Raw genomic sequence first — 72089 nt, 5'->3', positions numbered from 1 at the left:
ATCAAAACATTCTCTATATGTTCAGCCACTGAGCTCCTTTTGCTGCAGGTTAATTTTGTTTGAGCTAGCAGACAATTTTGTGATGAAATATTTGTCTTGAACTTGATGTGTCAAAGTAGAAAAGTAAAACTGAGAAGCACTTGTGTCAGTTTTAAATTATGAAACTTTCTGGTCAAACTCATGTTTAAGACAGGTGTTTGCTGACCTTAAAAGAGTTTCAAGTAGCCACATGGTAGAAAGAATTCAACCATGCTGTTCTTGATTAGTTCAGCCCATGCAACTGAATATTTTGCTCCCACATCCACACCAGGTTTCCTAATCACTGGACTACTAAGTTATCTTCCTTTACACTATAAATATTTACCCATGTGAAGTGAAGCATCTTCAGTAGGAATGACTGTTAATGTTAAACAAACAAACAACAACAACAAAAGAAAAACCTTCACAGAAACTCACAGTGGGGAATGGAAAACTTTTCTTCACTGAGATCTTGCTGAGTTCTTTCTATAACACAAAAGTAGGAGAATCAGCAATGTCTTGTACATATATGGTCCCCTGAGATCTCATGATCCTTTATAATAGTTTAAAAAATTCATCTTCCTGACCTTCTATTGAGGTAGTAAGGTAATATTTTCCTCATTTTAAAGGTGTGAAAAATGCCGTATGGAGGTAATAACTAATTTGTATCAAATAAAATGTCACTGGCAGAATGCATAGAGAACCTAAGCATATAGACCTTAGTCTTAACTACAACATTGCCATTTTCCTTAAAGTGTTCCTCTTTCTAAAGGTATCACAGCATGAATAAATAAAGAATAAAGATACTTTTTTGCCTTATCACTACTGCTGAGGTTTCTCCTTTTTTCTTGTTCCATGAGATCTGTTCAATTATTGTTGTTAAAGCCTGGCAGGATCATCCAGATCACCCAGTTCTCTGTGTTTCAAGCATATCCTCTAATTACAAGACTTTGAATTCTTCTGGCTTTGTATCTCTTTTACTAATGTCAAAGAGAAACTTTACGGGAGAATTTGAGGTTTATATATAACAAAAATCTTTACTGAGGTCATCACAATTCAACAAATGATTTCAGTGAATCAGTTTATTTTTCCCAATGAAAACACACTTTGCTGAGAAATTTCCAATCACTTATTTTTCAGGAAAAAAGTTAAGAATCTGCACCTCAATCGTGAATTCTTTCCTGAAATGTATTTCATTCTCTCACGGATTTGGTCTGGCAAATAAAAAACCTGGGAGTAGTACTAGAAATAACAATGGATTTTCACTTGTATTTTGTTAGGAAAGCAGTCTTATTCATGGTGAAATTCTTCTTGGAACTTTCTTTGTACTGCAGTGACATCTACAGGTACTTAGAAATTTTCTGAATGTGAAGTAAAAATGAACTTAAAATCTTAGAATCATAGAATCATTGTGATTGGAAAAGACCACTAAGATAATCTAGTCCAACCATGCACCTGTTCCCACCATGTCCACTAACCTCATGCCCCTCACTGCCACACCCACACATTTCTTAAACACCTCCAGGGACGGTTACTCCATCACTTCCCTGGGCATCCTGTTCCAATACCTCAAGACCTTAAAGATCAATGAGTCCAAATGCAACCTAACCATACTACCCTAACTAACAGCCCTTTGCTAAATCATGTCCCTGAGCACCACATCCAAATGGTTTTTAAACACATCCAGGGATGGTGACTCAACCACCTCCTTGGGGAGCCTATTCCAGTGTTTAAGTGCTTGAGTTGTTCAAATTCCATTTATCAGTAAGTTCTAAAGAAGTATGTAAAATATATTACATATTTGAAGAGTCACAAAACACAGCATGGAAGCAACAGATTACAGTAATGCACTCAGTAGTAATTTATCCACATTTTCTGCCTTAAGTGAACAAAAAAACTTGTATAATTGTATACAATCTATTTCCTAATATGCACACAGAAAAAAAGTATGTCTGTTAACATGTTGCCTTGTATCAATAAAGCAAAATAATGAATATTCTGAAAATCTGTACTGAATATATTCAGATATCAAAAGATTGCCAAGTCTTCCTGAAAGAACCGAGAAGTATATGAAGAAACATTGTCCAGGGACAACAATTTAATGGTAGTCCAAGTCAGAAAGCAGCATTAATGCACTAAATTATTCTGTTCTCCTCTGCCTTTCAGTTAAAATCAAGAAGATGAACGCTAATAAGAACAGTGGGTCATTTCTCTGGACTTTGCAGTCTTCCACATTATGCATGAATCTATCCTACAGCCATTTGGAGAAGCACTGGGAGCAAATGAGCTATGAGTCACAGGAAGATGAAAAGACATGTCACAAATATTGAAATGAAATGCAGAAGAAAATGACAAATAGTGGAAATGTGAGCTGCCTAACAAGCGACAGATAGTAGAACAAGGCAAATGCTGGAAATGCTAAGTAATACATGAAGACAAACACTGGGAAGAAAACACAGTACAATAAAAGAATGGAAACAAGTACAGAACTAATGGTATCATTGATCCTAAGGAATTTTGAAAGTGTGAGACAAAAATAGACAAATAAAGCTCAGGGGAAGATACTAAATTAAGGCAGAGTACAAAATAAGGGATCAAAAGATTCACTGAGAAGCTTGATCAGAAGCATAGAATTGTCAGTGATGGACTGATGCTGTAAATTGCTTTTGGTGTAACTTCCATACACTCTTTTCTACAGTAATCTAATATCTTACATTTTCCAATCTTACTCTTTTTTTTCTTCTTTTCTTTTCTTTTTTTTTTTTTTTTCTCCTATTCTTTTTCTCTATATATGAAAATGTTGATAGAGTTTTCAGGATTATGGAAGTTTTTTAAGACATTTGGTCATTAATTTAAAGCTAAGCATCCAAATTTTGATCTAAACTTGAGTAGTCTTAATGACTTGCAGAAATTACACTTGCTAAACAAGACAATTTTTGGCTAAGTAAGTTCATTTACTGATTACAAAGGGAAAAAGAAGAGAAAAGCATGAAAATAAAGAGGAAAGGGCACAGTCTCAGTTGACATATGAGTGGAGTTAGATGGTCTGATTTATATTCCTTAGGAAACTGTCACCATGTTACTACTTCTGAGAATGACAGCTTCTAACAGGGCAAGGGAGAAAATGAATTTGTAAGTAAGATCATTACTCTCTCAACTAACCTAAAGCAACTTCATGAGGCATTTGCTCTGAGTCACATTTGACTGGACACTCTTTATGCTCTAACTTTGCAGGGAACCAAGGAAGATACAGCCATACTTAAAAGGCACAGAGGTTGGTACTACAGCACACATTAGGAAAAGGTTCACTAGAGTGAAGCTTATAGATAAATGTGAGAATAGGGGACATCTTAAAGAAATGATATAAACAAACTTTTCCAGCTCTCATGGCTATATCCAATTTCAGTACAACTAATAATGGGATTAAATTGAGAGTGAAACTTCCATCCTTTAAATTAAAGCTGGCAGCATGGTAGATAGCAGTTGATTTTAGAGGCTATGCATGACGCATTCTAAGAACAGGAGCTTTCTGTTTTAACACTGCAGTCAGTAGCTCTGTAAAGGAATAAAAACTGCATATAAACTGCAAGAGGGAACAAAACCTACAATGGGAAACTCTGTTTTTTTCTTGATTGAATTAAAAACCTTTTTGCACTGTTGTTTTATATTCACAAAGAGTCTTTATGTGAAGACAACCAAGTAAAGTAATTATCCCAAAAACTTCAATATAGCATAGCTTATGAAGAAATATACCTTTTTATCCTTTTCTACTCAGTTTTACATTAAATTTTAGTGCCTTGTCAATACTACTTGTCAGTTGAAATATGGTAAATCGGGATATTTACCTTAACAGCTTTTCTGGGACTTATTCATTTTCAAAACTGATTGAAGGGAAGAGGAATTAATAGATATATTTCTATAAAATATACAATTTTTCAAGTTAACAACAACTTTTAAATTAAAAATAAAAGTAAAAATAAATGCTTTTTGAATCTGGGATCACACTTCCCATGGAGAAATAACATGACTGATTCCATATTACTACAAAGAGTTCCATGAAATTTACAAACCTTTTTAGAACAGAATAGTGAGAACAAACTCAGGTTATACTTGAATACTTTTTAACAGGACACTACAGCTTGAAAAGTGAGGACAGGTGAAAAACAAAGATATTGAGTTACAGAAAATATAACTGTAATTTAACAGATAAAAGATTGCTTTCAGAGTGTAAACAGGGAGAAAAGTAGCACAAAAATAGTGGCTATTTCTGACACAAAATACAGGTTCTGTTTAAAAGTATCATCATTTGTAAATGGGAGTTCTCTGTACACTGCAAAGGACAGAGACATTAAATCAAACCTCACCAAAGCAATAAAGAAAGATTTGCTTTTCCTTGTAACACCTGCTATTATCATGCACCCACCTGGAACACTTACAGGTCCAAACACCTGACATTCAAAATAGCCCCCAACATAAATGCAACTGATTTATGTTATAATTATACACCAAGAACAACGCAGTTAGTTAGCCACCTGCACCTCTGCTCAGAAGAGAGAATCAAGTGAAGTATTCACTTTCTTTGACATAAGTTTGACTGACCCTGCAGTCATACACCATGCATAGACTTATCGTGTGCAGCTATTTCCTGAGTCACACAGTGTCACACAATATAGAAAACAACCTACAAAGTTTTCTGGTCAGGAATCTTGGAGACAAGCTTGAAGTCAGATTAATTGCTGATTTCTACTGCTTTCCTGTTGGACCACACTCATGGCTGACTCTAACCTACTCTTCCAAGTCTTTCCCAAGAAATGAGGGTACCACATATGATTAGCAAGGCCTTCAAAGGCACAGAAATCCATCAGCTCCCCAGCTGGAGCTCTGCAGAGTCTGTCTGCATATATATCCCCACAGTGGCAGCTTCCAGCAGTATGCCTCCAAATCCCACATCCTCCATTCAGCAACCTAGAGGAGCTTTTGGATTATGCATATCAAGGCAAGCAGATTTATAAACTCCACTTATACATACAATGGGGGTGACATCACAGACCCATTTAGGCTATGTATACTAAACTATGTATACTAAAATGAAAGTGTCTACAAAGACTGGAAACAGTGATGATTAATGATAAATTGATTATTTCATTTCATTTCATTTAAAAAAAAAAATCCATAAGGAAAAGAATTACAGAAAAACAATCCTGGAGATAAGTTATTAGGGGAAAAAATGTTAAAAAAGTTGATAAAATAAGCTTACACACAATCTAGTTGATACACGAACAAGTACACAACGTACACAGATCACTAAATAATATTTTAAGAGTAAAAATTTATATATATATGTATATATATATATTTAAAATGAGCTGGAAAACTATATATGTAGAGTTGCTGCAGCATAGTTTGAACTTTCTTCCAAACAGTGATACTGATGATCTATTTCAGTGATAAGAAAAAAAAAGAATATAAATAAATATAGAACAAATACATGCTTTAAACTAGAAGAAAAGGTTTCAATACATATCACTTTTATCACTTTATATATCACTGTAAATACTATCTCTCACATGAATGGACACTAATGCAAAACATGACAGCCCCTGGTATTCCCAGGGGATAAATCCATAACCACAATTAACACTTAAAAATCCAAGGATGGCACATCAAGACAGAGTATTTCCACTTCAGGCTTCCACTCTGCAGTGCTGGAAACCACAAGTTTTTCAGTTCATAGAAGTATGCCTTCTATCCAAGGATCTTGATGTCCTTCATAAACTTTAATTAAGCTTCACAGCATGCCTACCGATCAACCAGGAATTACATCATTTTCAGAGAAAGCATGGCATGGCCTTCATTCTTTACATTTCAGCTTTAATTACATACTGCGTTTTCTCCATGATATATCAAGTACATGAAAAGAGACCAGAAGGCCCCAATTTGTTCAACTTTTACTATTTCAATTTTCTTTGCATGGATTTCTTCCTTTTTCAATGATATCTTACACAGATTGCTGTGGTTTTTAGCTCTGCTACTGAATTCATACCTGTATACCCAAACTAAGGTTTTGGATAAAACACACAATTTAAATTGGGTTGCACTTTCTCTTAGAATCGACTACAGAAAAAAATACGTACAGAAGGCATAACAAAGACTAAATAGATTTGTAAACTAATTGCTGCAGGAGTTGTTCTATTCAAAGACATTACTCGCTACAGAGAAGCACAAATAGGAGAATGATTCTACAATAAACTGAAAGGCTGTAAATTGCAGGCAGGCTGCCTGGTGAGCCTGGCACAACGCAGGGACCTGTGGCCAGGTGTCCAGCACATGGGTCACAGCTTCTCAGCCTTCTCTCCCAGACACCATGGTTGCCTTAGCAGGTGGAAACTGTGAGATGTTCTCCCATTTGCTAGCTCAAGCCAGGGAGCTTGAGAGACCTGGAATCACCTATTAAGATAAAGGATGTTGTCTCTACAAGCACATCGCCTGGCTGCGTTAATGTCAGGCTCAGCATCAGCAGGGCCTGTTGCCTCCTCAGTGATCATTTCAGCTCACAGCAGGCCAACCTCAGCTAGCACAGCTGAGAAGCAACCTCTGCTTGCCCTTCCTCTTGTTCATTTGGACTGAAAACTTTCCAGAGCACAAATCCTCTTTTTTTGACATGTTAGCATGCATGTAGAACAATACGAGTGCATTTTTTGTTCTGGGACATCTAAACAGCTCAATGCGAAACAGGGTACGGTATAAATAAGATATCCCCTCCCTCCTTCAGAGTGCATCTTAGGGTTTATGCTTCATTTAAACATAGCACTGCAAAGCAAGCCACCATTTCTCCAGGACATACTGAGGAAATGAGAGCAATATATTATTTAACTTCTGGCTAAATGCAATTGCAATTTTAGTGATCCTGTCATGCATCTGAACACTTCCAACTGGAAGAAGAGGGGTGATTATAAGCCCTTATAATGACAAACTGAAGTTTGGTATTATATCCACAAATGAGAAAAATATATTTACAAAACAGTTAAAAACAAACTCGGATTTAAAACAGTGTGAATAGACTTTGAAGTGGACACTTAACCATGAAATTGCATGTGATCAACTCTCCTAAAGTACCCGTGATTCTGAGAAAAAACTATAGAACATGGCTGAAATGTAGTGTATGCAGTACAGTCAACCAAATGTAAATCATAAGAATTTACTCTGTAGTATTAACAATGTAATAGATGTTAATAACTGAAACAATAAGAAGAGATCAACATGACTCTTATTAGAACTTAAACAAAAAGCCCAAGAAAAAGATATATGTGCTCAAAGTATTTCACAAAAAAGATTGAGATACTATAAACTAACCTAATTTATTTTAGGTACAGAAAATGTTAATATTTAAAACTGATGTGGAAAACAAAACCAAAGCAAAATCAGAATTGCTGGCATGGTATAGTTCCCATTTTAATAGGCCAGCTTTTCTCAAAAGCATAATATCAATAACACTATCATCCCAGTTATCACAGGATGCTGCCAGGGCCCACCTGCCACCCACAGACAGTTCTATCAGGCTTACTTGCAAGCCAGAAAATGCCTATGTCTACAACCTTTCTCAGTATCTTTCAGTGCTAGGGGGAACTCAGAAATAGCTCTAACTTTTTAATGGAAGACTGTAAAAATATACTTTATCAGAGTATGTTTTATCACAGAGGCAGGCAAGAACTTCATGAAGTTCAACAAGGAGAAGTGCAAAGCTCTGCAGATGTGGAGGTGCAGCCTCAGGCACCAGAACATGCTGGAGGCACCCAGTTGGGAACATCTTTCCATAAGAAGACTTTGGGGTCCTGGTGGACACTAAGTTGAACATGGGTCAACAACATGCACTTGCTGCTAGAAGGCCAAAGGTATTTCTGACTGCATCATCTCGCCTGCTGGTCAAGAGATATGGTCCTTCCACATCTGGATTGCTGTGTCCAGTTTTGGGCCCCAAGAACAAGAGAGACATGAGTATATTAGAGAGAGTCCAGTAGAAGGCTAATGAGATGGTGAAGAGCCTGGAGCATGGGTGTCCAATCTTCTTGCCTGCGTGGGCCACACTGAGTGAAGAGGAATTGTCTTGGGCTGCACATACATAAGCCACTCCAAAAGTAATGCCTCCTGTTTCTTTCCTTGGAAACTACAAAAGATAGAAGGAGTACATCACAGTTTGATAGAGAAAATTCTCAGCTACAAAACAGTAGTTTTCAACAGTCACCACAATTAGCTATGATAATTTCCACCAGTGACAAACCAGAGCCGCCATGCTGTAGTAGACAAAACCTGCTCCAGCTGAGGTGACCTGCACTGTCACCACTTCTGAAATGCTCTACCTGTTACTGACAGTGCTCACATGCACTGTCTGGTCTCCATCAACTTTCATCTAGTATGAATGAATACCAAAGGGTGCAAATGGAGAAATTCAATTCCACAATGTTGTTTCATATGCACTTCCACATCAGACACCATTGTTTCAGACTCCTCCTCTGCTGCCACCTGTCACACAACAACAAAATTTAATGGAATATAGGCAGGAAGATTCAACCTTTACTGCCATACCACCACCAACTGCCTCTGATGCCATGAGCCAACACAGTAAAATAGGAGGCATTAGTTTCAGAGCAGCCCTCATAAAATAGATAATATAGTTAACAGATATAAGTAACAAAACTTATTTTAAATGTTTTCTATAACCATAATTTGATTTAGCCTTGAACTGCGCCCTCCCATGGTTCTGGTTTCATCCAAAACAGCACACTGATATTTGGTTGTATCCGAGCAATGTGTGCACAGCTGGGTCAGGCCAGGCTGCTTGGCGAGGCAGAGCTGTGATGGCATAAGGCAGGAGGTGGGCCACAGTGTGAGTGTGCCAGGACGTATGCAGCCTGCGGGCTGCAGGCTAGACATGCCTGGCTGGGAGCATTTCTCCTATGAAAATATACTGAGAGATGGGACATTCAACCTGGAGAAGTCAAGCTCAGGAAGATCTCATCAATGTCTATAAATACGTGAAGGCAGGGTGCCAAGAGGACAGAGCCAGGCTCTGTTCAGTGGTGCTCAGAGCCAGAACAAGAGGCAATGGGGCACAAACGAGCACAGGGGCTCCCTCTGAGTACCAGGCAGCACTGCTGTGCTGTGCGGTGCCAGAGCACTGGCACAGGTTGCCCAAAGGCTGTGGGGTCTCCTCCTTGGAGACCCTCAGAAGCCACCAGGTCATGGTCCTGGGCCCCCTGTTCCCCTGCTGGAGCAGGGGTGGGCCAGATGGCCCAGAGAGCCCTGCCAGCCTCAGCCACAGAAATGTAGCAATATCTATGAGATAAACATTGCTAGTGAAGCAGTGAAGCTATCTAAAAATCCGCATTTATAGATTTTGTCACTTAAAAAAATTATGACACCTCATGGCAATCACAGATCACCACCCTTCCTCCCTTCAGGAAACACACATTAATTCAGGACAGTGCTCCACTGAAAGTGTCGCTTTGGGTCATGCAGTTTTGCTGACTGGCAGGAACTCACTCCAGCATGAGATGGCCGCAGTGAGACGCCGCCTAATTGGGCTGAGCCTTGCCTGGTGCAAGGTAAGCATCTCCCAGCTCCCCTGCTTTGCCGCAGCAGCCAAGTACTGCCAGGAGAGAAGCATGCCCTCTTCTTCCGCATTTGACAGGTTCGTCACAGGGATATTCACAGCTTGCTCAGCTGCTTTGTTAATGCATAAGCATGAGCCTGTGGGTTGCAGTTCAGCTGAGCCAGAAAAGTGGATCTTAGTGCAGGGGGGTTTGAGCTCCCTGCTGCATTGAAAATGGTCTGCATGGAAACTGATATTGGAAGTCAGATAAGTGACGTTATCTCCCTTTCACTAACACCATCTTGCATAATGCTGGGGAAAAAAGGGGGGGAAAAAAGCCAAACCACCTCCCCAGTCTTTCAGTTCCCAAATTTTATGGAACTAAAATTTTCTGCTTACAAGTATTATGTGTTATATGACATAGTTTGCCAAAATATTCTTTTCTATGCACACCTTCATCTTTTTAAAAGCACCTTCTACCTGCAAACAGAAAAATTAAGCTCACTGCTTACAGGCCACAGAGTCTGAACTGAAAATCAGTGTCTCCGGGTTTCTGTGTACACACTACTTACCAGCTAAGCCTCTGTACAAATTCAATTGACCCTCCTGAGACAGTTTGGCTTCTGGAGAGATAATAGTAAATCATTAATATTTTTATCATCTGAAAAACTTTAAAATATGCCATCATGGCAATAACTGTTCATATGACAGCAGCTCCTAAAAATACTCCTGAATTAGTTATAGGATTAGCATGTATGCAATCCCTTAAAGAACTCTCTCATAAAGTAGCCCTTTTGAGGGCCTGGTACCAGTGCATAAAAGTTTTTGATGCTATAAAGTCACTGGGAGAAAGTCTCCGTTATGAATTAAGATATCTCCTTTGCAGTAAAGGGAATTTAACTCATTTACATGATGGAATCCCATTTGGTCCCCTGGAAAATCTGATACCTCATAAAAAGATGTAGTATGGGCAGCACGCCCCCACAATGGTTTTTTAACAATAGAAAGATTTAATCTATTCCTACTAACAGTGTCTTTAATATCCAAACAGACTCACAATTTCCAAAATGCCAGATTCAGCATTTAACTCGGAGTAAACCTATTCACAGTTTCAGAGAATTCTGCTGTTTTATTGTAAGCTAAATAAATAAAAAAATAAATAAATGTATGACATTTCATTCAAAAATTGGCCTCCAAAGGGTTATTCTCATGTTCACCTGATAATTCAAATGTGGGTTTTTCTATATGCATAGATAGAGTTTCAAAGCAAGATATATAACTCTACAATAAATCATTATGAGTGCTTCAGTTATAAAAAGTTGCTTGCCTGAGCATTGTGTCAGTATCTTAGTAATGTTCTCCTGGCTGACAGATGTGGAATAGTGTGGAACAATAAGACACTGTCACAATATGCTTATGTAACACTTTCTGTTTGAAAAGTGCATTTAAAGTAGAGCTGTCAAAAAGTATCTTGAGACAAATACATATTAATAAGAAATGCCAGATTTTGCTGGTTCATGGTGACTCTTGTTTTCATTTCATACAAGGACAGTGATTAATGAGAACTCTGCATGTGAGATATGATTAGGGAAGAGAAGCCCAGCTTTCCCAATACAAGCAATATTTTTCCATACAAGACATCAGGGCTAAGCTCTTGCTCATCAGCCAGAGAGTGAAGAGAGAGGGATAAAGTAGAAGTGGCTCATCTGTTGGAAACGAATAGCTGGAAGTCACAGCTTCAGGACTGGATCTGCCATCTACATGATGTATGAGCCTTCAGAGGCAGAGGCAGATGTCTCCTGAAGACATCTACAAATAGCTACCCTAAATTAGTTTGATAACAGAAAAGCCACAATAATTCAGCATTTCAGGACTGCCTAATCACAGTCCATGTGACTTTCCTTGGGCAAGATTCTCAGTGTGTGCCTGCTTTATTCTTTGTGGGTAAATGATTTGGAGGAGAAAAGGTCCTACTAACTCCATGTCTGTTTATGCAAAGATTGCTGTAAGATAACTGCTGCAGTAAGGATGACATTTAACACGGCCGCACCTGTGGCCTACTGCAAGGATCAGCTCCACCTGAGTTTCAGAGATTCCTCATTTGACTTCTGAATTTAGAGCGTTCATCTTTTCCAGATGTCTGGAAAAGCAGTACAAAGATTTTTACCATGTTTCTCATCAGGAAGACTTGTCCTTCAAGAGATGTGTTTCACGAAACCACTGCAGTACTTAGCACCTTTCCCTCAGTGACTGTTCTTGTTTTGCTGTTCTGCCAAGTAAGACGAAAAAAATTCCATTCTTCAGGGTATGTCTTTGGCAAAGGCAACACAAGCTTTCTCATACAATCTTTGGCACTAAGGAGACAAGAAGGACAGAGCTAAATAAGGTTTCCAGGAGCTTGAGCTATGCTGAGAGAGAACAGCCTGTACTGACAAGTGACTAATCCTCAGGACGTCATGCATTTTCTCAAGAGGCCATAAAAGAAATACCTGACTCAGAAAACCATATTTTTGTCGGAAATTTCTTCACCCTTTGTACCTACCATTCTTTGGAGCATTGGACAATCATACATAAATGTCTCTGTCTTTCAGGCCCTTGCTCCCTAGCTTTTCAGGGATCATCTGTACAAATACACTGAAGGATCCCCCTTAAGCTCTCTGGGTTGGACTGAAGTTAAGGAATATCAAATATTACCCAAGCAATGCAAAAGCTGCATCAACCATCATTTCCTTTGGCTTTTCTTTCAAATGCAAAGCAGATACTCCTCCAGAAAATAAATAAATAAATAGATACATTTTCTTTTTACAATTTTAAGTATACATACAACTATTATTGAATATTAATGGCAAGTAATGACAATAAGATACATGCTGCTTTCTCAAAAGCCATGTGTTCTTCTCTATCATTGTAAAGTATGAAAGAAAACAAATCTGTGTCATCTATTTGAGAGGCAAGACTCTGCAGGATCTCTTAAATGTACTTAAGAGGGATGATATATTCTGGTAGATATACTGATACATAAAAACATCTAACCATAAACTCATAATGCATATGGCATTTTAAATTAGCTTACTATATCCTAAAGGGTTTCTATGAAAAATAGGAAATACAAATCACAACATTTAATTATATTTGTTCTGAGAGTACCTGAGGAACATACAGAAGAAAACCTACCCGTGAGAGTGTTTTAATAAAGCTTATTATTTATACAGCTGCTTAAAAAGATCTGTAATTCTGTTCATCTGAAATGTCACAGTCATGTTCTCACTAATATTAAAACACAGCTAACCAGGTTTTCTCAAATATAAATCTGAGTAACAACAGTGACATCGAGTGGTGATCACTGTTAATCGCTGTTGTGTATTGACACGAAGCTCCTACCAACACTTGTCTGCTCTAACAGTAACTGTAGAATAACAGAATCATAAAATCATAGCAATAATAAAATCATAGAATGACTTGTGTTGGAAGGGACCTTAAAGATATAGTGGGTTGCCATCCACTAGATCAGGCTGCCCAGGGCCCCATCCAACCTGGCTTTGAACACTTCCAAGGATGGATCACCCACAGCTTTTCTGGATAAGAATAGGCACCTGCCTTAGCATTGGTGTCAAGCCTTAAGAAACACTGACATCAAAGTCCTGAATAACATGGCTTTAGCATTCAGATATTTATGGATGTGTTTAATGTCAGGCATATGACCAACACTAAATTCTGTGCTTTCTTTCTAGTAACAGAAGTGTTTCCCTCACTTGCTCTGGCCCCACACAGCCTCTATATGGACAGTAGGTCTCAGGACCTTTGGCTCCTTGAATATCTCATACCTATGCCAACCAACCTGTACTGAATGGGTGCCAAAGCACAACCAACACATCACTTTGCTTAGGTAATCAGACGACCAGCAGGCCAGTGAGGGCTTTCAATCCTTTAAAGCTAAACAGTGTGCAACAGATGAAGTCACTGAAACTACCTGAATAATTGATCGTGCACGTAAGCACACAGCTGGCTGCAGTCATATGCTTGGTTTTTTTGCAAAGCTGAGAAGGCATCACTGGACAGCAGGAGGCTGAAGATCAGTAGTCAGGGATACAGTGAACACATATGGTTGTTTATGATGCTTATTGATTCCACAGCATGTTCCTAATCTGCTGTTTCTTTCCTCACTCTGCTCCCAGTGCTCATAACCACAGCATGATGCAACTTGTACTAAAATTCCCCAACTTCTTCAGTTCTCTAATACCATTTTCATTTCTATGCCTTAAAGTGTCATTTCCTCCTTACTGGCTTTGCTGTTTATGTATCAGATTACGTGTGACAGCTGTCAAAAATCACTGGAGCTTTTCACACACTTGGGAGCACACGAGTATTTTTCATCCAGCACATCTTTCACGTAGTAATAGACTCTGCTGAAACACACTTCCATACATTTTTAATAGAAGACTGCAGATATTAGATTATAAGATTAGATTATAAGGTCTTAATAACAACCCAGGTGGATAATCAACACATTTCTCAAAGGCACGCAGCATGTACAAGATGTCCAGGTTTTACTGTTTGATGTTTCCTTGTTCTGATTCCCACCAGTCATTATCCACTAACATGAATTTAATAACAATAATAATAAAGATCCATAGCATCTCTCTAAGAACACTACTCAAGAGCATTACACTAGTGGATATTCACAAATGGGATTAAGTTGATGTGAGCCTTGTTAATATTCATAGATCACCTTCTCTGAGCTAAAGATTGATCCCTCTCCGTGAATCAAAGCAAAAATGCCCAGGAGCCTGCAGGAATATGCAAGGAGATGTGGGCCAAACTCAGACATGAAAAACAGACATACAGAGAGTGGAAGCATGTATGGGTAAGCCTGGGAGGAACACAGAGACACTGTCTGAGCATCCAGGGATGAGGATGAAAAGCTAAAGCCCAAATGAAATTTGACAGGGATGTTATGGGCACTAAGAAGGGCTTCTATAAGTACACCAGCTACATGAAGAAAGACTAGGGAAAATATGGGTCTCTTTGCTAAATGAAACAGGAGACCTCATTACATAGGACAGGGTAAATGCTAAAGTACTGAATGCCTTTGCAAGACAATGATGATAAAAGGACTGGAGCATCCTTCCTACAAGGAAAGGCTGGGAGAGCTGGGACGGTTCTTTGAAAATCAGAGGGCTGGAGCACCTTTCCTATGAAGAAAGACTGAGGCCATCTGGGGTTTTTCAGCCTGGAGAAGACTCCAAGGAGACCACATAGTGGCCTCCCAGTAATTAAAGGGAACTTTGAAAAAGGAGTTAATCTGACTTTTACAGAATCTGATTCTTAGAGAATAAGGGAGAATGGTTTAAAACTAAAAGAGGGAAGATTTAGGTTAGATGTTAGGATGATTTTTTTTACAGATTGGTCAAAGAAACTGTAGATGCCCTATTCCTGGAGGTGTTCAAGGCCAGGTTGGATGGGGCTTTGTGAAACCTTGCTTAGGACAGCAGGAATGGAATCAGATGACCCTTAATGTCCCTCCCAGTCCAAGCCACTCTATGACTCTATGACTGTATGATTCATCAATGTCTATAAATACCTTAAGGGAGGGTGCCAAGAGGAAAGAACCAGGCTCTGTTCTATGGTGCCCAGTGCAAGGACAAGAGACAGTGGGAAAATGCTGGAGCATAGGGGCTCCCTCTGAGCATGAGGCAGCACTGCTGTGCTATGCAGGTGCCAGAGCATTGGAGAGGAGAATCCAAAGGGGCTGTGAGATCTCCTCCTTGGAGAAGTTCAGAAGCCACCTGGCCATGGGCCTGGGCCCCCTACTCTGGGTGTCACTGCTGGTGTGGCGGTTGGGACAGATGGCCCAGAGGGCCCTGCCAGCCTCATCTATTCTGTGATACTATGAACCAGCTTCTTATGAGAATAGTTCCCAGAATGGCAATTTAACTGCAAATATCAATTGTTTTCTTGACCAGCATCTACATATTTTATTGATGTTCCTAAGCTAGGCATGAAAAGGACTAACACCCTGCAGATTTCCTTTGGTGTACCATCTTTATTTTGTCTGTGCGTTCAGCACAATTCCTAAAACATAAATTCTGTTGTTTTTAATGCTATGTTCTAAACTCACTTCGAGTTGATTAAAACTCATTAAAACTTAAAACTAATCATTTACTAAGTTTTTGCAAATATAGTTTCTCAAAAATTTGCTTAGACATAGCCCAGAGCTAGAGATTTTTGTTTATTGAAAATACTAAAACAGAAACATGCTTTCAGTTCACCAAATCTGGGGAAAAAAAAAAAAAAAAAAGAAAAATTCTCTTTACCATTAAAGACCACAAGGTGGCATGTGAAAAATACAATAAGCACACTAGAAAAACTGTAGCTGAAAACAAGTATGCTGTTCTGCTAAGAGGATGAGCATTGCCTTCTTTTAACATATTTTATCCCAGCTCACAGAATCCTTAGAGTTGGAAGGGACCTGTAAAAGTCATCTAGTCCAATTAAGAGTGTATTATTTCGATATGTCTAGTTTCCTGAGATGTAGTCCAGGAAAGTATATTTATTCTGCACATCGCTACACATACATTCCAAAATCCAAAAATGCCTTTCTGCATGATCCCAACTACCAACCTAGCCTGTCCATATTATGTTCCCTGTGTGATGGTTGGTCTGGTAACTCCAGGCCTGCCATATACTGGCATTTCATACACTGGCTGAGAATAAGTTGATGGAAAATCTCCACAAAAGATGTCTAAGTGACCCAGTTCCCAATTTGGCAACTAGTCATGCTAATACCAAAGCATTAGGACAAACGGAACCAGTAAGACTCTGTATGGGAGCTGATAAATGGAGTACTAAGGTAATATCTGTTTTATCTACGTATTGTTCGTGAAAAAATTCCCTCTCCATTTATGTCCTTAAGATATTTTTCTTGAATTTTCCTTGAATTCCCTATGGTATTTAAAAGAGGATTATAAAGAGGAAGGGAATCAGCTTATTACTCAGGTAGATACTGATAGGACAAGGGGAATGGTTTTAAGCTCAAGGAGGAAAGGTTTATATTGGATGTCAGGAGGAAATTCTTTACAGAGAGAGTGCAGAGGTGCTGGAACAGGCTGTGAGAGGTTGAGGATGCTCCATCCCTGGAGGTGTTCAAGACCAGGCTGGATGGGGGCCTGGGCAACCTGGTCCAATACCAGATCTGGAGGTTGGTGGCCCTGCCTGTGGCAGAGTAGTGTTGGAGCTCTATGATCCTTGGGGTCATTCTACAATTTAAGCTCTCCCAAACTGTTATATTTGTGCTTAAAATATACCTTACATCATTCCTTGATGACACATTAATTACATATACAAACAGGAAAAGAGGGCCATGTGTTTATGCTGAAAACCAAGGAAATGATTAACATGGTTGATTCATCTTGGCTTACTATTTCTAAGGAATTACTTGCTATTAAACATACAAGATTGAACTGCACCTACTAACTATGGCTTGGATTATTAGCGAATGGTGTTCAGTGTTGTAGTCAACAGGAGAAGAGGAGAGGAGAGGAGAGGAGAGGAGAGGAGAGGAGAGGAGAGGAGAGGAGAGGAGAGGAGAGGAGAGGAGAGGAGAGGAGAGGAGAGGAGAGGAGAGGAGAGGAGAGGAGAGGAGAGGAGAGGAGAGGAGAGGAGAGGAGAGGAGAGGAGAGGAGAGGAGAGGAGAGGAGAGGAGAGGAGAGGAGAGGAGAGGAGAGGAGAGGAGAGGAGAGGAGCTGGCATAACTGTTAGTTTTATACAGAAAAAAAGCGTAACTACTGGAGATGATTCAGAATCACAGGAATTAAAAAAGATTTGAACTTGATAAAAACCTGAGGAATTTCAAGCTTGGATGTGGAAATGGTAGCAGATGTTTCTAAAAAGAATTCAGTCCTGTACAGTACTAAACATGCTCAGTTCCTACAATTCTTACCATTTCAGTGACAGTCTGCATCTTAATTTGATTTCAAGGCATATACATTCTGTCAAATTAACATGACAATTTCTTACCCTTTATGAAGTACCAACACAGAACACAAAAGCAAATGCTTTTCAAATATTTTCAGCCTCTACTTCACCAGCTGATTCTCTGCATCCATTTCTCATAGCCAATTAATAAGTGTTATCCCTCGTGACTCTGTCATGACTGACAGCTCGACAGCTATTTGGAGAGAACTGTAGCTACCCAGGCGGCAGGACTGAGTTCCAACACATTATGTACTTCTGGAAACTGTAATTATCAGCTTGGGAGATTTTTGGCACGCTACACGGTGCTTTCCATCAATTCTGCAACTCTGGTTTGGATTTTAAAAGGGAGAAAAAGAGACAATTTATTTATTTATTTATTTGTTTTCTCTAATGAACTGCTGGAACTAAATCTTCCAGTTTGCTATCAGCTTAAACCATCGTTAAGTTTTTAGCCACCTTTTATGGGAAAAACAAAGAGCACCTACATTTGAGAAACTGAAAATTAAAATAAAGGTTACAATTCAGAAGCAGATGGTGAAAGCTGAAGCATTTGAGGATATATTTTACCTAAATAATGACCATAGCCTGATCCTGAGTATAGATCAGATTTCTATAGACTATTTGTGTAGGTAAATTCAGTGTTATCATGGAATGTTCCCAGGATGCTGTCATAAGGTTGACCTGTTAGAATAACCCCTTTGAGCTCTGTCCTAAAAATCCCCACACTTCAGAGGTTACAGCTTTGAACTAACAAGTTTTTGGTGCAGATTTTCAGTTCTGGATGGATGAGAGTCATCCCACACTATCTGGCACTGATGTTAAGGAATGGTCTAAGGAACATTCAGCTTATTAGTGTGGATGAAACATGAGGAGTCCTTGTCACTGTGTGACCTCAGAGAATCCAAAACAGCTCATAATGAGAAGGCCATAGAGAAAGAAGTACTGCAGTGTTACTGTGTCCAAGCAGAATCCATCAAATCTTCCCCCCTTTACCTTCCTCCTACTATACTGAGTTTTTGTCTCTACATTATTTCTACACAGACAGCTTTGCTGGGATAATGCGGAGTAGAAATGCTGAAAAGAAATATCAAGAAATATCATTTATCTTCAAGACAGAACCCGAGTTTATCCTGGGATTATATATGGGAGGTTTCTCACTACATGGGCACCCCACAGCTGGAGCACGAGGAAATAATGAGTGACTCAGAAGCGTTGTTCTCCCAAGCACTACCTCCTCCCTCCAAACTGCGAGGAAAGCTCCCAGCAGCTCTGCCCCTTTGCTCAGTCAGCTGAGAAGTATCAACATGTTGCAATACCTGGGTACGTGTACTTTCATGCAGATCTCTTCATGCAAACTTATGTAAACAGTCATTTAAAACAATATGCAATAATTTCTCAAATACAGGTGTTCTGCCATTTAGGTACAGCCCAGATGATGTATGGCCTGTGCAAGCAAGGAAGAGTTAAGACTGATCTGAAACTACACAGGTGACTGCAAAAGGCATTGGTTCCCGTGGTATTTCCCTGCTGTAGCCCTCATTTTCAATGGATCTGTCCATGTATATCATTATATTGTGAGGCAGAACCTGAACACCTGATGTTGGTTCCAAAACATCTTGTTTCAGAAGGTAGCAGGACAGGGAACTATTTCTCACTGATAAGAACAAGCATAACTGAAGAACTACCAAACTCCTTAATTTCTTGCATGTGGATAGAACAAAATATTCTGAGAAAATATGTCTTAGAAGAACCTACTCTAAAACAAATGTGCATGCTCTTTTCCAATAGAAGTTTGGAAACTCCACAAAAAACAAAGGTGCTATGATAACTGAATGAAAAGTCATTTTCTAAACCACAATCTATTATTCAATACTAAAAATACAGGTAAAATTCGGGGTCTACAATGAGTTCAGAGAAAAATAGCATCTCTTCTTCATATGTTTTAGAACACTTAATAAGTAACAGGATCTATCATGCTTAAGTCCAACAGGGAAAATATAGGAAAGTTATATGACATACACAATGGCTTAATATAGAAGTCACGTTCTGACTACTGACACACTTTTGTATTACTTCATATGCTCAACTAAACAGTTTTCTCTCAGTGATAAAGATTAGTGTACTTAAGATTAGTGTTATCCTGTTCTCAGGTGAGTCATATGCAATAAATCATGATAATGGATATTAAATGCTGTATGTTCACAGCAAATTACACTAGTGACCCAAGTAAGTACACAATTATCTTCAGAAGCAGTAGCCATTTTTGGTATATGATTTTAATTGCTTACCATTTGCTTTTAAACAACCTCACTAAAAATATGCAGCTTGCTATAAAATTCTCCCCAGACTTTGTAGGTAAGCAAGAGGCGGGGCAGATGGTGAACATCACTGTTCCAGACTAGCTATTGACAGCTGTTCTGTCTGAATAGTGCATCACTTTGTATGGAAACCACAGAAGATGGGGCAGGTAAGAGGGAGGAGATGATACACAGGTAGATCTCTCCCCAGCTCATTTCCACTTAGTTCACTCACAGTGAACATGGTGCATTTTAAAAACAACACAGCTGAATGTGGTGTCTAATATCTATAAAAATTAAGGTACTAAAATTCATCTTGATGGAGGGAAAGATTAGAACAAATTACATTAGAAAATCTCATCTATTAGTAAAGACACACATCTGGTGTGCATTCTTACGCACATATATCTGAATAGAAAGGGATGTATTCACTAGGCATTGGAGACCTATAATGCAGATGGCAATAATGTGTATGAGTCCCACAGATGCACACTTTCCAGGAAAAAAAAGCACCTTTTCATATTTACTATCATTATTCAGCATCTGTTCACAGCAGAAATCTAACGGCTCTTTCCAGTTTTTAAGAAAAGAAATACTATCTCAATATGGTAAATGTGTACAGTTCTAGCTGTTATTTTTTTATGGTCTTTTACAGAGATACAAAGCATAAAACACATTTTACAAGCCTACATCATCATGCACTGAAAAGACAGTAGTTTTTTTTTTTGCAGGCTGAAAACTAAGTCCACAAAGATAGCTGTCACACTTGTAAAATCAGTTGCACCAAATACTTCCTAAGTTCAAGAAAGAAAACAACATTTATTACAGATTTGATCAAGGCATAAAGAAAAATACAACAAAAAATACTCTCTTTATTCTGGACTTCCCTATTTCCAACTGCACATGTTTATATTGCAGTTTAATGGGCTTGGATTTTGCTAAGGGTGTCTGCACTAAGAAGCAAAGCTGTTATACTTGGTCTGAAAGCCAGCCCCCAGGAACAGAATAACGCACCCACCTACTCTTACTGCTTCATCCCATGCTCAGGCTCTGGAACCTAAAATCCAGCTTTCATCATGCCATGATTGCTCAAACAGATTAAGGGAAGGTTGTGTCTGACCAATCTGGTGACCTCTATGATAGAGTGACGACACTGGTGGACAAAGGGTAGGCAACTAATATCATCTACCTGGACTTCTGCAAGGTCTTTGACATGGTCCCCCACCACATCCTTATCTCTAAATTGGAGAGATACGGACTTGAAGGGTGGATTACTCAGTTGATAAGGAATTGTTTGGAAGGTCACAGACAGAGGGCTGTAGTCAATGGCTCTAAGTTCAGGCAGAGGTCAGTAAGGAGTTGTGTCCCACAAAGGTCCCTTGGGACCAATACTCTTTAACATCTTTAACAGTGACACAAGTAATGGGATTAAGTGAACCCTCAGCAAGTTTGCTGATGACAGAAAGCTGAGCACTGTGATAGATATAGCAGTCGGAAGGGATGACATCCAGACAGACACTGATAAACTTGAAAGGTGGGCCCTTATGAACCTAATGAGGTTCAACAAAGCAAAGTGAACAAGTTTTGCACTTGGGCCATGAGAATCTCAGATATGTATACAAACTGGGGGAAAAAAAGTTCAGAAGGACTTAGGGGTCCTAACTGATGAAAAACTTAACATGAGCCAGGAATGTGTGCTTGCAGCCCAAAAGGCCTGTAATATCCTGGGTCCTATTAGAATAGGGGTGGCCAGCAGAGCAAGGGAGGTGACTGTCCCATCTCTACTCTGTCTGTGTGAGGCCCCAGCTGGAGTACTGCTTCCAAGTCTGAGGCCCCCAACACAGGAAAAGTGTGGAGCTTTTGAAGATGGTCCGGAGGGGGGCTGTGAAGATGATCCTAGGGCTGGTGCACCACTGCTATGAAGGCAGGCTGACAGAACTGGACTTTCTCAGCCTAGAAAAGAGAAGGCTGTGGGGAGACTTCATTACAGCCTTCCAATATTCAAAGGGAGTTTATAAAAATGAGGGAAATCAACTTCATGGGTAGACAGTGATAGGACATTGGGGGAATGGTTTTAAACTAAAGGAAGGGTGATTTAGATTAGATGTCAGGGGGAAGTTTTTTACTGAGAGAGTGGTGAGGTACTGGCACAGATTACCCAGAGAGGTTATGGATGGCCCATCCCTGGAGTGTTTTAAAGCCAGGTTAGATGGGGCTCTGGGCAACCTTATCTAGTACTTGATTTAATGGCTGGTAACCCTGCCTCTGGAAAGGGGGCTGGAACTTAATTGTCTTTGATATCCCTTCCAACTCAAGCCATTCTATGATTCTATGATCAAATCACCATGTTAATTTTATCCAGAAAGTCTACTTGCTGCTGATTTAGAACTTCCAATAGATTTGGCTACTTGGTATGTTTCAGAGATTGCAGGGGAAATACTGAAGGGAAATACCAGCACTTTGGGACCCAGATGCACTCAGACTTCTTCTGGATGTGCACCGCATTCTACTGACCTCTGATAGGTGTGCACAAATCAGGCTAGTACAACGAGCTTGATGGCACACTGCCTTCAAAATCCAGGTATGGAGCCCCCAGTTTAGAAAACACAGAGAGCTGTTGGAAAGGGTCCAGAGAAGGGCTGCAAAGATGATCAGAGGGCTGGAGCACCTCCCCTACAAAGACAGGCTGAGGGAGCTGGGCTTGTTCAGCCTGGAGAGAAGGCTGTGGGGTGACCTCATTGCAGCCTTTCAGTACCTAAAGGAAGCCTATAAACAGGAGGGGAGTCAACTCTTTGAAAGGGTAGATAACAGCAGCACAAGGGGAAATGGTTTTAAGTTGAAGAAGGGAAGGTTGGATATCAGGGGTAAGTTCTGTACTATGAGAGTGATAAGGAGCTGGAATAGGCTGCCCAGAGAAGGTGTGGATGGCCCGTCCCTGGAGGTGTTCAAGGCCAGGTTAGATGTGGTCCTGGGCAGCCTGGTCTAGTATTAACTGTGGAAGCTGGCAGTCCTGCCTGCAGCTGCGGGCTTGGAGCTTGATGATCATTGAGGTCTCTTCCAGCCTGGACCATTCTGTGATTCTGTGATGAAGCAGTGAACCAATCTACAAAAAAAAAAGAACCGCAGATATTGTTACATGGCTTTCCTGACTGCAATTGCAACACTGATTGAAAGACAATTGTGCAATTAACCTAAAAATCCAAACGCCACACACACAATTTTATTTATACTGGAATTACTTTGTGTTCTAGCTGCAATTTATGCCACATCACTTCAATGATGAATTCTTAAATCAGTTATCTGATATTATCTGACAACGCGTTTATATTTACAAAAGGCAAAAAGGGGGGTTTCCCAAAGCAACAGTATTTTACCCTGATTTTTCCCTCAGCAGCCCCTCCCATTGGGAACTTTAAGTCCCCAATTTATCTTTTTGGAACTTCTGCTTTGGTGTGCCAACAAAACCTAAGCAGCTGACCAGAGTGCTACCATCAGGAGTCAAAGGGAGATTTAAACTAAAAGAGGGGAATGCTAGATTAGATATTAGGATGAAATTTTTCACTTAGAGGGTGGTGAGCACCCAGGACATACTGCCCAGGTAAGAAGATGCCCCATCCCTGAAGGTGTGCAAAGCCATGCTGGGTGGAGCCCTCGACAGCTTGATTTGATGGGCAGCAAACAGGAGGTTGGAACTAGATGGTCTTTAAGGTCCTTCTAGCTTAAGGCGTTTTATGATTCTATGAAACTGTGCTACAGATGTGTCGAAAACAGAGGTGTGTAAGTAAATCAGCACGTAAAACCTGATTACTACAAAGACTGCCATGAAATTATGCTTTTAGGAAACCATCTGATATGTCTGAAAAACAAGGACCAAGTGAAAGCTGAAGACAGAGTACGTCATGCTTTCTATCAGTATGTCCATAATGCTGCAGCACTTAGAGGGCATGAATCCTCCACGATGTTAAGAAAACCAGAAAAAATACAGCAAAGCTTTATTAGGTAAATGCACCAGACATGCTCCAAGACACTGAAGTGAGAAACAACTGTTGTGCCTTCAGCACATGCCACGATGCATCACACACAACCACAGTCTCAGCACCTGGTTTCTCTCCCACAGAATCACAGAATGACCCGGGTTGGAAGGGACCTCAAGGATCATGTAGTTCCAACCCCCCTGCCTGGCAGGGCCACCAAACATACACATTTACTAGATCAGGTTGCCCAGGGCCCCGTCCAACCTGGTCTTGAACACCTCCAAGGACGGGGCATCCACAACCTCCCTGGGCAGCCTGTTCCAGGGCCTCACCACTCTCCTAGTGAAGAACTTCCCCCTAACATCCAACCTAAATCTTCCCTCTTTTAACTTAAAACCATTTCCCCTAGTCCTGCTATTGTCAGCCCTTTCGAAGAGTTTACTCCCCTCCTGGGTGTAAGTTCCCTTCAGGTATTGAAAGGCTGCAATGAGGTCACCCCGCAACCTTCTCCAGGCTGAACAAGCCCAACTCCTTCAGCCTGTCCTCATAGGGGAGGTGCTCCAGCCCCTGATCATCTCCCTTGTTATCCGATCCCTGCCCGCTACTGGGAGGAAAAATGGAAGGAAGCCACAAACTCAGCCATCTCTACAGGCTCCTGAAATGAGCAAACGCAGCCCTGAGGGCACTGTGGTCCCAGCCCGCTCCATACGGACGCTCACTACCACCACACCACGCTCCTAACACCCCCACCCTGCTGACCACGGCGCGTCCACTTCGCCCAGCCCGGGAAGCTCTGGGGACGGGAAGCCACTCCTCCCTGGGAGGAGGCGGACTGAGGTGGGGCGCCCACGGCGGGAGCAGTCGGGTCGGGGTACTACGAGTCTGTTGTGCCCGGTATAAGCACGGCCGGTCTCAGCTACTCCCCGCGACGCAGTGCGAGAATGAGCGGCGGGGAGGGAGGCGGCCGGGCGGACGCCATCAGCAGCGCGCTGCCCGCCATCTCTTCCAGCAAGCTGCCGGACCTGCGCTTCCTCAGCCGCGGCGCCTACGGCACCGTGTCCGCCGCCCGCCACGCCGACTGGAGGGTCCCGGTGGCCCTCAAGTGCCTGCAAGGACCGCTGCTAGACAGGTAGGGGAGCGGGGACGGGGTGTCCCGGGGTCAGCGTGTCTTTACGTGGGGCGGGGGAGGGCTGAGCAGCTCCGGTGCTTCCTGTGTGTCGGCTGTTGGGAAGGGCGGTGTGGGCACTCAGCCTCTGTCGGCGTCAGGTATCTTATTTGTCTCACAGTGCTGAGAGAAGCTGATTTAAAGTAGTAGGTATGAGACCGTGTTTCCTTGTATGCGCTGACGCTCCATAGGAGGGTGCAGCATCTTCATCTTTACTACCTTAGGTTTCTTTGGTCTAGTTTTAGGCAGTTAGGAGAAACAACTCTGCTCAGGCATTGCGAGTGTGCCCACACTCAGCAGTGTGACATGGGTGTGGGTAAAAACTTCTGAGCTGTTCCTCACTTGATGTGTTTCAGTTTCACCCTGACAGACTGTGAATGAGCTCAGAAGACTTCTGGTCTTGTGACCCAGATGCTATGAGGGGTTTGGTAGCTTAGAACAGCCATGTGTATACAGGCCCTTATCTCTGACATCTTGCCAGAATCTCAGCTTTGTTTTTAGGCAGAAGTATTTATGTTCTCTGCTCTTAAACTTATTGATGTTTCTCTAATTTTGGTCATTACTTAAAGCAAGGTCAGCAGAGAGCTGTTGTTTGCTGTGCTTTTGTGGGCGTTACACAGTGCCCTTGGTGAGCAGGCAGGTGTAGTGAATTCCATGCACAGGGATAAACCTCCAAGTGTTGCAACCTGCTTCCTGGTTACAGCCGAATCCCATGCAGATGTGCCTCATGATCTGGGAAAACCCCTGACTTTCCCAAACCTAGTTTGTGCTAGAGAGAGAAAGGAAAAGGGAGCAGAGCTTGTTGTTTCATGTTTTTCCTGAAGCGAGCCATTTTAATTGGATCACTTCCTGTACTTTCTCATAATAGATGGTTGGGTTTTTTTCCATCATGTAAACAAGTATCAGCAGTCAGCTTTAGTTTAACATACCTCCGTATTACCTATTTTTTCTGTAAGCTACAAGGTCTGAATTGGTGAAGGTGCATCAAATTCATGCATGTAAATAGGTTTGACTGTAAGAAAGAACATTCATACTACCAAATTTAGGTGTTCAAGCATTGTGAGGTCAGTCTCTGTTTCCTGGGCCATCAAGTGTTTATTTTCCAGAGGGCAATCCAAGCAGGGGCACACCTGAAGGAACAATTAAGATGAAAATGTAACATGATTGGTCATTCAAAGTATTATTTTGGCACAAAGCAGTGTCATAGTGCTCTGAAACAGCTAGAAAAGTGTAAGGTAAGCCTTAAGACAAATAGTGTGCCACTGTATTTGAAGGTGGGCAGTAAGACAAGTAAGATGGAATGGGGAAACTGGACTGTATATGCTTGTTTCCCAGTGTTGTAAGCAAGGTAACCTTACTTGTTGGTTTTCTTTTCAAGTGATAGAAACCACCTTCTAAAAGAAGCAGAGATACTGCACAAAGCCAGGTTTAGTTACATTCTGCCAATCTTGGGAATTTGCAATGAGCCTGACTTTCTGGGGATTGTAACAGAATACATGGCAAATGGATCACTGAACCAGCTATTACATGGGGTAAGTGTTCCCACAGTCTTCAAGTGCAGCCTCTGGTTGTTTCAGATGCTCTGATTTCCATTCTTAAGGGAAATACTACAATAACTGTACTATTAATGTTACAAATTGAAGGGCAGTCACTCTTACTAGTAGTTTTTGTTGCTCATGTAGGCCTTGTGTATCACAAAAAGGCAGGCAGACTTAATAGATGCTAGTTATTGCACTTTTTCCTTTAATGTCATGATCTATATCACAAGCTAAAGGATGAATTACTGTATAAAATCTTTGTTTTCTAACGGGAAACTGAAATACTTTAATTTGGATTTCAGTCCGAGTGTTACCGTCAACATTGTTGACCTGTGCTGAGCTCTCAGCTGTTCCCACTTCCTTGGTCCAAGCATTCACTGTTGCTGCTCTAAAGCTTCTGCTGCTGTCTCAACAGCACTGCAGCCTCTTCTATGTGCTTTATCAGTACCTGGTTGTGCCTTACAGAGTTCAGCTACACATTAATGTCAATGTAATTTTTAAGATGTTAGCTTTCCTGTCTTTTTGTTGTTGTATTTGTATTTCTGAAGGTAGCATTTTGTGCTTAGTTTCACTATGGTTTCCCCCTCCTTCTCCTAGTGTCAGCTGGAGAAATGATTCTTGCCTTTCTTTGTGCAGTATCTATAGATTACTGGTTTCATATGGGAGTTAATCTGTAATTCATGTTTCCTCATGAGTAATTATGAATAATAGTGTAAGTGTCCTGTTAAGACATAATAAATAGCACTCATCAACTACTGAATGAATGCTAGGGAATGGAACGATAACACCCCATTGTTATGTTTATGTATTTGTTTATAACAGCCAACCAATATCAATGTGCAGTTAATGTAATGTAAGTTTTAAACAATTACTGCTTTTCCAACTCACTTTCTTCTTAATTAAAGCCTTTCTGCTACCTTCCATGTCGATATATTCTGGTTTTGTGGTTTTATTTTGGCAGAAAGATATGTATCCTGACATTGCCTGGTGCCTGAGATACCGCATTCTTTATGAAATTGCTTTGGGAGTGAACTATTTGCACAACATGAATCCTCCGCTGCTGCACCATGACTTGAAAACCCAGAATATTTTATTGGATGATGAGTTTCATGTCAAGGTAGAGTTATCTAGTACTGATGTTCTTCAGCACCCAGAATGAGCCCAAGTGTTTAATTACAGTAGAGGAAGAGTGAGGTCATGGCTATGGAGAGGGGTTATAGTTGTATGCCAGATGTTTTACTTGTATCCTTGCAGACAGAACTTTTATTTTTTTTCTTTAAATGCTTTTTTGCTCAAGTGTGAATCTGATCCATCTAAAAAGACCAGAACTCCATAATATGAACTGCTTGCGGTATAGAAGTTCATATGAAGTTGCTTTCAAACTTAAGGAGAGTAGATTTCGGTTTAGGAAAAAGTCATTTACTGTGGGAATGAGGAGATGCTAGAACAGGTTGCCCAGTGATGCCTTGTCACAGAATCACAGAATTGTAGGGGTTGGAAGGGAACTCTAGAGATCATCGAGTCCAACCCCCCTGCTAAAGCAGGATCCCTACACCAGGTTGCACAGGGACACTTTCAAGATCAGGCTGGACTAGGCTCTGAGCAACTTGACCTAACTGTGGATGACATTGTTCATTGCATAGAGCTGGGCTGGGTGATCTTTAAAGTTCCCTTGCAGCATAGAGGATTCTATGATTCTGTATAGATGTTACTGAATAGCAGTGATGCTTTCTGATGTCAGCTTTCCCTGGTAGCTATGTCTGTAAGAATGTGTAAAATGTAACTCTGAAAGTTGAACATGCTGAGAGATGGATCTTGCCAAGCTCCTAGAGCAAGCAAGCATGTATGAAGAAGCAATACTAGTTCAAAACTTCAGTTGTGCCTTTTTGAGTATCATTTCCATTATGTGAACAAGAGATTAAAAGAACTTCTGGCTAAAGTTATGTGCTTATATAATTGCAAGAGACTTTTTTGAATGAATCGAAACTTTGTTTTTAAAATTGGTAGAATGTACTATTCAAAGTAAGTGAGAAATAAGAGATATCTTAATTCATACTTGAATGGCTTCTGCTTCAGTGGTTTCCGTGAGATTAATCTTTCTGATTCTGTAGTCCTTTGAGCAAATATCAAAGACACAGTGCCAGTCTCTTCTTTCTCCATTGCAAAGAGGTTTTTCTTGGCAGCAGGGCAGCTTACACAGCTTTCCCTTCACTCACTCCCTCAGCAGCTCACACCTCCTCCCACTCAGCTGTGCCAGTATCACTGTCTCTCAAGCTTCCTGATAAACCTGACTAGGAACTGGCCCAAATAATCCACAGAATCCAGTTTTTTTAACCCCTAGCAACACTGGTGCATTCTGGTGCTCTGCCTGACCACATATAAACAGTTGCTTTGCTTAGAGCACTTTGGGTGAAGTATGATTGGTCTAGTATTAAATGTGAAGGTTGGCAGCCCTGCCTGCAGCAGGGGGCTTGGAGCTTGATGATCACTGAGGTCCCTTCCAACCCAAGCCATTCTATTATTCTATTCTGTGATTCTCTAATTTAGGACAGCTGACAAGAAATTGAATGAAGGTTATCACACATGCTGACCTGGAAGAGTATTGCATGTGTATGAAAGGAACACAATTCATAGTCTGTTTCTGACTATGCCAGATGTACTGAATGAGCAAGATAACCTGACCAGCTACAGCAAGGAAGGCTTGATATGACTGAGCCGTAGAGGAAAAAGGATATGGTTTATGCTCTCCAGAAAGTTTGTTTCTGTTACCTTAAGTACTCACAGAGGCATTTTGAAACTTATTTTACTCTAATAGAAATGCTGAAAAAGCCCAGAGTTCATTGCTGGCATTTTCCTTTGCGGAAAGGCAGAGGGAGTTTCATTTGTTTAGCTTGGAGAACAGAAGATTCTAGGGAGACCTCGTTCTGTCTTTCCTATTCTTGAAGGGAGCGTACAAGCCAGTGGGGTACCAATGAGGGTACAAAGAGGAATCATTTTAAACTGAAAGAAGGGAAATGTAGGTTGGTTGTTAGGAAGAGATTTTTTTTTTAATCAGTGGTGATGCACTGGAACAGGTTGCCCAGAGAAGCTGTGGATTCCTCATTCCTGAGGGTGTTGGAGGTCATGTTTTATGGGGCCCTGGGCAGTCTGATCAAGCCTACTTACAGCAGAGTGTCTGGAGTTAGATGATCTTTAAGGTTCTTTCCGTCCTCAGCCATTCTGCGATATATAACTTTCTCCCCTGGATGCTGGACACTGGGAGCTCTGCTAGTGGTTTTATTCTTAATCTGTGCAGCTCTCCACCCATAACCTGGTCATACGTCTTGATCATGATTTGTGGATGTCTGGCAACAAAAACTGGTGGTTGGTGACCCTGCCCATAGCAGGGGGGCTCAAACTAGATGATCATTGTGGTCCTTTTCAATCCAGGCTATTCTATGATTCTTTGAATTGGGACAGATTTCCACAAGAGATTCCACAGCCACGGAGTATATGAACCTTTCTTAAAAGAACAACAGGATAGGGCAGTGCTGTAGGAGTGACATGAGTCACGAACTGGGAATGTTTTCTGAAGTGAAGCTGGTGTTTCCTGTCTCTAAGCCAAATGCATACTTCATGTCAGGTTAAGGACTGCAAACAACCAGTTCTTTCAGATGTATTTCAGGAATTTGTAACAGGGGTTAACAGATAAATGTGTTTTTCAGAACAACTGCTCTGTCCTTTCCAGATTGCGGATTTTGGCATGTCAAAATGGCGTGTCATATCCATGTCACAGTCACGCAGTGAAACTTCCTTGCCAGAAGGAGGGACCATTGTCTACATGCCCCCTGAAGATTACAATCCCAGTCAGAAAACTCGGGCGAGTGTGAAACACGATATTTACAGGTAACCTATAATGACTTCAAGGGGATTTTGCAATCTGAATTCGCATCTGAGTTGCTGAAATTAGACTTTAACATGTTTTCAGTAACGTAATAAAAATCTAAGCAAAGTGAATTGGGAAAGAAGAATCAACTGGTAGCTGGAATTGTAGGTTACGCATTTCTCTAGGAAACACTGTGACAAATGTGATGCTCTAGTAATTCGACTGGAACTGTCAAAAGAGACCAACAAGACTAGTTCCTGTGAGTGAGAGTATATGCATACAGAGTAGGAAAGAAAAAAACTGTTCATTAGCTGAATTCACACACCTCTGTAATTTGTATGTATTAACATAATTTGCAGAATGGATTGGAAAGGAAGATTTTTTAAATTATTATATATATATATATATATATATATATATATATATATATATATTTTATTATTATTTGAAAGGAGTTAAGAAAATAAAGAGTAATGGATTTAGAGGAGTTCCAGAGATCTCTGTGTCTCTGAATAGCAAACCATCTCCTGAAGGAATAATTTACTGTAATGAGGTTTGGGTAGATTTGCTTCATTCAGCTCTGAGTCATAGCTGAAAGTAGTGGAGTTGTGGCTACCTGTACAAGTAAATAGAATGGCTCTTAGGATGTTAGAGTTATGATCAGCTACTTTGAAGAAGGTTGGACAGCTCAAAGGTTATTTGAGCAATTGTGGAAGAGGAGGCTGAGGGGGAGACTTTATTGCTCTCTTCAAATACCTGAAAGGTTGATAACGGGGAGAGCAGGGTTTGTCTCTTGAGGGGAAATGGCCTCAAGTCATGTTAGGGGAGGTTTTGGTTGGATATCAGGCAAAGCTTCTTTACAGAAAGGGTTGTTAAGCACTGGAATAGGCTCCCCAGGAAGGTGGTTGAGTCGCCATCCCTGAATGTGCTTAAAAACCATTTGGTTGTGGTGCTCAGGGGACATGATTTAGAAGAGGGTTGTTAGAGTTTGGATAGTATGGTTAGGCTGTTGTTCGACGTGATGAACTTGAAGGTCTTTTTCAACCTGTGCAATTCTATGATTCTATATTATTTCAGTAAGTGTTGGTAATCTAAAACAACGTCTTCTATACTTTTTACACTTTAAACAGTTTTGCAATTATTATATGGGAAGTGATGTCAAGGAAACACCCATTTGAAGGTAAGGCCATGTTTTCTTGTAATTTATTTTTCTAGCTTTAGGTGTAGGCTGTTCCAGTGACCTGGATTCCTCAGAACTTCATTTCAGGGATTGCTTCATGATAATCCTATTTGTGAACCTGTTCAAGAAGTAATTGAGTTACTTCTCAGATTTGACTCTTTTTCAAATTATAATATTGATAAGAAAAAAATGTATTTTGAATTCTTTTAAAAGAGGAAAGCCTTATTTTGGTGAAATGTAAATATTACGACTGCAATCTTAATTATTCTTCCTACAGTGAGCTATTTATTTTGCATATATTTCTAATGAAAGCACGATGTCTATTTTGACAGAAGTTATAAACCCCTTGCAGATAATGTATAGTGTGTCACAAGGACAGCGACTAGACTTAAGTGAAACAAGCTTATCAATGGACATTCCGCATCGAGCTCTTGTCATAAGATTGATAGAGAGTGGATGGGCACAAAACCCAGATGAAAGACCATCGTTCTTAAGTAAGTTTACTTTGCAAAATGAATACAGTTCTTAAAATTGCCAGCTTTTTGTCTCATTTATTACATATAGAGTAAGGGTGTAGTTGCTAAATGGAAATGACAAAAATGTCAGAAAATTCATCTCTGCTCAGTCAAATTGTGTGCAATTCTTGTCTGGTTCCATCATGTGTATCAACTAATTTTTACGAACGGAGCTATGTGTGCCATAATAACAATTTGTTAGTTGGAGTCTCCTACATGTGCCATCTCTAATTTTCCTGTAAACCGAACCATGGTTTGTTTAACGTATTGTGCTTTTTAAGATATATATATATCTTTAATATATATATACACCCATTTTTAACAATAGTCCATTATTGTTGAAGGGAATATTTTATTTATTTTCAGAAGAGGGAGTAGAATGAGTGAAATACATAGAGTGAGTGCTGTGGGTTTTGTAAGAGCTGGCAAAGCAGCAAATCATTGCACATCAGATGAGCTACTGTAACTTCACTTTATTTCTGTATGTTTGCATGGATGAATCTTTTTCACTCAAACTTTGGTTGTTGAGGCCACAGAGGTACCTTTTAATCTTTCTGTAGTTTCTTGTCTATATATAGGTAACTTCAGCCTTTTTCCAATGAATTATGTAATTTAGAGCTGAAGATTGAAGAGTGAGCTTGCAGAGATTAGCATGGCATGTTGTTAACTAGAGAAATTCTGTTTTGAAATCAAGCCTGGGTTTGTCATGCTTAACAAGCATGTGCACTGAGCCTAGATATACTCCCTATACCAGTTTCTCCCTAATACGAAAAGCTGCTAAATATTTTTGTGATTTCTGGCTCTGTGTGCAACAGCAGCTCTATAAAAACATAGGCTGAAAGTCATCACCAAGTTTTTAGTTGTGAAATCTTATTAGGGTTGGCATAGTCACCAATAGAATCATAGACTGTCTAGGCTGGAAAAGAACTTCAAGAACTTCAAGAACTTCAAGATCATCCAGTCCAACTGTCATTATGATCATGATCTATTCCCATCATTAAACCATGTCTCTTTGTACCATGTGTAAAATCTCCCTGGTATGAAAGGAGTATTTCATCCATCCTCTTTATCAACAGCAATTATAGTATCTTGTTTTTTCTTTTATCCTAATCCTTTTATTTTCAGTATAAACAATATATTTCATTACCTGAATGCTCACGTTTCACTCTTCTAGCTTTTGCTGTATTCTACCCCAAGATCTGGTCTTCAAACTCGATCAGATACATATAAGTGCTTTTGAAAAGCTTTTCTTTCACACAGTATATAATGTTTTAATTTGATGCAATGCTTTAAAATGGCTTATTAGCCTTGCAACCGATCTTCTTGATTCTTGCTTCTCTGCTGCCATCATGGCTTCAGTTCTCCTCCTGCCTCTTAGCTATTAATTATAATTCAAAATCTGGACCGAAAAAAATAAACTTGTCTTAGAGTTCCACGTTATTTGAGAGGAAGCTGGGAATTCTGGGTTTGCTCAACAGTCATCTGCTAAACTTTTAGGTTCTTTTTTGAAATAAACCTATGAGTTGTATATTGCTCCTTACAAGTAGAGTGGACAGTAATCCAAGCACCTCATTTGAAGATTTGCTGAATGAAATGATTGCTATTTTAAAACCCTTTATAAAACTTCAGTATACTAGAATAATGCTAATCAGACAGCTAAGAAATAAGTGGTTGTAACTTCACTCTTTGGACCAGTTTTGCAGAAAAATAGAACTAAACAGAATGCAACCAAACAGATTTATCGTCTTTATGTTCAAAGTTTGGAGTCCAAAAAGAATTTTGTCCACTTTCGAAGCATTTTTTCTTTGCCATAAAAGTATTCTCTGAAATGTTCATTTATTTTGTATGAGTCTGGTTTATAGGGTATTAAATCATGGACTGTTTAATTATTTTTTTTTTCCCTGAGTAAGTAAATCTATTTATAATATTTTTAAAAATAAGTAGACATGTCACAGTACTTCCTTTAGTATTCTTGCTTTCTTATGTCTGTTACTCAAAATAAAATGACAGCCCAAGTCAATGGTCACACAGGAGGAGTAATTACCTGGGATAGATGTACTGTATGAACTGTCTTTGGTTCTATGCAGTACCTGAATTAATGTGGTCTTTGAAGAGAACATGCGTTGCTTTCCCTTTACTATCATAAAAAGAATGAGGAAGTTAGAAATGTTTTTCAAAATTAAGGGAAGTGAAGTTCACTGATTGGGAAATTTTGCATTCACCACAGCACAGGGAAAAAGAAAGTAACACCCAGCTTCTCCCCCCCCCATCTCCCCTCCCTTCCTTTTTAAATATGCTTAAAATAGAAATGTTTTGTTAACTCATCTGTCCCTTATAAAGAACGGACAAAGACTATTTATTCCCCTGTTTCTGCATACCTCTGTAATTCTGTTGATTCTGTGGTCTTGGAGCATGTACCTGCAGTTTAATTAAAGTCAATAAAAACTGTCCTAGTACTTCATTGTGAAATGGAGTACCAGATTCTGTGTAAGCTGATGCAAGAGAACAAGAATCCCACTACTGAACGTATGTCTTGAAAGTGCCAGTTAAACAAGAGCTATTCTGGGAGAACTACAGTGAAACAGTAAAAACTATGGTAATACATTAATAAGATGCAGTGCCACAGGTTCCTACTACAGTAAATGGATTTTGATGAGTCAGTGGAGTTCATAGAAAGTGCACTAGAAGTTGTTACCTATTGTTATCCTTTCCTGAAGTTTGAGCACAGCTTCAAGGAGACATTTGTGTCAAAAAAAAAAAATTTGAAATAATTTGTTTTGGAAATCTTGTAGCATTGGGAAATGAGGGACCATCATGTAGACTGTCTCTTGATTATTAAACTGTCACATGGCTTCCTATGCAAGCAGATGATGTTAGCTTCTGCCTCTGAGCTTTCAGATACCATCACTTGTCTTATCCAATGAATACAGTGCTTTGACTATCACCACCTCCCCTGGTGACAGATCTCCACAGCAGCTCTTCCGGATATCGCAGTGGAGTCTTGTTTGTTTTCCTCCAGTAATTCTTTGCACTTCTGCTGGAGTGGGAGTAAAGCTACCCATCCTGAGATCTTGTGTTTTTAGATCCCATTTGGCAGACTAAACTTGTTGAGTCTGTCCTGAAATATAGCAAATCTGTTAATCTGTCCATTCCAGGAATGCAAGACTTGGAGTCTTTCAATTAGGCTGCTGAAAAAGCCAGGTCAGAACAGGGTTTGTTTTGATGATGTCAGACTGTTGTAACAGGTGAAAGCAAGGGACTTCTTTTCAGCAACATAAGTAGTTCCATATGATAAGTAAATATAGTAAATAAATGTAAGAAAGTAGCTTTAGCAATGTGAAAACTTGATTTCCATATTACACCACTTAGCAAATCATCTTTCTTTGTTCAGAGTGCTTAATAGACCTTGAACCAGTCCTGAGAACATTTGATGAGATAGCTATCCTGGAAGCAGTAATTCTCTTAAAGAGATCAAAGGTAAGTCACTTTTGTTACAGTTGTGACTGATTAAAACAAATTGGCATCTTTGCTTTTCTTTGCTAAGAGAAATATAATATTTGACATTCCTCTAGTCTTGTATCAGGCTTAAACTAAGCAAAAGTATAATATGATGTCATATATCTCTTTTAGTCACAGTATGAATCACGGTATATCCACAAGAGTGGAAACAAAGTGTTTGTGGAGAAATCATCTCTAAATATACCAGTGAATCCCCAAGAGGTAAATTTTTGGTCTTGAATGTGGTCCTTCCCTTGTATGTCACAAGCAGTAAGATCTCGAGAACTTTAAAAGGGGATTGTCTTAGAGGGGGTCGTTCTCCAGTTTAGTTTCCTGTGTAGTAAAGAGAAGTTTAACATTCACTGATTGAGATGGAATGCAGTTATGTGCATAGCCAAATTAGGCTGGTTAAGCAGAAATAAGGTCATGTTCAGTATATGTTATATGTGTGGAAAAGCCATTCCCTTGAGGAATCCAGCAGTGTCTGTAGGTTAGATTGGAACTGATTCTCTCGTGCTCCCTTATGCTTTTGTGTCGCCTGCTTATATAAAATCATATAGATTTAAAAATAAATCTTAGTTCTTAAAATGCCACTTCTTTTGATTCTTAAACTCGTATACAAAATTACTGTCAGCTCTGGATAACATTTTTTTGAGCACAGCTTCAAGGAGACATTTGTATAACATCCACCTCAAAAGGTATTTTAATTGCATTGTCGTTTGTGTATTTAGAGCATAGGTGAAAGAAAGTGATGGGAAAGGGCTCTGCAAATCATTAAAACTTGTTATTTATTTAATATGCAGTCATTTATTGAAGGTATTAATATTAATTGGAAAAATTTCAGGAAACATCTGCTTCCATACACTGTGATGCACTTCCTCTTCGGAGTATCTCTCCAGATATATCACGACTCAAATCTCTTCCCCAGTGTAATATCCTCTCATCAGGTAATACCCATGACTCATATAAATTTAATTTGCCATTGTAGCTGCCATTGTGGCATTGCATTTGCATTGTAGAATCATAGAATGGCTTGGGCTGGAAAGGACTGCAATGATCATGTAGTTTCAACCCCCTGCTATGTGCAGGGTTGCCAACCACCAGACCAGGCTGCCCAGAGCCACATCCAGCCTGGCCTTGAATACCTCCAGGATGGAACATCCACAACCTTCTTGGGCAACCTGTTCCAGTGTGTCACCACCCTCAGTGTGAAAAACTTCCTTCTATATGCAACCTAATCCTTCCCTGTCTCAGTTTAAAACCATTCCCCCTTGTCCTTTAGATTACTGGATGTCTGTGTCAGAAAAGAGATGTGTTTTATTACTGTCAGCTTATTATTCTGAAGAACTAATGGATTTTAGTTCATATTTTTTGTTTCTGTCACTTTGAGGAATCCTCATAACATTAATTTTCCTATTGAAGGGTTGTGAGTGCAGCAGTACCGTTTTCTTGGCTTATTATCTTGGTAGTTTAGTTAAGCACTTCTGAAGTATTTCTAAAAATAAAAAGACTAAACATCTTGAGGTGTTTCTGCAGCTGAGTAAACAGAAAGTTTCTATTCTAGGCCCACTTCTAGATCATTTCTCATTCAACAAATAAAAAGGTTTCAATAAACAGAGATTGGCTCGCAGAGTACCTGTACATATCTTTTATTGCTATCACCTCTTATGACCCCTTATCATCTTTACCGTGAAGGTGATCAAACGCTGCAACAGGCTTCCTAGAGATGGGGTCAGTTCCTGTCAGTGTTCAAGAGGCATTTGGACAGTATCCCCAATAACAGGCTTTAACTTTTAGCTCTGAAGAGGTCAAGCAGTTGATCTTTGAAGTCCTCTTCCTTGCAACGATTCCATATTATAGAATTGTATTATTTTTTCAAGTCATACATCTGTATAAACAAGTACTGCCACTTTCTATGGCTTATATCTGTGCTGGTATGTTCTTCAAAAGAAATTATTTTTCCATATACTTCTTAGTCATTCTTAGAATTTGGAGACCTGTACATCAGTTATGCTTAACATAACTAAGTGTCTATGTGTGCCTGTTGGGCTGTTGTTCGTTCTTTAACAATCACAGGCATTCATTTCATTAAAAAAGGCTTATAAAACAATCAGGTACAAAGTATGTATTATTACTTTGTCAGTATCTTCATCAGATAGTTTTACAGTGGAAAGCAAGAGTCTTCTTTCTTTGCCAAAATAAGATAAGATTGTTTCAGGTAAAAATCTGTTCCCAGGTAGCTGCTGGCAAGAAATGAGTTTGGCAAGGTATTAAGTCAGAAGTTAATGACTGTAGGTTTTGTTTGCTTTTTTTCTTCTGGTAATACTTTAGGAGTCTTTGCAGAAACTTGCTCCTCCAGTGTTAGGAAGTCTTCCGCTTGCAGCCTTTATGTTTTTTAGCCAGCTTCTGTGCACTTGCTCTTGGTTGTTGGTTTAGGGTTAAGTAGGTCTCTTACCTTTTTTCCCATGGCTCTTAGGGAGAGTAACCACTTAATACACTTTGTTTTGCTACATAAACTGAATAAGCTCTGTTGAAGAGCTTATTGTAAAATTAGCTTCTTTATTATCATGGTATCCTACTAGTCCTTGCTGTCCTTCTATATTGAATTGCTGAGCTGTGGCTAGCAGAATTTTGTTCCTAATATATATTTTAAAAAAAAAGTAACAATGGTTTTCTGTTTGAAATGAAAACTGTACTTGATATATCTTTAGAATATTTTTTTTTCTTATGAACAGTTTTGCTACAGAATAATCTACTCATTCCTTATCTCAACTCAAAATCACTAGGCCTAGTATAAAGTCTAGATCTGGTATTTATGCTACCATGTTTCCACTTCTGTTATTTCTGTGTCAGCTGTATCTGTGTGTGCCTAGAGATCTACAACAGTCTGTCCCAGCAGAGCTTGCTGAAATCCTTTTCTAAAGCTCTTTTGCTCATAACAGTTATCTCCTTATGCTCTCTCATTCATGCAAGAGATGGTATCCACTGCATCACAGTACATAGCTCTGTCCCACTTACTTTTTCTGCCCTTCATGAAATAAAATACTAGTTACTTTGAGTTCTAGTCCATTTGGAATTGAGGTTTCTAGTTCATTTAAACAATTGTAATACATTCATTTATATTTTCCTGTTCCTGCTCTTTGTCCTTGCAGTCATATGTTTCCACAGGTCAGCATTCTGATGTAGGCTTACACTTTCAGAATTCCCCATTTGTCAGGTAGCTGTAAATCCCAAGCTGTGTGTGGAGCTACATCTTATTGCTTTTCTAGATGTTGTCATGGTTTGGCCCAGCCAAACCCCCATGACAATGGGGTGTAAGGATCCATGGACCCACGCCCCAGGAAAGGAAAGGTAGGGAAATGTACCTGGATGAAGGAAAATGGTGGCAAAAAGCTAAGGAAAACAAAAAACAAACAAAAAAAAAACTTACTAAATAAAGTATTGGAACGTAAGCCAACACAATATAATACAACATGATTGGATTTGAAACTAGTAAATAAAATGAGAAGGAGATAGTTTCCAAAACTGAAATCCTTACTCTAATGCTGTAGGCGAAACAGACAGGCAGCAAAGAGGGAAATTTTGTGACTCCCAGTCAGTTTTATTTTTCCCTCAGAATGGAGAACAGAAACCGAAAAATAAAGTCTTCCGGGAGTTGTAGTTCATTCTTCTCTTCTGAGACCAAGAGTTCGGAAATACCGACAATCCACAGAACTGCAGCATTAACTCTTTTATCTCCCAGCATACTGCATGATGTGGAATATCAATGAGAAACCATCAAACCATGACAGGCGCTCATTTGAATTTTTATATCTGTGTTTCTTGTTCATAGTTAACATCTTCAGAGCTCCTTGTCAAGTAACACTTGGAAAATCTGTAATGAGAGCTGTATGGAGAGTTAGGTATATGCCCTGTAATTTGTTTCTTATCAGCTATTTTTTGTCTCTTTTCCTGCCCCTCTGCATCTTTTTTTTCTGCTATAAAAATCTTAAAATAGAAATTAATACGTACCCTCCTTTAACCTTCCTCAAAAAAGTTAATGCAAAGCTTTCTTGAAAGCATGTGCTACTTTAGAAAACTACCAAAACCTTCTATTCATGTACCTCTGAATGTCACCATTGATCTTTGTATTTTTTTCCTTCACCTGAATCTTTTTTAAATCTTTTCTTTGTTCTTTATTATGTTACCACCATTCATCAAAATAAATTAGCTTTCACACTGACTCGCAGCTACCTTTCCAAACATTTCAAATAATTATTTTGTTCTTTCAGTCTGCACATCAAATGTCTGTTCAGCAGAGCTCCAATAGTTCACATCTACTGCATTTATTGTGTCAGTGTTATTTCAAGATAAGACAAGACCCAAAAGCCACTATCAAGCCCTGGTTAAAGACAAGGGAGAGAAAAGTGCTCAGAACACAGATGGAATGAATGGTGTGCTGTATTTGAAGCGAACTTAGGGTGTTAATGTCTTATTTTATGAACATGTTCTGAATACTAACTGTATTTTATGAACATAATGAACCTAGACGTATTACAGCTTTGAGTTTTGTTTTGTTTTTAACTTAAAGATGCAGATTCTGGTGCTCCACACTCTCTCAGCTGTCAGACTGTGGATGAAAATCTCTCCGTAACTCAAAGCGCCAAACCTTTTGTGCATCCATGCGGTTGCCTTCCCTCATCTGACAAGAATATTTCAGTTGCCTCACATTCTTCATCATGTATGCTGCAGACATCGCCAATTTCCTCAGGTATAGCAAATACTGATTTAATTCCAAGTTCCACATAGTGAATATGTATGTGTACAAAGGAGAAAGTGGAACTGTTTTTATCTTGAAAATGAAAACAAAGCATGTCATAAATTATTTCTGTAATTCTTCAGCCCTCTATACAGAATCTTGGATTTACTGTGGTGGAGAACTCCTGGGAATATGAGGATCTGCAGCTCTTCACTGTTTAAATCCTCAGTTTAAGAAATACATGCAGGAAACTACAGAGACATTTTCACTAGACTTAAATAAAAATCCTAGTGGGGAGTGAAGTTAACACCTCTCTCTTTTATTACCAAGTTGGGTCATACACTAGAGCAGGTTGACTATGGAATATGTACAAGTTCCTTTATTGGAGGTGCTCAGAATTCATCCAGAAAAGGCCTTGAGCCACTTGACTTATTAATTGGCCCAGCTTTGAGTAGAACCTGAGATGGGGTGACCTCCTGAAATTGCCTTCCAATTCAAACTGTACTGTGATTCAAATAGAAAAAGTATTCTAACCAACACATTTTGCAATTATCAGAACATTTTAAATATGAAATGCGACACAGTAGCCATGTGACTGTCTGACCAAAAAGAACTTTTAAACAGCTCTGTCTTAAATCATTCTTTGTTTTATGGCACTGTTTATCATCAGAGGTTTATAATATTAATTGATCTTATTTTTATTATTCTTTTTGTTCTATTCTCCCTGATCTCAGATTTTGTTTTGGAAACCATACAACAGAATGTAGCCCATCAATGGATCCAATGTAAGAGAGAAGAAATTATTGATCAGATGACTGAAGCATGTTTGAATCAGTCGCTGGATGCTCTTCTATCAAGATTTTTACTCATGAAAGAAGACTATGAACTTATAAGCACCAAACCTACAAGGACATCAAAAGTCCGACAACTACTTGATACCTCAGATAGCCAAGGAGAGGAGTTTGCCAGAATTATAGTACAGAAGTTGAAAGATAACAAACAGCTTGGACTTCAACCTTATCCAGACATTGTATCTAATTCTCTAAGACTGCATCTTTAAATGTATTTGTTTCTGTTTGAAGCCATGTGAATATTTCTTAATACACAACTCTTTGCTTCTACATAGTACTTTTTATCTGTACTTATTTGTCTTTACTACATGGTGGTAGAATCTCAAACAAAGACACTGGGTTTATCAAAGCTGCATTTGGTGAGTTACCAGTTGCAGTTTATTCAGAAAGCCAAAAACTTGAAACTGGCGGACTGATTTTATACAGCTACTTTGTTTATATGTGACAAAGAAAAATCATTAAATTATACTTGTTTTACATATTTTTTGCTTATCTGTATCCTTCCAGTTTACAGGATAGAGACAACTCAATATTGGTTCTCCCTCCATCCGGTTTTTCCTCTAGTGGAAAGAAAAAGCCATATGCTCTATTTTTAGTCCTGTGCATTGTGTTTATAAATACATTCCCTTCTTCCAGCCCTACTGAGTATTCCTTTCAATGTACATGAGGAACAGAAGGTATTTTTACAGGATTTTTATTGTGTTTTGTTTTGTTTTTCCCATTTTGTTGCCAGGGTGAGCATTTCAGACCACTGCCTAAGAAGAATAAATCCAAAGAGGAGCCTCAGGGCAAGAAGACCTTGTACTGATCATCGCCGTTTTGCTAAGAAATGGTACATTAGAAGGGGTGAAGCTCTAGTCTCTTACTATTTGGTTACATCTGCTTAAATTCCTCTTGAAAACAGACTATAATGAGATCTGCATATAGTTTATAGAAGGGAACCCTCAGTTGATTGTGCTTTTAAATTCACTTTTAGTATTTACATGATGAGCAGTAGTTTGAATCTGTACAAATCTCAAACATGCACAGTGTTGCTAAGTTGGAAGTAATGTGCCTGGGCCTCTCCTGTGTGTCAACAGAAGCAATGTGCTCAGCTCTTGGGAGGAAAATGCAGTGTCCTGACCTGCCTTAGCCTTCTCTGGACAATATCTCTGCTATCCCTTTGTTGTCTCAGGGATGGTGCTAACATGTTGAAGCACAAACGTGGCCACCTAAAAGAAAAGGTATGTGTTGGGGTTTTTTGTTTGTTTGTTTGTTTTAATTATTACTTAAAAGTCATTTCAGAAAGATTAGTGACTTTACCTGGGCAGCTTTAAACTCAGTAAAAAACATTACTGATTTTAATTTGCCAGAAGACATCATGCTTCTGGGTGAAGCACTGCGTGGATGGCCAGGCCCAGAGAGTTGCGGTCAATGGAGTTGAATCTAGTTGGCGGCCAGTCACAAGCGGTGTCCCCCAGGGCTCAGTGCTGGGACCGATTCTTTTTAACATCTTCGCTGATGATCGTTGATGAGGGGATTGAGTTCACCATCAGTAAGTCTGTAAGTGACACCAAATTGGGAGGGAGTGTTGATCTGCCAGAGGGGAGAAGGGCACTACAGAGGGACCTGGATAGACTTGATTGATGGGCCAAGGCTAACAGCATGAGTTTCAATAAGGCCAAGTGTTGGGTCCTGCATTTTGGTCACAGCAACCCCAGACAACCCTACAGGCTTGGGGAGGAGTGGCTGGAAAGCTGCCTGATGGAGAGGGACCTTGGTGATGGACAGTACTGTCAGCTGGGCAAGCTGCCGATCCCCAGGGTTCATGTGGAACTGCAGAATGGATGGGACAGATCCTAAAGCTATTCCAGGTGCTATCCTCTGGTCCACACTCAGCTGAGGGGAAAGGGTATCCTGAGGCCTCTCCCTGCTTCTGTCTCTTGCATGTCAGCAGGGAACTGAGCTGAAGTCACTTGATAATGATAAATTTGGCCTACGGAGTCAGATTTATGCTGCTGCAATCGCCATGTATTGCCCCATGTTGTGTGACATCACCTGGAGGTGGCACAGCTGCAAAACTTTATTTTTTTTTTACCCCAAATCTATGTATGTGCACTTATATGTCTGTAAGTGTTGTTCTGGCCAAAGAAACACCGAGGCTACATGATAGATTAAAGGGTCTAGAGATCAAAATGTATGAGGAGCGCTGAGGCCCCTGTGCTTGTGCAGCCCAGAGCAGAGGAGCTGAGGGGAGGCCTGATGGCGGCTGCAGCTCCTCTTGAGCTCTGCACTGTGTGACAGCGACAGGGCCCGAGGGAACGGCATGGAGCTGTGCCAGGGGAGGGGCGGCTGGGGGTGAGGGACAGGGTCTGTACCAGAGGGCGGTGGGCATGGAACGGGCTGCACAGGGCAGTCCCTTCCAAATCAGGCTATTCTGTGACACTGTCTCCTTCATATTTCCTTGGACACTGAGCCACACACCATGAAGAAGCAGGATCTGTAAGCCTGTCCTCTCCAGCACATCTGGCATGCAATGATTTCTTCTAGAGTGAGGTAGAGGCAGCCACACTCAGGATATGATGGGATACAGTAGATGGGTAAGGAGAAAGTTTTGGTGTCAGTATGGGGAAAGGGAGGTGGAGGCTGTGTGCCTGAGCTGTGCAGGTTGCATGAGGGGTGCGTGGAGGTGTCAGACAAATGAGTTAATACCTCAGAGCCTGCCCCTGACAGTTTTGTTAATTCCAGTAATGTGAAAGAGGAAGAGAATTTCTGTGTGACTGGAACACAGCATTGAGTGATTGTGACAGCAAGTCCAGAACCAGCCCAAGAGCCGGGCACAGTCACGTTGTTCACACACAGCTTCTTCATCAGGAAGTTCAAGACTGGTGTGTCTGCTGTAATCATACTCAGTGGACCCTGGACTGCATGTGAACTAGTTGTAGGCTCTCAGAAAGACTGCTATCTGAAAATATGGCTTCTTTTATCCCCATTAAGAAAATCTTCTGCCTCAAATAGGCTTGCTTAATTATCCCAGAAAGAGACAGAGAAGTTTTTAGCTTTCTTTATTTGAATAAAGGGAAAGTACAAGGGGCATTTCCCCTGTAGAGGCTCTCAAAGTATCAGGGGACATGGCCCCTCTTTTATCCCTGTACCCAGTCACTTGAGAGCCCTTTCCCCATTGGCTACGGTACCTGAGTACCTGAGGTTCACATTCTTAGTACACCTCAGACATGCACCCTCCACCCCTTCCACTGTTTATTCTTTATTCTTTTTTCTTAATACCCCTGTTTATTTCTTTTGTTTATACATACTTCATAATTTGGATTCAGACTTTGTTGTTTTGCCCAACTAGAGTTATCTTTGTATCCTGTTCGACAAAGGCCGTCACTCTGTGCAGTCAAGCAAACAAAATTTACACAGAACTGCTATGCTAGCATCTCCAGCTATATACCTGCAAATAAGTTTGTTTAATCAGTTGTTCTCAAATCTTATATCAAGGATATATTATTTCATCTCACTCCACGACTGTGCCAGTACGCTGTGTATTCCTTACCCCTTCATAAGCAGTTCCAAAGAGATTTTTCAGCTTTCTCACTGCTAGGAAGAATGGTGTTGATGTTTCAGAATGCTGTTCTTGCTGACAATAAGAGCTTTCTGCTGAGCTGTAATAGCTCGTTGGCAGCCTTTTGACGTGTACATTGCTTTAGTAGTAACCTAGGACAAACTATTTTGCACCTGTTATCATTAGATCTCATATACCGTTTTAGCTCCTATTGTAAGTCTCTGTATTCATTTATTAATTTTCACTCTGATGAATATCTGGTGTTATTACACTCATAGAGTATCCTAAGTTGGAAGTGACCCACAAGGACCATTGAGTCAAACTCCTGGCTCCACATGGGACCAGCCAAAATTCAAACCCCATGTCTGACAGCATTGTCTAAATACTTATTAAAATCCAGCAGCCGTGTCCAATGACTGCCCTGGGGAGCTTGTTCCATGCCTACCACCCTCTTGAAAAGAACCTTTACCTAATATTCAATCTGGTTATTTTTCACTCTCTTTACTATATACAATATACTCTCTTTTATATATGTCATTTGCAGCATCTGGACATCATCTGATCTTGGTGATACGTTGCTATACTTCAGAAAGAACCTTTCATAAATAGTCTGTACTTGTTCCGATCTAAACATATCTATGTATAATGTGGAGAAAGTCCAACCATAGCTTAGTCCTGCATGTGTTGCTGCCCCATTGACATGCTGACCAGCCACGGAGTTCGTTGAACTTCATGTTCTTCTTCCACACCTTGCGTTAACATGGTTGGTGGGGATTTCTTGACATGCACTGTGTGCTGTGCTCTGCCCTGTATGAGCTTCATTAACTTAGTAAAGTTAACTAAAGTTCTGATTTCAATGAGTCAACACACATATTAACCTTTGTTTGTCATTCAGACTCTTGGAACTAATGCCAGTCAGGATTCAGTGGTGTTTTTTCAGACAGGATTAGTTATAACTGTTCCAGTTGTAGATGAAGCTTGTGCCAGCTAAAGCGGTAAGATGCTTGATGGAAGGAGGAAGGGGGTGGAGGCAGAGAATAGGAGAAAGCAGAGGGGTTGGCAGAGGTGAAGCTATGCTGTTAGCTGCATCAAGGCAATGGTATAAATGAAAAGGTATTTAGAAATAATTGTAGCCTCCTTGTTTCCTGTGCTGAGCAGTAACGGCAGTGTAAGCAAGAAACCAAAGGATATCCCAGCCTTTTCAGGCAGATGCACTTCCCTCTGTTGCTCTCTAAGTACATATGTATTTGTGTGGCAATAACACAGAATTGTTATTTTAAGTCGGCACAGGAGAGAATCCTCACAGCAGAAGGACTAGTCACAGACTGCAGGGCTGCAAAAGCGAATGAGAAAAACATTATAAAGGAAGTATTTTTCGGTACTTTACATTATCCACCCCATTTACTTAAAAATGTAGGATAAGGACATCCCTCCTTTTCAAAGGAACTAGAATTTGTGTCCACAGAAGAAAAGTTTAAGATTATGGGTTGTTTTTTTTTTTCCATGCAGGCTGTGTGCTTTATTATTGCTCAGTGCTCATTTCTGTGCTGTAAATCTGGGGAAATGCAAAGTAATCAGCAGGGCCAGGCCAGTCATAATTTGGAAAGAATCAGTGTACAAATTGCTTTATGTTTCAGTATGGAACTTCTACAGAACAAAAGCAAAGGACTGCAACCAACTCGACAGCATGAAGAGGAGGCAAATGCCGGACTGACAGTAGTGCAGAAGAAAACCAGTTCACTGCCTAAACTAAGAAACATAATAAATTCAAACTTAGATTTCAGAGTGAAAGTAATTATGTATTCTTGAAAATAGGGTTGCAGACTTGCTTTCTAGGCTATCATCTGTTAATACTGCTCTGGCAGGAGCAAAAAAACTAAAGATATTAGAGGCCCCGAGTAAAATATGACACACAACCTCTCCCAGCATAGAATAGCATGCCTGCAAAATAGCTGTTGCCAAAATGTTTCTTGATGCATTAGGATGTATGGAACCAGAAATTTGCAGGTGCCTGAAATTTTGCAATTGTTCCACTCAAACTGAAAGAGCTGTCATGGATTAATAACTGTTCTTCATAGATAAAAATGACTTGAAGGCTATTTATTTAAAAAAAAAAAAAAAAAAATAGGCAGAGACAACACAACCGTTTCTACGTAAACATTAACAGTGGGCCTGTCTCAATCTATCATGGAAAGCATGTTTTTACAAGATGTTTCTTTAAAAGGAAGAAATAGGAGGAGCACTGACTTACGATTGAAAGGTTTGGGATGTTTGTGTTTTTTCTTTGGGTCTTTGTGGCTTACAGAATGGAACACGCAACACGATGCAGCGCTCCTGCTTGTTTTCCAGTTGGAAGACTGAGGCTGACTGAAGGAATATCTGTGTTTGAATACAGTCGTTTTCCATCTGGATTCTGATAAAATCCTGTTACGTGGTGCTTCAACTCAGTCCGGGGACTGAAGACTGTAGATGTGCTGCATGAGCTCCTCCTAAATGCCCTTTGGCACCTGACAAATTTATGCCTTACTATTGGTCTTGTTCTTCATAGGGAAACAGAAATTTCAGGTTAGTGCTCTTGCATTTATTAACTTCTTCATCTGTCCAGAATTGTTTATTTTCTAAATGTTTACTTGTTTTGGCAGATATTGTGCTGTACGTCGTACTGATCTTTGTCCAAAGTACTTCAAAGGAAGGACAATATATTGTTTAGAAGACACAGGTTAATACAGTGGGTAAGTTGTCTCATTCTTTGCTTAGTTTTTTATCTTTTTTAAAAGCATGTTTAATTAAAATAAGATCTTAAGACCACGTCAGCTTCATTGTGTATGATCATTATGTCAGAAATTATTTGAAAAGTCAATTGAAATACAGTCACGGTTAGGAAAGTAATTGAGTTGATAATTATTCCATAGTGAATAGACTAGTAGAAACAATAGGAAAGTCCGCAGATTAACATTGCTGTTTGAAAGGAAAAAATACCTCTCCTCTGAAAATCCTTCAGCTTTGCCAAATACTGCCACAGGAATAAATGTATTCTTTGTGCAGTGTTAGTAACAAGTCTTATCGTGCCTTTTTAAGTTAACGAGGAGTTAGCCTTCACTCGTTAATCTCTGGAAGAGTGATCTCGTCTTCAGTGTAGGTGGATAGAGGTTTTTCTGGTTTATTGTTTGTAGTTTTTAACCTTCCTTTTGTCTTATTTCAATCACAACTTTCTAAAGAATAGAGAGCAGCTGGTAAGAAAGCTGTCTGCTTCTGGCTGCTAATGACCTCAGTTGGGGTTGTTTGGAGAAAAAGCATTCCAGGAGAGTCTGAGCTTCCTTCTTGAGAGCTCTCATTGATTTTAGTATTCATGTAATGCTGTAATAAATATAGCAGCTAAAGTCAAGGCTAATCCAAGTGTGAGAGGTTATTTGTATTACCGTTAACTACACTGTCCTGTGAGCGTTTTTTGAAGCAGCAGTTAGTCTCTATTCAGCTACAGTAACCTCTCTGCTAAAGGAAGAAAGCATATCACCTGCTCTCTGGTAAGCTGCTGGCTTGGTCTTTTTAATGCCTTAGCTTTGGACTACAGTAGCTGCCCTCTGAAATATCCTCCATGACTTGCTTTGGGGTGGGGACACAGAGTTCAGGGGATGAAGCAGATCCCTTGTCCATGAAAACCAGCCTGTGAGTGGTGCATGTTAAGTATATAACATTTATCAAAACGTTATTGTAAGCATAAAATTTAAAAAACAAAAGGAAAGCTGATGTTTCCTATTGAGTGGAATGTTTTCCTTAGAGGAGATCAAATTGATTTTTCTTCTTCAAATTTTTATTTTATGCTCTACCTTCCTAAAGTATTACCCTGCTTTTTTTGCTTGACCTCCTCTCACAGTGGAAATGTTTAACAGTATTATTTGCCATGAATGCTCCCTTTAAGATATCTTGAAGCCTGTGCTCAGCAACAGTATTTTGAAGTTTGATTTACGAGTTTTAGCCATGTTGGAAACTGTTGTCATCTGACTTCATTCTCCAGCAAGTATTGATATAAAGAGATATCATTGTTGGTTACTGCTTTTATTTTATCTTATTTTTTCTATGTACTACATACATGAAAAAAATATATAGCCAAAATGTTCTAGAAGAAGATGACTCACAATTTTTAAAATGACTTTATACACATATATTGGATTCTAATGCAAACAGAATATTCTAGACTTTGTTTTAAAATGTCTTTAAGTGGCATCTTTAACATCATTTTCTAACTACAGTTAGAAACCCTTTTTAATATCACAGAATCACAGAATGACCCGGGTTGGAAGGGACCTCAAGGATCATGTAGTTTCAACCCCCACGCCTGGCAGGGCCACCAAACTTCCACATTTACTAGATCAAGTTGCCCAGGGCCCCGTCCAACCTGGTCTTGAACACCTCCAAGGACAGGGCATCTACACCCCCCCTTGGCAGCCTGTTCCAGGGCCTAACCACTCTCCTAGTAAAGAAGTATCATCTCGTTTTAATTTGCTGTATTTGTAGATATCATAGCTGACTTCTGTTGTTAAGAAATTATTTGGCAGTAGACAACAATCAGTGTAGGTAAAAAACTATTGAACTGTTTGAAATAGCATTAAAGATGTTATTTCAAGTAAATGCCCTCAGTTTACAAGGGAGTCTGTTGGAGGGAACTATGGTATCAGATCCTCTGAGTTGTTAACTAGTTATTTACTGTTTCTTGACCTAAAAGCTTGGAATTTTCAAGCAGCCTAACGGAGAGATGCAGTTTATTCCCATGGGAAGCCTCTGTGAGCACTTTTTAAGATGTCATGTTTCTATAACCCCAGACCAAGTATTGCTTAATCATTTGGCAAAGGTTAATTACTTTCTGAAGAAGGAAGCAATCACTCATTAGGCTGTAGATTCCTCAGAGATGGGAACTGTTTGAGAAAACCCTGCCCTGACAAACCAGCCCTGCACTAATTTGTGGAAGAACTATCTTTGATTCTGCTTTGGTTTTCGACTATTAGCAAGCAGTTCTTTTTCTTCACTTTTACGCAGTACTTCTAGTGGTCACTTCACCAAAATAAATAAATAAATAAATAATTTAAAAAATTAAAAAATACTACAAAAACAATTATCTTTTGAGAATTACCTGTATACGGTGGTGTTTTCCATTTTCCTTCTTTCCTTCTAGGCTGACTATCTAGAAGTCCTCTTCTGTTGCTCTGTTTCTGTTATACGGAGTGGATTTTGTGCTCACATTTTTTTCACGGGGGTTGTGGAATCTTTCCAAAGCCTCTTGGACATTGTCCTGAGCTACCTGCTCTGGGTGCCCCTGCTTGAGCAGATGGCTCCAGAGGTCTCTGCCAACCTCAGCCATCCTGGAGTTCTGTGATTCTGTACATACAGCTGGGAGGTAAAGAGAACATTGCATATAATTCAGGGCCATTATGCCTATCTGTGATCTCAAGAACTTTTGCTTTTTCTCCAAGAGGAGGACTTTTTCCAGTTTGTTGAGAAAGCCCCTGTGAAAGAATGGGACCTGTATGAAAGCAGGGTTCTGGAGTTATGCAGTGTAGTTTATTTGCCAACACAAGGCACAGGCAAGTGTTGGCAGCTGTTTCATTTAGTGTACTGGCACACTATGTGTTCAGATGTTGATACCCATCTGAAAGCCACTTAGAGAGGGAAGCAGCTCTTTCTACATATTGTAGTCTATGGGAGCCCATCGAGTCCAGGCTTCCCTTTGTGCCAGGAAGCCTTTATGTCCTGCTCTTCAAACGCAAGGGTAACTGAAATATTTGTATGCAATGTTTTTGATGCCATAAAGTTTTTTTTTTATTTCAACAAGGTTGTCCTTTACATACTTGACTGTGCTGAAGTAGAATGCTGGAATACAAAGAACCTGCCTTTTCCAATTACTATGTACATTCCTTCTATTAATAGAATCATGGAATCATAGAAGCATAGAATGACCTGGGTTGAAAAGAACCACACTGATCATCAAGTTTCAACCCTCTTGATATGTGCAGGGTCGCCAACCACCAGGCCAGGCTGCCCAGAGCCACATCCAGCCTGGCCTTGAATGCCTCCAGGGATGGGGCATCCACAACCTCCTTGGGCAACCTGTTCCAGTGCGTCACCACCCTCTGTGTGAAAAACTTCCTCCTAATATCTAACCTAAACCTCCCCTGTCTCTGTTTAATACCATTCCCCCTTGTCCTATCACTGTCCACTTTCATAAACAGCTGTTCCAATTCCTGTTTACATGTTCCCTTTGAGTACTAGAAGGCCACAATGAGGTCTCCCCAGAGCCTTCTTTTCTCCAAGGTAAACAAGCCCAGTTCCCCGAACCTTTCCTCAAAGGAGAGGTGCTCCAGCCCTGTGATCCTCTTTAGTGGCCCTCCTCTGGACGTGCTCTAAGAGCTCCTTCCTGTCCTGGGAGCACCAGGCTTGGATTCAGTACTCCAGATGGGGCCTCACAAGAGCTGAGTAGAGGGGGACAATCACCTCCCTCTTCCAGCTGGCTAACCCTTTTTAACACAGCCCAGAACACAGTTGGCCTTCTCAGATGCAAGCACACACTGCTGGCTCACATCCAGCTGCTTGTCCACCAGGACTGCCAAGTCCTTTTCCTCAGGGCTGTTCTCAAGTAGAGTTTTGCCCAGTTTGTATAAATACCTGGGATTGCACCAACTCAAGTGCAGCGCCCTGCGTTTGGCTTAATTAAACCTCCTTTGGTTTTCATGGACCCATTTCTCCAGCCTGTCCAGGTCCCTCTGAATGGCTTCCTTTACTTCCAATGTATTGTCTCCACTGCTCAGCTTGGTGTCATCCACAAACTTGCTGAGAGTGTGCTCAATGCCATCATCTATGTCACTGATGAAGATGTTGAAGAGCAGCGGTGCCAAGACCATCCCCTGAGGGACAACGCTTGTGATTGGCCTCCACCCTGACACAGAACCTTTAATCACAGTCCTTTGGCTATGTCCAGACGGCCAATTCCTTATCTATTGGACAGTCCATCCTTCAAATCCACATCAGCCATCTCGTTAAGAAATCTAGCATGGATATCATCCAGCCCCGTGGACTTATACACATTTGGTTTCATGACAAAGACTCATACTTGTTTCACTGTTATGGTAGGACAGAAACCATAACCACACCATCACCTAGAGGCTCAGGGTCCTGGCAGACATTGGAAGACTGACCACCCATGAAGCCTGAAGCAAAGTACTCATTGAATACCTCAGCTTTTGCTATGTCTGAGGGAGGTAGCTTCCCATTACCTTTCAGGAACACTCTCCTTGGCCTGTTTCCTCCTGCATATATACCTGTAGAACCCCTTCTTGTTATCTTTCACATCCCTCGCCAAGTTCAGCTCCATTTGCACCTTGGCTTTCCTAATCTTATTTCTGCACACATGGACAACATCTCTGTATTCCTCCCAGGCTACACAACCCTGCTTCCACTTCCTGTACATTTCCCTCTTTTCCCTCAGTTTAAGCTGCAGGTCTTTGCACAACCATGATGGTTGCCTGCCTTCCCTGCTCAACTTCTACTGGGGGAAGGAGAGCTATTGCGCTCTCAGAAGGGTGTCCTTAGGGAGCTGCTAGCACTGTTCTGTACCCATGTTCTCAGGAATCTATTCTGATTCCCTGTCTCCTGAAGGATCTACTGTAAAGTTTTGTTGCCTATTAAGACAGTTTTCCAACTGAAATTGTCCACCCATTCTAAGCATTCAGCTTGTTATGTCTATGATGTTTGTCCCCAGTATGCAAGACCTCACAAACATTAACTTGTAGTGGCTTTATCTTGGATTATATATACCCTTGAAATGTGACCTACAGGGATGCCCAAGTGACAATGAACCAGTCATGCTTGACCAGTGAGCCTTCTTAACTTATGCTTTTCTGCATACCAGTTCAAAGGCAGAAGCAGTGAGAACCTGATGCACAAGATTGGGTCAGGGTTGGTAGTATTAGACCATGGTAGTAGACCACTGCATCTCCTCAAAATGCTTTTGTTCTTCTCTGGACTATTACAGGAAGATGTGACAGAAGATAGACTCCTAGTTATTCCAGTTTTCTTTGGAAGACATTGATGAAAACTGATGAGACCTAATTAAAACTTTAATTAAGGAAGACACAGTCTTGAATGAAGAAATAAATAACTTCCATATTGTGACCACACTGAATAATAGCAATGTGCTATCAGAGCTATCAGGAGTACTGAGACAGAGTAGGGCAAAAGCAAAGCTGCTTAGGAATGTTTTGTCCTCAGGAAGCTACTTTCTTGCAGAACTTCAGCTAATATAAATTGGGTTGTAGAGTAAATTTACACCTAATTAATTATGGAAATTGTATTTCTTATCCTTTGATTCTCAAGACTGTACCCATTTGTGGACATAATTCAGTGTCTGGTTAAACATTTTGCTGATCCGGCATTTCTTAATGAACAGAAGTTTGAACTGTTTCTTCATCCAATGTATTTTCTTTCCAAGTGTTTTAATCCACAGTCACTGATTTATGAAAGAAATTTTTATCGGCACAGCTTTGGTTACACATTTTCAGTGATCTGAAATAATCTTTTGCTAACACAAGAGGGAAGAAGAAAAATATGCAAGACATTGTTACCCAAAAGAAAAATAATGTAATGTTTAACTAAACATAAAAATAATTTAATATTAAACTAAATATCAAAGTTCAGGTTTTATATCATGCACATGAGTTACGTGCACTAGTGACAGCCTATGAATTGCATTATATGTGCTGCTTTACAGGAAAATAACTTGATCTCATTTATCAATGAGACTTCATTTCAGGGAAGCAGATAGTCACTGGTTTTGATCATCTATTTGCATAGCTTCAAGCTCATATCATCTAAGGAACAGCTGCATTTTAAATTCTTGCTCCCTTTGGGTTGTACCAGCATTTGTGCTTTCTAGCTCAGACCCGGAGCTCTGAATGACCCAGGAAAGAAAAAAGAAAACAAAACAAAACAAAAAACCTAGATCCGGCACAAAAAGCACAAGTTGATTTAAAACCAACTCTGCTGCCAAAATAGTTGTTTATGGGAGATAAATGCTGAAATTCTGTGTGCGTCTGTCCCAGTGGGATATTTAGGCAGCTGGGGTCACGGGAAGAGGTTTCTACCAATGTCTCATGTAGCCATGGGGAGCAGAAAATAAGCAAGCTTTATTTATTTATTTAGTTAGTTAGTTACTTACTTATAAGAAGCTCCTGCCTGTGTCTCTGCACCCCATATAAATAATAGCTTATTTATTTATTTATTTATTTTTCTTTCACCCAAATGGCAAAATGACTTCTTTTCCTCCTTCTTTTCACACTATCAGAAAATGTGTGCCAGTGGTAATAAACTGGGAATGCTTATCAGGATTTTAAGGGAGATCCTTGACTGATGGATTGGAGACTGGAAATTCCTTCCACAGGCCAAGGTGATATTTTTCAGTACTCAGGGTTCAAAGTGAAAAGTAAAAGGAGTCACCCATGTGTGAGGAGAAGGTCAGCATAAGGTGCGATGAACAGTCAAGCTTGAACACCTATAGCATAAACTAATATTTAACTTTATTCCAGTGTTCCTGCGCTGCTTCCGTGGTTAGAGAAGTGCATTTGGGATGAATAAAAGAGTTTGACTTTTAAAGACAGTTTGATACCTTTTAATCTTTAATCCACATCAGACCTCATTAGTTACTTGATCAACCAGGAGACTGAGTTGCACCAAAAAAATAAGTGGTAAACATTATTATGAATTATTCAGAGCTTCTAAAACGGCCATTCTTTACAAAGGAAAAGAAGCATCTCTGGAAGTCTAGAATTTTGTTTTTAATGGCCATCAGATCACATTTTAACAACGTACATTTGGGATCAAATGTTTTTGGCCAGCATTGTGCAGACAAGTTTTGTTCAACACACACACAAAAAAAACATTGCTTTAGCTCTTATGATTTTGAGGAAGTTTTCTTTGGAAGCTCTTCGGAGCGGGTGGATGGAGGGAAAGGAAGGAGAGATGCATTTCTCTTGAGACAGGTGTAAAAAAGGCATTGTTCTAAGCGAGCATTGGTATGAGTAAGCCTGACCCAAGGATAGGTGTAGTCAGGAGGCATCACTGCATCCAAGGCTGCAATATTTTCTTTTGCTGCCCTTTGCCATCTCAGCCCCAAGGAATGATGTGTACACAGGGTTGATTTATCTGTGTGACCACACAGCTGCATTGTTTTTCCCAGTTCCTGCTGCACTTGGATCTTGCCCTGCAAGTGCTGGTGTTGGTCTCCCATGTATGAAAATGTTTTAGGAATAGGGTGTTCAAAATGCAATCCCTATGCATGCGAGTGGCTTTCACCTAAAATTCAAGATGCGTTATTCTCTGTAGCCATAAATTGATCTCTTTTTCTTTATGCTCATGTTAACATTAGCCACCTGAAGGTGGAAGTTTTGAGTATCTTTCTCTTTTTGTGTGTGTGTTCCTCCATAGATAATTTTCATTTGGACGTGATCTAATAAAGTAAATAAAGAATAATGAAACAAATTTCTTCCTGAAATGGCTGCAAATTTTAGGGAGAGGTATACCTGTATGGGAAGAGTCTGTCAGAGTAGATCTTTCTTTCCTAAGATTACTTTAGAAACAGAATGAGGATTTTGTTATTTAAGATAAATAACAAAAGTGAAGTCAGGGTTCAAATTTAAGAATGTGAAATAAATAAAGGATATTTCAGGATTGATAACTATGGACAATGACCTCTCCTTTACCCATTAAAAAGGTAGACAAGAGTGAAAGTTAGGGCTGTCCACTCCTGTGTGGTTCATGGACTACAAGAGGAAAGCAGGCAAAATAATTATTCTTTGTACCGTTTGTGCCTTGTACACTGATTATCTCACTGATGTCTGTGATGCTACATGCTTTACGAAAGTTGTCTCCTCTTGTTTTCAGGTAATACTATTTGAAGATGCCAACATCCTGGCAAATATGCTGCAAGAAAAAATCCAGACCTAAGAATGGAAATGCCGAAATGGATGATATGGAAGACACAAGTGAAAAAATGCAGATGAAAAAAGAAATTACGTTACTAAATGGAGTTTCTTTAATTGTAGGAAATATGATTGGCTCTGGGATCTTCGTATCTCCCAGAGGTGTTTTAATGTACAGTGCTTCCTATGGACTCTCTCTCATCATCTGGGCTCTTGGCGGAATGTTTTCTCTGTTTGGAGCTTTATGTTATGCTGAGTTGGGAACATCCATTGTCAAATCCGGAGCTAGTTATGCCTACATCCTGGAAGCATTTGGTGCCTTTGTGGCCTTCATTAGACTGTGGTCTTCTTTGCTAATTATTGAACCAACAACTCAGGCAGTGATAGCAATCACATTTGCTAACTATATTGTTCAGCCGATTTTTCCTCATTGTGAGCCTCCATACGATGCAGTCAGATTGATTGCAGCTGCTTGTATTTGTAAGTAAAGTTCTGATTATTAGAAATTAATAACTGTGATTGTAGGTGCCCAGGCAAGTTTTTCAAAGTTTTTATTCCTTCACCTACTGTGAAAATACATATTTCCACCCTTGAATACGTTCTTAGGAATTCATATGCTTTTGTCCAGATGTCTTTTGTTTAAGGCTGAGATTATTAGAGGGAACAAGATAATTCCATCAGTTTGAGGGAAACTGTGACTGCTGATTTAAAATATCCTTGTGAATTTTGGGTCCAGTTTACTATTACCATTTGGCCTGTGTCTTCTTCCCTGTTTCCTGCAAATCATGTAGAATGAATAAAACTTACAGAGCTTAAATGAAATTAAAATTACAGTGCCTTTCTGGTGATGAGCGATAGGACTCGAGGGAAAGGCATGGAGTTATGTCAGGGAGTGTCAGGTTGCATATTAGGATAACGTTCATTACTGAATGGGTGGTTGGACCCTGGAACAGGCTTGCCAGGGCAGTGGTCACAGCCCCAAGCTGTTGGAGTTTAGGAAGTGTTTGGACAATGCTCTTAGACATGGGGTATCATTTTGAGTCATCCTTTGTGGAGCCAGGGGTTGGACTTGATGATCATTGTGGATCTCTTCCTGCTGAGGGTATTATAGCTCTGTCCTCCAGTAAATGGACTTCACTCAATTTTTTTTTTTTCCATAAAATTTTGTCAAGATGGATTATGTTGCTTTCAGGCTTTGCTATAGTGTGATCTTTTAGAAACAAATTGTATAACTCAACAAAATCTTGCAGAAGGATGAGTATTTTTAAGTTATTGTAGTATATGCTGCTAATTCTGAGAAGATGTTCTCTCTGTAACTCTGATCCCGCCAGCATGCTATAGAGGAAGTTTACTTCTGAAGAGGGGTCAGTGTTATAACTTGAGGCCATTATGACCACTCCAACCAGTGGTCCAGTCAAAAAAAAACAACAACTAACCCTATTCCAAAAGGCTTTATCATCTGAAAGCCTCCACTTGCATAGGAAAGCAGTTATTTATTAGAGCAAAATTAATTTCCCAAGTTTCTAGGTGCATCTCGTGAAGTGCTAATACTTGGGAGAAGTATTATATCTTCATATCTTCACATGCTGATTTGTCATTAAGACTTTGCTTTTTTAGTTATTCATGCTGTAGTCTTTGTGTGACTAATCTATGGTGTGCTCTAGTACCTCTGACTTTCTATGAGCTGATGCATAAGATGTGGTTGGCAGCTGTTGCTTTCTCATTTAGAAAATTAGCTGCTTCGCCACTGAACAGGCTTATAACCAGTGCCTTAAGTACCAGCTCAGACTGCTGGGAAATGACAGTTTACTATGTTAACTGTAATAAGTAATTTGGCTTATTAATGGCTTGGCAAGGTTAAGGAGCAATGGATTTAATTGATGCTTCACCAACACAGGGCAGAGAATGTATCTACATATTTAGTAGTATTTACCAGGATTCCCATGGCAAGATGCTGTAGCCTTTAACTGCATATAATGCATCTCATTTTCTGTACATGTGCAATAAACATATCCTTTGCAATATTTCAAATAGCCCTTTACAACACTGCAAGTAACTCATGAATATTCAGTATTAAAAATTTCAGTCAATACTTGTATCATTTTTAAGAAATACTGCTGGAATTCCACCCCTTACTGATATATACTACTGTGCTATTTTTTCATACCAGAACAAAACCAAAGTCCTGTCCTTATTGCACAACACTGGTATATTAACAGTGGGGGCAAATCAGGTCCTGATTCTGTAAATAGTTAGGTGCGTCATCACTTTCACAGCTGGCAGGGCACCCAGTCAAATATGTAGAGCTGCTCGTGACAGAGATGACAAAAGTCCTGTGAGTGTCTGCAGTTGGATGGGAATTTCCTCCCTACAAGGTTTTGATTTTAAACAGTTACAAAATCCTTTTTCTTTCTTTCGAAACTGTAGTGCAGATGATAGGCAGGTCAGAGAAACAGAAGAATAGAGCATAAAGACTTGCTGGAGAAGAAATAGCTCACACTGTTCAGCGCTTGAGGCAACTAACTGCCCATGCTGCATTTAGTTGCTGTATCAGGCAGCTGGACATCATACCTGATGCCAAATGTGCATTTCTCTCTTAAATAAGGAACTACCACGGAGATGAGCTGCCCACAATGCTGTTCATGTGCTCAAAGAGCAGGAGGCGTGCTTGCAGAGCACACAGCATTAAAGGTACCCGTGCTCCTCACAGACTCCATCTGCTCATCAGGTTTAACTTGTTTGACAAAGCTGAATGCAAAAAGCATGGCAGAGGGAGGGAAGGAGAATGAGTTGACTCCACTCAGTCTCTGCAACCAGCTAGTTTGCTGTTTCCAGTAGACTCTGTCAAAATCAATGCTTGAGAAAACTCTGTAAGTACTTCTGTAGCCTTCGGGTCTGCATTTGAAGCATGGATGGCAGAGCTCCAGTCCATGGGCACAGCCACAGCATGCTGAGCTGGCTCAATTCAGGGTCCTGCAAAGAGCATCCTTGGTGCAGGAGCTGTCCTTACTCTGTACATAGACCAGAGTTTGGATTGGTGTGGAGAACAGTGCAAATAAAGAATATAAAGGAATTATATGTTCTGCATGTGCACAACTTGCATGTGAGCAACTCAGCTGACTCTAAGGAAATTTAAAGCTTTAAAGGTTATTTGAAAAGGGCAGGAGTCACCCTAGAATTCAAAATCTGGTGTTTTCTTCGTGCCTTCATTGTCATGGAATATGAATGTCAGTATCATCCAGAGTGAATACGGCTTTCAGTTCATCTTAATATATCTAGGTGGTCCTGAAATGTTGGAAATTGATTCTATTGTATTGCTTGGCACAGGGGCGGTATTGGAAGGATACATTTCAAATATGTGATATCAAACATATGGTGCTTCTCCCATGCATGTTATTTTTCTCTTCAGGTTCCTTAACATTTGTTAATTGTGTTAATGTGAAATGGGGAACTCGTGTGCAAGATATTTTCACATATGCAAAACTTATGGCCCTTGTCGTGGTGATCTCTGTTGGCCTTTACAAAATTGGTAAAGGTAAGAATATTTTTTACTTACTTGTATTCTTAAAAATGAAGTGCATATTAATTTCAAATTCCATGCAGGAAGATTGAACTCCATTAGACTTGCATGTGAAATATTATTTCTTCTGAAAAAGTTATCTGTCACAGGAAGATTAGTGGGATTTTATGGCTTACTAAGCACTGGTTGTTTAATTATTCTTTCATTCTTGCTGCAGCAGACCAACACACACCAAGTTCTGCATTGCTCAGGCTTTATAGTAGATAGCAGTAGAATTCATAGAAGCATAGAATGGCCTAGGATGAAAAGGAGCACAATGATCATCAAGTTTCAATCCCACTGCTATGTGCAGGGTCACCAATCACCAGAGCAGGCTGCCCAGAGCCACATCCAGCCTGGCCTTGAATGCCTGCAGGGATGGGGCATCCACAACCTCCTTGGGCAACATGTTCCAGTGCATCACCACCCTCTGTGTGAAAAACTTCCTCCTAATATGTAACCTAAACCTCCCCTGTCTCTGTTTAAAACCATTCCCTCTTGTCCTATCACTATCCATCCATGTAAACAGCTGTTCCCCCTCCTGTTTATACACTCAGACAGGAGGAGGAACAACTGTTAACATCAGTTTGATCTTAGCTAGATTAGAGTTAGTCCCAGTGTCTCTGGCACTTGCTAGGAAAAATTAATAGCATGTCGGTACAATTAACAGCATGAAGAAGCAAAATGCTGCACCTTCTCCTGGAGCTGAACAGCATATCAGAAATGCAGGGAAGGAGGAACTTGCTTTTCAGCTGTGCGAAAGAGATGCTGTTAGTGGTGAGAGGGCTTGCTAATTGCTACAAACAGGAGACCATACTGTAACACTGCATTCCTGTGAATCACTGTGTTATGGTAAGGCATCACAGGATGGATGAGACATCTTTTATCAGTGGTAGCCAGACTGAACTGTATATACCCGAAAGCTAGATACTCCGCTCTGTTACTTAGTAATTATGGTTTCTTTTTTGTTTAACCATATCACTGTATGTCATTTGCCATTGATTTGATCAAATCTAAACTAAACTGAACAAATGAACATAGTCTTAAGGTTGATTTATTTACATTGCTACCTGGGTCAGGAGGACAAAGGCAAAGAGGAAGCCTTCTTGCAAGGAACAGAAAATGCTGAGGGTTTTTACTGGTGGCAAAGGTCTCATTTCTAATTTGTATGAATAGAACAAAGTGCTTAAACACAGAAAAGGCTGGCAGGAAGAATGATTAAGACTTCTGGAGGAAGTTGTGATCAGGTCAGTGCACTCTTTTAAACTCAGCTTCTGTTTCAGTGCAAAGAACAGCTGTCATATTTTAGCCCTGCTGTGCTCCTGATGTGCTGAAGTGCGGCACTTCTTTTAAAATGCTGTGAATATATCTGATTTGGAGCAGGCGCTCTCTAGTTAGAAAGCTTTTCTTGGTCCTATTGGATATTTTCCTTTTTTTATTATTCTTTCCTACAGTTTTCTTCAGCTATGTCCTCCAAGTGTGTTTTGATCTTGCAGCTTCACCTTCCCAAATTCTAGCAGTCTATGGAGAAAAAGATTTTGTTATGAATGTGAAAGGCTGATGTTTACTGTTCTTCAAAGACTGAATTGCTTTTGTGGTATCATTGTATTTCTTAGTCTAACCACAAAATGAAGTTGCTTGATTTTATAGCAAATACTTTACTTTCTTCCCTAATAGAGGTTTTGGTGTGTTTCTGTCTTCCTTAATACCTAAACCCACTTCCATTCATATTAGATAGTTCACTTTCCTTCTGCAAATTCAAGCAGGCCTTTCTTCCTCTTTTCAAGGCTGCGAAGAAGGCCTACATGGTTTCATGAACAGTTCTTCCTTTTTGCAGTGTTCTGCAGTTTCTTGTCTCAATTGTTTGAGCCAGAGAATTTAGAAGGGGAGTATTTTCTATGTCTTCTCCTAATTTTGGTGAACAACCATCCCACTGAGACTTGGTCTTGAGAATTTCTCATTCCATTGACCACTGGTTCATCTGGTGACAATACAGATAGGAGAGGATGGAATATGAGACAGATTCAGGAAGTGAAATTGAGTTTCTCAGCTGTCTCTGCCTGGCTCATAGCGCTCAGCACTTCACCCTCTGTTGGTAGGATAGGGATTGGTGCCAGGGAATGAGGAAGCTGTGAGGACTGGTGGGATTTCCCAAGTGATATCCAAATAGCAAACATGGGAAAATATGCTGTCAGTGTAACTGAATGACAGCTGACTGAAACTCTCTTATTTGTCAAGTGAAAATTTAACTTCTAAGAATAGTGATGAAACCTGGATGAAATAGTTTTCATTTTGGGGGGAGGGGAACAGATGAGCATTTCATGTAGTGCCCTAGGTCTTTGTCTTTGATATGTAACAGGTAATTGTACCTGCCGTTTGTACAGGAGAAACAGAAAACCTCAGAGCTCCCTTTGAGGGCTCAGCAACAGACCCGGGGATGATTGCGCTGGCTCTGTACTCAGCCCTCTTTTCCTACGCAGGGTGGGATACCCTGAATTACGTCACTGAGGAGATGAAGAACCCCGAGAGGTAAATGCACATTCTGCATTCAAACCATTGGAAAGTGTCCTGGTAAGACAGGACACTGTCCTTTCTGATTAGAAATTAATCTAACCATTTTCTCTACAAAAACACTTATTTCCAAAAGAACTAGTAAGCAAGACTTCCTTTCTTATCAATTGTATCACATTAATAATTTTCCTCCAGATATGTGTTTTATACCTTACACTTTGGACCAGACTTTGTAGAAGGAGAAGAGCAAATCCTTGCTGCAAGTGTGAGTCCACCTAAGCTTTCTAAAATTCCCTACTTCTTCTCAGTCATACAGAACAATTATTTCCCATGACTGTTTTTGCCACCAGTAGAGTAAGACTGTCAAGTTTAAGACTGTTTTATCTTGTGGTCTTCAGTGTTATTGCTTATGGGCAAAGTGTTTCATTTTGCTCGAGGCAAAAGGTTAAATGAGAAATAAAAAGAAGTGCACAGTAGTGCTGGATGTTCCATCCCCTCCTCTTTGAAGGGATGTCCGCCCTGTGGGAGTGGTGTGCTTCACCTGCTCAGATGATACAAGTCCACCTTGTCTTGCGACATGCATGGGTTATGAGTCAGGAAAAATGCTACAATCACGAAAATGCCTAAGCATGCATTTAATGTTGATTAAGTGCTCTCTTAAGCTGCTTTATATTAAAGGCAGTTTTTAAAGGATACAGGTACAAATGTACAGTTTTTCTCTAAAGCTTTTGACAAAGGCATAAGAAGCCAACTAAGCTGATTATTTAATTGTTTCACATGTCGCTGGACTTTTATTTTTTAATCCCATGATTACAAAACGTTGGATTATAAAAAGTGACAGATGTATCCATTTGCAAATGTTTGAATTTAGGGACAGTATTATATTTAAATCTGCAGAACGTGAACTAATTTTGCCATTTCCCTTTTGCAGGAATTTACCTCTTTCTATTGCAATTTCCATGCCTATTGTGACTGTTATTTACTTGCTGACTAATATAGCGTACTACGTAGTGCTGGACATGTCAGCGCTCCTCACAAGTGATGCAGTGGCGGTGGTAAGTTACATAAAATGACAAAACCAAAAGTTACGGCCAGGAAGTAGCTTCTAATTTCTTCTACTGTGGATGAATCTCAGGTAACACACATACTGGCAATACAACAGAAATATTTCTGTGCTGAAGGTGTTTGCTTTGTTTTAAACCTTGTTTTTGTGTAAGAGTACCACAGTGTTAGAAGTGCATTTGAAGATCGTACCCAATAAATCTAGTCTTGTATACTCTAAATCCTTCACCTCACAGTATTTCACTATAGATGCTTTCATTAGAGCCAGACTGAGAAACAGCTATGGAAAACCTCAAGTGCAATCATAAATAATGGATAAATACAATCAGGATTTGTTAGAACACCATATTAAAAATAACATTTCATCTATAATTTCATTGGTTTCAGCTTATTTTTTTTCTTAATCTTTTTTTAATGCATCTGTCATTTTTATTTTTATGTTGATTATTTATTTATTAATTTATTTCTAGACCAGTTTCTGGTTTCCCAAGTCATTACCAGTGTCAGAGGAAAGCAGTGGCTATGGCACTAATATTGGGCTAGGGTGTTTTCATGAGGGCTTCCCAGAATTGTCCATATGTTTAATGTAATGGCCTCACTATTGTTTTCTTTCTTGCATTACAGACGTTTGGCACTGAAACGCTTAGTTATGCTAAGTGGATAATTCCTATAGCTGTGGCCATGTCTTGCTATAGTGGGTTAAACTCATCAATAATTGCAGCATCTAGGTATGAAATATATGATTTATTTGAAGTAATAAAAAAGGAATCATTTGTCATTAATCTGCATTCTTCACTACCGCACTGTAAAAGGGACACTGTTAATTTCCGTGTGCTAAATTGTTCATTTATGATGGAAGGACAATTATGATATAAACTATAGGCACTGGAAAACAGAGCGGCATTTACAATATGCTGATAAACTAATTAATTCTGTCTTTGTTAGAAAGCAATGAGATATCTCGTGGTTAACTGTATGGTTGTTAGAGGGGGCTTTTTTATTGTGTTTTTTTTTTTAGGCTTTTCTATGTTGGAGCCAGAGAAGGACACCTCCCTGATAGTCTGAGCTTGATTCATGTAAAGTGTTTCACACCAGTCCCTGCTCTTCTCTTTAATGTAAGTGAAAGCCCAGCACTATGCCTGGCATGATTAGCTGGGGATGCAAGCACAGGGAGCGTTACATCTCCCTAATAAAAACTGCTCCCCAGCTTTCCTGCACCGAGGGCATCTTCCTCAAATGGTCAGGATTTCCAAAGCTGATTTTATTTGGTGGTTTTTCTTCAGTGGAAAGAGAATGACCTGATTCTTTTATGTGCTCTCTGACAGTAAAAGTAGTCAGAATGAGAAACAGAAGCTTAGAAAATGGCTGTGTAACATGTAGATAAGAGTTAAATTTTAATATGTGTTTTCAGTGTCCATTGGAGAAGAATATAACAGGAAGAGCTCTCTGACCCTCCTATAGGCCAGTTTGCTAGGACTCTAGTTATGAGTTTTAAAGCATTTAAATTTAAAATCATAATGTTGGATGACTGTAGTTGTTATTACTATCTTCTGCTCTCACAATATAAATAAATCCTGTGACACAAAAGCAAGAGAGCATAGGATACAGTCTTCATGCAAATGATTTCAATAAATAATGCATAAATCTCATAGATTAAAATACAGGGCACACACAAGCAAAGAAAGTGGAAAGAGGGAGGTGATTGTACCCCCCTGCTCAGCCATTTGTGAGGCCCCATCTGCAGTACTGCTTCCAGGCCTGGGGCCCCCAGTACAGGAAGGATGTGGAGCTCTTGGAGTGGGTCCAGAGGAAGGTCACTAAGATGATCAGAGGGCTGGAGCTCCTCTCCTGTGAGGAAAGGTTGAGGGAATTGGGCTTGTTTACCTCGGAGAAGAGAAGGCTCTCACAGTGAGGGGAGACCTCATTGTGGCCTTCCTCTACTTGAAGGGAACAAATCAACAGGAGGGAGAATGGCTGTTTACATGGGCAAATAGCGACAGGACAAGGGGGGATGATTTTATACTGTGACAGGGGAGGTTTAGGTTACATATTAGGAAGAAGTTTTTCATACAGAGCATGATGATGCACTGGAACAGGTTGCCCAAGGAGGTTGTGGATGCCCCATCCCTGGAGGCATCCAAGGCCAGGCTGGATGTGGCTCTGGGCAGCCTCGTCTGGTGGTTGGTGACCCTGCACAGAGCAGGGGGTTGAAACTGGATGATCATTGTGGTCCTTTTCAACCCAGGCCATTCTATGATTCTATGAATCATTCATAAGCATTTCTTTGAACTTGTGTTTCATTTGGTGTCCTGCCTTGCCATGTGTTACATAAGAAGTATGAGCAGAGTACCGAGTCCTGTTGTGCATCAGATAATGTGCTGGTAAATATCATCTCATTATGGATACTCCCTTAATACAGCCCCATCCTCCTTTTTCCCGGTGGTTGCATCCTTCTGTTTCTCATGTTTGTTAAAGCAGCCATTAAATTCTTTACATTTTAGATCTTATTTTATCCTTTCCGTGCAGAATACACAGCACACCTGTGTAACACAGAATTTACTCTAATGAGTGGATTGTGAGCACCTCCAAAAGAGAAACAAAATTAAAAGCGAGGTTTCAAACTGAAGCTGATCAGAGCAGTTGGCCCAGCCAAGACTGGGCTGCTCATCTGTCCTTCTTAGGAGCATTTTCTGTGATGCTGAAATGCAGCTTCACAAAGGCAAGACCTCTTCAGCCGGGCCTGGAGCTGTCACTGTTATATTTGAGGAGGAGACACCAGCAGATTTCATGCAATGGCTTTGTGGATTTTTTAGTCTTAAATATATCCTTCCTGCACAGACCTGATCTCCAGCCAAATATCTCTGAAACTGGGCTTTTTATAATTTTGCTACTTGTTTTCTTTTTATATGATATTTATTTTTCCATTAAAATGCCTTTCTTTTTTATCTCTAGGGTTTAATGACTTTGCTTTATCTCCTCGTGGAAGATGTTTTCCTCCTCATTAATTACTACTGCTTCAACTACTGGCTCTTTGTGGGCCTGTCTATTGCAGGACTAATATATTTGAGATACACTCAGCCACGTAGACCACGGCCTATTAAAGTAAGTGAGAGGAAATAAGATAGTATACAAGTTTATGTTACACATAAGCCCAAAACTGTAACATTACCAGTTGTGTTACAGGCTATTCATTTCAGCCATAGAAATCCTGTTAGCATAGAAGGTAAGAAATGAAGGAGCAAAACCTATTTCAGTTTCCACAAGAACATCTGTGTAAGTGCTCTTGCTGTGAGCTTGAAATGATACTTTCAATTTCCTTTTCCTTTCATTAAAATTTAAGTTGTTTTTTCTTTTTTTTTCTCTCTCTCACCCCCCTCCCCATAATAAATGAGACTAAATAAATCACTGGGGTTCTCGGTCAGTTCTTAGTCCTTTTAGTTTTGTTCACAGAGGATTCCGATATGTGATGGGGCCTCCAGGGAGATTCACGCTGACAGCATAAGAAATTCATCACAAATCACTCCAAAGACCATAAATGCTCAAAATTCTGCTCATGTACAAGTTCAAAAGTTTGAATAATCAAATCTAGAGATTCAGCCTTCCTTAAGCACAATGGTCATATGTGGTGAAATGCAAGCTTAAAACTGGCAATAGAAGAGCATCTGTTGATAGCAAAGCGAAGGAGCCAGCAGAGAAATGAAGCACACATACAGTTCATTTCTAGCTTTAATCCAATGATTGTATAGTATGCAGGAATGGAAGCCCGGAGCTTCCCTCAGGCACAGAAAGCTACATGCTCTTGTTTAACTGTGCTCCCTTGGCTCCATGACCTGGAGAATCATAGAATTTCTCAGGTTGGAAAAGACGTCAAAGATCATCAAGTCCAACTGCAGCCTAACCATAGTACCCTAACTCTAACAACTCTCCACTAAATCATATCTCTAATTCTATGATTCTATGATCAACTGAAGCTACCTACCAAAAGCATACTGCCTTTAGCCACTCAAAAGGTAATACACAGTACTTACTAGTCATATAGTCAATAATTATGTTTTTATTATTGACCCATCTCATTTTAATCTACAACGTTTGACATTCCAATGGAATATTTACTGCTTCTTTTAATAAACGTTTAATTTTGTTCTTTTCTCCACAGCTTAATCTCTTCTTCCCTATCATATACTGTTTATGTTCCCTTTTCCTGGTCATAGTTCCTCTCTACAGTGACACAATCAATTCCCTTATTGGCATTGGCATTGCCCTCTCAGGCATTCCTGCATATTATTTAGGAGTCTATCTGCCTGTTGAAAAAAGACCTAAATGGCTACAGTGGCTCTCTGGTAAGTAATGCTGTCTTTTCATAGTCATAGCACCAATGTTTTGAATGCCTGATCAGAAGAAAGTATAACTCTTCCTACATTCTTTTTCCCCTATGATGTTTTCCTGTGCTACATACAGCATATCACATCATTTGCTTCATCACATGGTTCTGACAACAAAGGCACACATACCTGTACAAAACAGTCCAATATGTGTATGTAATATGGCCATCCAATACCTGTGGTATTAAGCCATTTCAGCATATTGGCTTATTAAAAACTGTAGGATTGTGAAGAATAAATGCATGCAGCTTAGTATGTCAGAAGGAAGGAATACCAGAAGACCACTGCTTCACTTCCTGATTGAGAAGTGAGATATCTGAGTTAGAGGAGCCCATTTATTTTCCTAAACAATGAAGCAATGAATGATCGGCCTGAAGGCCAGTTTCTACTTCTCAAGTTCAGGCAATCTTGAAAATCAAAATTTTAGTATTTTTATTGTTTGACCTGAGATATCAATCTGATAATTAAATGAAAATATTGATCAGGAGAGACTTTATTTTTAATTATTTATTTCCTTTTGCCTCTATCTATTCATTATGTTCTCCTAATAGTGCTTTCAAATGTCTCAAAAGTCCATACATTTGTCAAAGATATAACTTTGTCTCAGCTACACATTTTTACTCTGTATTGCAGTTACAACGACCAAATACATTCAGCTGCTCTTCTACTGTGCTCTGTCAGACCTGGACATAGACATGGAACCTACAAAAGCTAAAGGCAAATAGGGTTGCCTTGACATTGGGAATTGCACTTGACACATCCTGTCTGGAACAACTTTTATAACCTGAAGTTCCCTCCATATCCTCAGATACACTAAAGCATCAGCCACTCTACTTTGCACCAGTTTGATGTCTGTTAATTTCTGCTTCATAAACCACTTGCCAGCCTCTGTTTTACAGGATTTTTTTAACTGTTGGTTAACAGGTACTGAACAGCACTTTGAAACTATAAAGCATGGTACGAGCGCTTATCAGTAGGTAATTATTGGGTTACCTAGAACAGGCTGCCCAGGGAGGTGGTGGAGTCTCCTTCTCTGGAGATATTCAAGACCCGCCTGGACGCCTACCTGTGTGACATGGTGTAGGGAGCCTGCTTTGGCAGGGGGGTTGGACTCGATGATCTCTAGAGGTCCCTTCCAACCCCTACAACTCTGTGATTCTGTGATTCGTTGCAAAAGCTTAATGAAAGAAAAAAAATGAAGTTCCATCAGAATCCTAATGGATTGATCAACGTAACAAAAATCAGATCAGATATTTGCAAGATTCAAACCTGTGCTGGGAAGTAGAAGCCACAGTGTACTTCAAAAAGTATTCCTAAATTCTTAGCCAAATGAAAAATAGATAGTCTGTACTGGATTGGATACATTGGATTGGCAACTGATCTTGGTCAGTTATATTTTGTGAGATATTCTTATGTGGTTATATGCCATATTCATAACCCTTTTGTGGCAGAAGAATCTTCAACAAACAAATGACATTCCTGTAACTGATGTGTAACCAGTCCTTATTCTTATCTGCTTCAAGTGGAAAAGACAATAACTCTCATGGGAAAAAAAAACAATCTACTATCCAGACCATGAAAACAACGGTTCCATTTCTAATCTGCTTCATAGATACGTAGCACTTTTTGTTATCCTTCTTGTCAATCCATACTTCCTTTCTGTAATTGTATTTGATGTAGACAGATGCAATGCTATAAATGTGGATACTGTTATTGGAATTCTGTCCGGGCGTTGGAATCTCAGCAATGGTTGTGTATTTGTTGATTTTTAATTCCTTACAAATAATACATGGAAGTTGTTTTCAAATATCTAAAGCCAAGTCATAGATGATGAAATATTTAAATAAATCACATTTGATCCTTGGCAAATGCTATGGTTGTGTGCTTTTAAAACATAAGAATAACACTGCGTGTGAAATTTGTCCTACCTTTCATCTCATAACTTGGTTTCTCAGGAGAGCAATGAAACTCCAGTTCTTATTTTCCCTTTATTTTCTCTTCATCCCTCAGTCTGTACATATACCCAGGGTTTCCCTGAGCCTCATTCTGAACCTGGCTATATACACCAGATGGGGAATGTGAGGTTGGAGAGCAGCCCCATAGAACAGGATCTGGGGGTTCTGGCTGACAGTAAGACGAACATGGGTCAGCACTGTGCCCTGGCAAACACAAAGGCACCAGGCCCAGCACTAACAGCGGCTGAGGGATGGGTTGTCCCACTCTGTGCTCTGCGGCCTCACCTTGAGTGTTGGGTTTGTGCGCTACAATATCAGAAGCACGTGAAGCTATTAGAGAGCATCGAAAGGAGGGCTACTAAGTAAGTGAAAGGTGTAGAGGGCAAGATGTTCGGGGAGTGCTATAATTCAATTAAAAAGACACAGTAGAAATGACGAGGTGTTTAAGGAGCGGTCATCCAAAATGTGCTGCGTGTCGACTGAGGGAACTGAATACACTTCAGCACACAAACAGAACAAAGATGAATTCAGCAGCGCGTGTACTCAGCGCTCAGAACTGTCTATTTCACAAAGCCAAAACCAACACCTCTCGGTCGAGGTCTGTGTCGAGGGCCACACCTCTCGGAGGGAGGGCAGAGTTTGAACTGGGGGAAAAGGATATAAAACAAACAACTAAACACCCCCCACCAAACCAAAACAATGAAATCTGGGGCTGTTTGAGCACACTCTCGTCTACATGCAGAGATCAGAATGAAGAAAGGAATATGCACTGGTTTAAAGTACTGATAAATCCTCCCGCATTATAGAACAGAAGTGCAAAGAGTAATTTAGAGACAGAAGAGAGGTCAGTTTGCTGGGTATATTTAGAATTTGCCGTGGCGTTCCATTTCATTCCACAAGAGGGAGATCGCCTTTACTCGATGCTCACAAGAAAGAGAGAACGTGGTTTTGAGACGGGCTCAAAGCATCAGCGTGTGCGTTCCTGCCCATAGCAACAGTGCTGAGAAAGCGTCAGCCACGCGTTCTGAATCACGTTGTATAACAGCGGGCTGCAATGCCGAGTGAAGATGGGGTTAAAGTCGAAACATTCCCGTCTCCTCACGAGATTGCCTTCGTGCCTTTCTCCAACGACAGATTTTCTAATACTGGCTATTTCTGACATATAAGAGCACATGTAAGTCCCCGATTCAAAAGGATGCAATAAGCAATAAGCATCCTTTTCAGAACTTACTCATTAAGTATACACGGTAAAGCTAATATATAGAATTTATTTCATGGGGGAAAAAAAAGAAAAAGAAAAAGAAAAAGAAAAAGAAAAAGAAAAAGAAAAAGAAAAAGAAAAAGAAAAAGAAAAAGAAAAAGGAAAAGGAAAAGGAAAAGGAAAAGGAAAAGGAAAAGAAAAAGAAAAAGAAAAAGAAAAAGAAAAAGAAAAAGAAAAAGGAAAAGAAAAAGAGTTCTGTTTGAATGTAGGAGCCATTCTCTGACCTCAGATTTCTTTTCTTGTTTTTCTTTTTTCTTTTTCTACAGATAAAATGTGAAACCTCCCTCCCTCCCTCCCTCCCTCCCTCCCTCCCTCCCTCCTTCCTTCCTTCCTTCCTTCCTTCCTTCCTTCCTTCCTTCCTTCCTTCCTTCCTTCCTTCCTTCCTTCCTTCCTTCCTTCCTTCCTTCCTTCCTTCCTTCCTTCCTTCCTTCCTTCCTTCCTTCCTTCCTTCCTTCCTTCCTTCCTTCCTTCCTTCCTTCCTTCCTTCCTTCCTTCCTTCCTTCCTTCCTTCCTTCTAACTTCCTTCCTAACTTCCTTCCTCCCTCCTTCCCTCCCTCCCTCCCTCCCTTCCTGTTTTCCATATCACGTAGCCAGCAGAAAGGGTTATTGATGCTTCATATTCCTTTCTTCACTGTGCTTATTTCCCTCTCAGGCGGAGCATCTGTATTAGTTGCTAACTGCTGCCCGTGGGGTCAGTCATGTAATAAATGACTGCCAAAGCTTGTTTAAATGGTGGGAGTATGGGGCAGAGTAGAGGATCTAGAAAACAACTTTGTTTTGCTTTATTTAAAGCATTTCAGAAGCTGGCTACATGAAACACCTGGTTTTGTGAGCCATTCTAAGAAACAGATTGCAATACTCTTGGATGCAACTGGCAAAGAAACATAATGCAGAGGTTGTTTGAAGTCCTACAGCTATTCCAGCCCTCTTTAGCTGAACATATGCTCACAGTTATAGGATTTTAGCTTAACAGTGAACAGCGAGCAGTGTTAACTGATTATCACATATCAACAGAGCAAGATTTGATCTGACCATTTCAGTGGCTGAAAAGTCAATGGAGAGTCACAATGAAAAGCTTGATGAACATGGCTAGATCCCAAAGAAAGAGATTAATAAACTGTGTACAAGATACATAACGCAGCACTGAACAAGTCTGGTGGCTCTACACGTATAACCGATGCTCAGCTCCCCAAGAAGATGCAGTTCCAAGAATCATCTTTGTGGATATCATCACTGGATAAATGCTGTCCTCTTGCCTTCTGCATAACTTGGACAGACACTCAGCCCGAACAGGAAGATCCACAATTTGGCATATACCAGGATATGAAGATAGGAGCTACAAGATATGTTTTAGTAGCTTATGGTAGTAATGATGATGAGAGGATGGTTGGACTAGAAGATCTTGTAGGTCCTTTCCAACCTTGTGATTCAGTGATTCTATGATTCTGTGAATAATCCCTACAACTATCTGGAAGGAGGCTGTGGTAAGGTGGGGGTTGACCTCTTCCCCTGAGTAACTAGTGATAGGATGAGAAGGAATGGCCTCCAGTTGTGCCAGGGGATGTTTTTTTCTGTTGGGCCCTTTAGTATCTCTCTTTACAATCTCATTGTATTTCAGATTTTCCTTTGCCACAATGAGGCGTGTAAAG

The 72089-nt window shown here is 40.0% G+C and overlaps 2 protein-coding genes across 4 annotated transcripts; both read left to right on the top strand.

The window, feature by feature from the left end:
• Positions 1 to 24684: 24684 nt before the first annotated feature.
• RIPK2 (receptor interacting serine/threonine kinase 2) lies at positions 24685 to 41683 on the top strand. Its single transcript, XM_015855928.3, has 11 exons — positions 24685 to 24981; positions 26396 to 26549; positions 27517 to 27672; positions 30283 to 30440; positions 31551 to 31600; positions 31933 to 32094; positions 35507 to 35592; positions 35746 to 35835; positions 36458 to 36560; positions 40184 to 40363; positions 41086 to 41683. The coding sequence occupies exons 1-11, from the start codon at positions 24794 to 24796 to the stop codon at positions 41409 to 41411; spliced, it is 1653 nt and encodes a 550-aa protein (XP_015711414.2). The 5' UTR covers positions 24685 to 24793; the 3' UTR covers positions 41412 to 41683.
• A 244-nt stretch (positions 41684 to 41927) lies between these two features.
• LOC107310369 (Y+L amino acid transporter 2-like) lies at positions 41928 to 69087 on the top strand. 3 transcript variants are annotated; one of them, XM_015855930.3, is made up of 13 exons: positions 41928 to 42034; positions 42282 to 42425; positions 47052 to 47311; positions 47389 to 47478; positions 55673 to 56190; positions 59120 to 59245; positions 61654 to 61798; positions 62712 to 62835; positions 63467 to 63570; positions 63861 to 63957; positions 65795 to 65944; positions 66999 to 67182; positions 67858 to 69087. In XM_015855930.3, exons 5-13 carry the CDS (start codon positions 55689 to 55691, stop codon positions 67947 to 67949), a joined length of 1524 nt encoding a protein of 507 aa, XP_015711416.2. In that variant the 5' UTR covers positions 41928 to 42034; positions 42282 to 42425; positions 47052 to 47311; positions 47389 to 47478; positions 55673 to 55688; the 3' UTR covers positions 67950 to 69087. The 3 variants fall into 3 exon arrangements, with proteins under 3 accessions (XP_015711416.2, XP_015711417.2, XP_085393363.1); XM_015855931.3 differs by lacking the exons at positions 41928 to 42034; positions 42282 to 42425; positions 47052 to 47311; positions 47389 to 47478 and adding an exon at positions 48092 to 48270; XM_085537237.1 differs by lacking the exons at positions 41928 to 42034; positions 42282 to 42425; positions 47052 to 47311; positions 47389 to 47478 and adding an exon at positions 50117 to 50138.
• The last annotated feature ends 3002 nt before the right edge of the window (positions 69088 to 72089 follow it).

This window comes from Coturnix japonica, chromosome 2 (assembly GCF_054131305.1).
Source record: "Coturnix japonica strain WE chromosome 2, WE-NBRP24, whole genome shotgun sequence".
Taxonomy (NCBI): Eukaryota; Metazoa; Chordata; class Aves; order Galliformes; family Phasianidae; genus Coturnix; species Coturnix japonica.
The sequence above is the reverse complement of the archived record's forward strand: the minus strand, read 5'-3'. Positions and strand labels throughout refer to the sequence as shown.

Excerpts from the sequence above, each read along its gene's own strand:
- RIPK2 (XM_015855928.3), top strand. The coding sequence starts at position 24,794 with ATGAGCGGCGGGGAGGGAGGCGGCCGGGCGGACGCCATCAGCAGCGCG. Across the intron at positions 35,593-35,745 it reads TTCTCTTAAAGAGATCAAAG|TCACAGTATGAATCACGGTA; the intron begins GTAAGTCACTTT and ends TATCTCTTTTAG. Across the intron at positions 36,561-40,183 it reads GTGTAATATCCTCTCATCAG|ATGCAGATTCTGGTGCTCCA; the intron begins GTAATACCCATG and ends TTTAACTTAAAG.
- LOC107310369 (XM_015855930.3), top strand. The coding sequence starts at position 55,689 with ATGCCAACATCCTGGCAAATATGCTGCAAGAAAAAATCCAGACCTAAG. Across the intron at positions 56,191-59,119 it reads GATTGCAGCTGCTTGTATTT|GTTCCTTAACATTTGTTAAT; the intron begins GTAAGTAAAGTT and ends TTTTCTCTTCAG. Across the intron at positions 59,246-61,653 it reads CCTTTACAAAATTGGTAAAG|GAGAAACAGAAAACCTCAGA; the intron begins GTAAGAATATTT and ends CCGTTTGTACAG.